Here is a 63,259-nt window from a genome sequence, read left to right as displayed (position 1 = left end):
CGCCTCGCGGAGGGGCCGTGTGTTGTCGGCGTTGCGTGTTACTGTGGTAACCGCCGCGCGCCGGAGTGCCCCGCCCCTCAGGCAGAGCGGGGGAGGGGGCGGAACCCTAGACTCTCAGGGACCTCAGGCGGTGTCTAGTCCCACCCCCTGCGCAGAGCAGGCCCAATCCCCAATTCAGTCATCCCAGCCAGGGCTTTGTCAAGCCGGGCCTTAAAAACCTCTCAGGAAGGAGAGGTTTCAGAGTAGCAGCCCTGTTAGTCTGTATTCCCAAAAAGAAAAGGAGGACTTGGGGCACCTTAGAGACTAACCGATTTATTTGAGCATGAGCTTTCGTGAGCTTAGTAGCTCACGAAAGCTTATGCTCAAATAAATCGGTTAGTCTCTAAGGTGCCCCAAGTCCTCCTTTTTAAGGAAGGAGATTCCACCACCTCGCTAGATAACCCATTCCAGTGCTTCGCCACCCTCCTCGTGAAAAAGTTTTTCCTAATATCCAATTTAGACCTCCCCCACTGCAACTGGAGACCATTGCTCCTCGTTCTGTCGTCTGCCACCCCTGAGAGCAGTCTAGAGCCACCCTCTTCGGAACCCCCCCTTCAGGTGGTTGAAGGCTGCTATCAAATCCCCCCTCATTCTTCTCTTCCGCAGACTAAACAATCCCAGTTCCCTCAGCCTCTCCTCATAACTCATGTGTTTCAGCACCTTAATCAGTTTTGTTGCCCTTCGCTGGTCTCTCTCCAATTTCTCCAAATCCTTCTTGTAGTGTGGGGCCCAAAACTGGACACAGTACTGCAGATGAGGCCTCACCAATGCCGAATGGAGGGGAACGATCACATCCTTCGATCTGCTGGCAATGCCCCCACTTATACAGCCCAAAATAACATTGGCCTTCTTGGCAACAAGGGCACATTGCTGACCCATATCCAGCTTCTCGTCCACTGTCACCCCTAGGTCTTTTTCTGCAGAACAGCTGCCGAGCCATTCGGTTCCTAGTCTGTAGCGGTGCATGGGATTCTTCCATCCTAAGTGCAGGACTCTGCACTCGTCCTTGTTGAACCTCATCAGATTTCTTTTGGCCCAATCCACCATTTTGCCTAGGTCACTCTGAACCCTATCCCTACCCCCCAGTGTATCTACCTCTCCCCCCCATCTTAGTGTCATCTGCAAACTTGCTGAGGGTGCAATCCATTGTCAGGGTTCCCTCCCCACTCTGAACTCTAGCGTACAGATGTGGGGACCCACATGAAAGACCCCCTAAGCTTATTTTTTACCAGCTTAGGTTAAAAGCTTTCCCAAGGCACAAATTCTGCCTTGTCCTTGAACAGTATGCTGCCACCACCAAGTGATTTAGACAAAGAACAGGAAAAGGACCACTTGGAGTCCTATTCCCCCAAGCCCTTATACCCCCTTTCCCGGGGAGGCTTGAGAATAAACAAAATGAGCACAGACCAGCCTTGGATTTTTAAGATCCAAAAAACCCAGTCAGATTCTTAAAAAACAGAGCTTTATTAGAAGAACAAAAAAGATAAGAGAACAACTCTGTAAGAGCAGAATGGAAGAAGATAATCTTACAGGCAGTCAGATTCAAAACATAGAGAATTCCTCTAGGCAAAACCTTAAATTACAAAAAGACACAAAACCAGGAATACATATTTCCTCCAGCACAGCGAATTTCACAAGCCAAAACAAAGAAAACCTAATGCATTGTCTAGCTAGATTACTTACTAACTTTACAGGAGTTGGAGGGCTTGCATCCTTGATCTGTTCCCGGCAAAGGTATCACACAGACAGATAAAAGCCTTTCCCCCCTCTCCAGATTTGAAAGTATCTTGTCCCCTCATTGGTCATTCTGGGTCAGGTGCCAGCCTGGTTACCTGAACTTCTTAACCCTTTACAGGTAAAAGGACTTTTCCTCTGGCCAGGAGGGATTTTATAGCACTGTATACAGAAAGGTGGTTACCCTTCCCTTTATAGTTATGACACCATCCCATCATCCAGATCATTAATGAAGATGTTGAACAAAACTGGCCCCAGGACCGACGCTTGGGGCACTCACTTGATACCGGCTGCCAAGTAGACATGGATCCATTGGTCACTACCCGTTGAGCCCGACAATCTAGCCAGCTTTCTCTCCACCTTATAGTCCGTTCATCCAGCCCATACTTCTTTAACTTGCTGGCAAGAATACTGTGGGAGACAGCGTCAAAAGCTTTGCTAAAGTCAAGCTATATCATGTCCACTGCTTTCCCCATATCCACAGAGCCACTTATGTCATCATAGAAGGAGGAGCGGGAGAGACTGGGGGAGGCAGAGGAGGGGCGGAAGATGGAGGGGGAGGCTGGGGGGAGGCAGAGGAAGGGGAGGGAAGATGGAAGGGAGGGGGAGCAAAGGAGGGGTGGGGAGATGGATGGGAGGGGGAGGCAGGGGGAGATAGAGGCAGGGAAGGCTTAGGGAGATGGAGGGAAGTGGGAGATGGAGGCTCAGGAGGGGCAGGCAGATGGACGGGAGGAGGTGGCTGAGGGGAGGCAGAGGAGGGGTGAGGAGATGGAAGGGAGGGGGATACTGGGGGGGTGAGGAAATGGAAGGGAGGTAGAGGAGCTCGTTCTGGTCTCCCTATTGCAATTCCCTCCCGGTGCTGGGGGATCAAAATCGCTGGGCTGGAGCCTTGTGCTGCATTTTGGGCTGTTGAGACCCTGGGAGGGTTACGTTTTTCCCCTGCTTGTTTTAACCTTTGCAGCCCCTGGCAGGACAAGCCTTGCTTTCCTGCTTTTGCTGGGGGTCTCAGGGGAGGACTCAGAGCTGTGAGTGGGAACGCTCTCCACCCTTAAAGAAGGCGAGCGGGCTGCTGAATTTTTGACAAAAGAGCTTTTCTCCCAACTCTTTATACAGGTGTTGGAGTTTAAATTAGTTTGTAACAAAACCAACAAAAAGTCTTCATAAGACTCTCGTTCTCCATCTCTAAATCGGGTCTCATGTGCTTGCCCTTCTTCTCCTACCCTACTAGCGCTTTGGTCATCTCGAGCAGGGGTTCTCAACCTTTGTCTTTCTGAGCCCGCCCCCCTGCGCCCACGCTATAAAAACTCCACGGCCCACCTATGCCCCAACAGCTGTTTTTCTGCATATAAAAGCCAGGGCTGGCATTAGGGGGGTGGCAAGCAGGGCAACTGCCTGGGGCCCCACGCTGCAGGGGGCCCAGTAAAGCTAAGTTGCTCAGGCTTCGGTTCTGCCCTGGGCCCCAGTAAGTCTAATGCCAGCCCTGCTTAGCTGACCCCCTGAAACCTGCTCTGCTTGAGAACCACTGATCTAGAGAGTGAATTGCTAAGGTAACAGAACAAGCAGAACCAAAAAACTCCCAAACCCCACTGAGTTTTCTTTGAAAACAAAACACCCTTCATCATCACAAAGAGGCAAAAAAGAGGCTCCCCCCCTCTTTTTTTTTCCTTTGAAGTGTTGTAGGTGAGCACCAAGATTTTTTCATTTTATTTTTTTATTTAAAAAAATTCAGCTAGTGGACTGGAATAAAACATGAATAGTCATATACACAGGCCCTGATTCCACACACATTTCTGCACATGCTTAACTATATTACATAAGAACGGCCATACTGGATCAGACCAAAGGTCCATCAAGCCCAGGATCCTGTCTTCTGACAGTGGCTAATGCCAGGTGCCCCAGAGGGAATGAACAGAACAGGTAATCATCCAGTGATCCATCCCGTCACCCATTCCCAGCTTCTGGCAAACAGAGGCTAGGGACACCGTCTCTGTCCATCCTGGCTAATGGCCATTGATGGACCTGTCCTCCATGAACTTATCTAGTTCTTTTTTGAATCCTGTTACAGTCTTGGCCTTCACAACATCCTCTGGCAAGGAGTTCCACAGGTTGGCTGTGTGTTGTGTGAAAAAATACTTCCTTTTGTTTGTTTTAAACCTGCTGCCTGTTAATTTAATTTGGTGACCCCTAGTTCTTATGTTATGAGAAGGAGTAAATAACACTTCCTTATTTACTTCTTCCACACCAGTCATGATTTTATAGACCTCAATCATATCCCCCCTTAGTCGTCTCTTTTCCAAGCTGAAAAGTCCCAGTTATATTAATCTCTCCTCACAGGGCAGCTGTTCCATATCCCTAATCATTTTTGTTGCTCTTTTCTGGACCTTTTCCAATTCCAATACATCTTTTTTGAGATGGGGCGACCACATCTGCATGCAGTATTCAAGATTTGGCCATACCATGGATTTATAGAGAGGTAATAGGATATTTTCTGTCTTATTATCTGTCCCTTTCTTAATGATTCCCAACATTCTGTTCACTTTTTTGACTGCCGCTGCACATTGAGTGGATGTTTTCAGAGAACTATCTACAATGACTCAAGATCTCTTTCTTGAGTGGGAACAGCTAATTCAGACCCCATCATTTTATATGTACAGTTGGGATTATGTTTTCCAAAGTGCATTACTTTGCATTTATCAACATTGAATTTCATCTGCCATTTTGTTGCCCAGTCACCTAGTTTTGAGAGAACCTTTCGTAGCTCTTCACAGTCTGCCTGGGACTTAACTATCTTGAGCAATTTTGTATCATCTGCAAATTTTGCCACCTCACTGTTTACCCCTTTTCCCAGATCATTTATGAATATATTGAATAGGACTGGGCCCAGTACAGACCCCTGGGGGACACCACTATTTACCTCTCTTCATTCTGAAAACTGACCATTTATTCCTACCCTTTGTTTCCTATATTTTTACCAGTTACCAATCCCCCAGAGGACCTTCCCTCTGATCCCATAACAGCTTACTTAGCTTAAGTCCCCTTTGGTGAAGGACCTTGTCAAAGGCTTTCTGAAAATCTAAGTACACTATATCCACTGGATCCCCCTTGTCCACACTGACTCCCTCAAAGATTCACTCTCATAGTTACATTGACTTCAGTGGGGCGGCACACAATGCATAAAATACTCCTGGGGGAATTCTACACCACGGTGCAAGGCAGAATTTGTGCAGACTTCATGTTCTCCACAGAATTTTATTTTTTCCTGCAGAATTTGTGATTCTGATAGCGAGGCAAAGAGAAGCAATGAGAGGGTCACACTCCCCTCCTAGCTCGCCTCCCAAGCAGTGGTCACATCGGGAGCAGCTGGAGGAGACATAAATCATCACCGCGGGAGGGTTGGTCATGCATGCAAGACTCTGTCCCTCTCACTCGCTATTATGGTGCATCCAGTGCAGAGGGGCAGGCCCCTGGGATGTTTATGGGGCAGGCATGGGGCAGGCCCAGCCCTTGTGAGCCTTGCCACCGAGTCCATGTATTGTAGGGTGTGGGAGGAGGGCTGCAGGATGATCCCTCACCTCTGTGCAGCCAGTTGCCTGCACTCCTCACTGGGAGACAGCCATGGGCGGCAGGTATAATAGGCCAGGGGAGGCTCTCCCCCCCCGGCGCTGCTGTGGCTGCTGGACCCCTGGTTGCGGGCTTTGGCCATGACATTTTTGCTTTATTATGCCCCATGCAGGTTCTGGGGTGGCTGAGGAGGCACATACCATTGCATGGGGCATATCAAAAAGGGTCTTCTGACAGGCGCTTTTCCCCGGGAGGGTTGGGTTTGGGGAGGGGAGGCGAGGCTGCGGCTGGCCTGGGGCTCCTCCGTGTGCAGGCTCGGCGCTTCGGCCATCCCCGGGCTCCTCTAGGCTAGGGATCTAAATAGCGAGTAAAAGAAGTAACCATTTAACCTATTGAAATTCAATTGGGTAAACGGTTAATGGGGAACTAGGGGAGCGGTGGCGCTGCAGCCCCCCTCGTTTTATGTGAGGCTCCCCCCCATCCCCGCATGCCTGGGATCCCTGCACTCCCCCCCTCCCCAGGTGCCTAGGATCCTGGCTGCCGGCCCCGCACCTGGGGATCTGCTGCTGTCAGCTCCTGGCATCTGGGGGTGGCAGCGGAGCCCCGTGCGTGGGGCCAACAGTCAGGACCCCCAGTGCAAGCAGGGCTGCAGCTGGACCCTGGGGGCGTCGGGGTGGGCAGTGGAGTTTAATCCTTAACTGGAACCAATAAGCATCAAGCTTATCAGTTAACCCAGGGATCGGCAACCTTTGAGAAGTGGTGTGCCAAGTCTTCATTAATTTAAGGTTTCGTGTGCCAGTAATACATTTTATATTTACAGGGGCCCCCTGACCGAACACCCAGACTGGCAGCAGGCTGAACGGGGCCAGCGGCCGGGACCCCGGCTGGCACGGGCCGGCAACCGGAACCCCAGACTGGCAGCGCGCTGAGCCTGGGGTTCCGTCCGCCAGCTGGGATCCCGGCCGATGGCACCGTTCATCCCGCTGCCAGTCTGGGGTTCCGTCCGTCACCTCTGCCAGCCGGGATCCCGGCCAACAGCACCGCTCAGCCCGCTGCTAGTCTGAGGTTCCATCTGTCACCTCTGCCCGCTGGGATCCCGGCCAATGGCACCGCTCAGCCCGCTGCCGGTCTGGGCTTCCGTCCGCCAGCCTCTGCCAGCCGGGGTCCCGGCCGCTGGCCCCGCTCAGCCCGCTGCCGGTCTGGGCTTCCGTCCGCCAACCTCTGCCAGTCGGGATCCTGGCCGCTGGCCCCGCTCAGCCCGCTGCCGGTCTGGGCTTCCGTCCGCCAGCCTCTGCCAGCCAGGGTCCCGGCCGCTGGCCCCGCTCAGCCCACTGCCGGTCTGGGGTTCCGTCCGCCAGCCTCTGCCAGCCGGGATCCTGGCCGACAGCACCACTCATCCTGCTGCTGGTCTGGGGTTCCATCCGCCAGCCTCTGCCAGCCAGGATCCCGGCCGCTGGCACCGCTCAGCCCACTGCCGGTCTGGGCTTCCGTCCGCCAGCCTCTGCCAGCCGGGGTCCCGGCCGCTGGCCCCGCTCAGCCCACTGCCGGCCCGGGGTTCCGTCCATCCAGGCCGGCAGCGGGCTGAGTGGGGCTGGCGGCCAGGATCCTGGCTGGCAGCAGAGTGCCACTAAAAATCAGCACGCATGCCACAGGTTGCTGACCCCTGGGTTAACCGGTTAAACTTTTACATCCCTACTCTGGGTGGGGGGTTCGGGGCTTTGGCCAGCCCTGGGCTCCTGTGGCCAGGGAGGGGCACGCTCTGGGCTTCTCTGGGCAAGGGGGCTTGTGGCTGCGGCCCCAGGGCAGGGGAGGAGGAGGTCTTGGGGCTCCGGGCAAGGTGAGGGGGCGGGCAGAAGGGGCAGAACTGGGGGCTAGCCTTCCCAAACGGGGGCTCCACCCACCACCCATGGAGACAGCCCCAGTGCATGCCCCTTGCCTCCATTGCTGGGCATGCCCTGCAGAGGCATGGGGCTGACACAAGCAGCTGTGGGGAAGCCGTGGGGAGCCTTGACCAGGCCCTGCCCTTTCCCTTAGTCTCCGTGAGCAGCTGACTGGCCGGCATGGCATCAGGCTGGGATCCTGTGGGGAGCCTGGCCTGCCCTGGCAGGGCAATGAAGTGAAGGAGCTTGTCTGAGCCAAATCAGCTAGAGCCTGAACCAGCGTGAAACAGAGCCGTGTGGGGGCCTACCTTGCTGAGCCTTGGCAGCCATGCTGGAACCACCATTCCAATTGCTTCTAACCTAGGGCACCTGGGTCTCAGCCAGGCCGTTCCTTTCAAACCGTGGTTGAAAGGAAGGGGAGAAACTTCTTTGCCAACCGATACTGCCCCCCCTCCAACTCTGGGTCTCAACTTTTCCTAGTGTGCTTTTGAATTCAGTAACTTCATTTATTAGCGGAAAGAAGCAGGAGGCATGAAACATGTAAAACTAATCAGAGGGGAAAGTGTCCAGGTCTGCTATGCTAATGTTCAATGGTCTTAAATATATCTGTTGGTTCAATTGGTTTATAGGTAGATGGAAAAATGGCTAGCAACAATGAGCGGTTTTGAGGTTCCAGAGTACCCAGTTTTGCTCAACTGCTAAAAAAGAACTTACCTGCTGAACCCCCTTTATGTTTATTAAGTTGATTTGCTTCTAGGAGTGGCCTTTCAACACTAATACAAACAGTTTTGTAAAACTGTAATGAAAATTAACCTGCCTACACATGCCATCATTCCTAAGGAAAAACATTTTCCTTACCCTTTTTTTTTAAAAGAAGATTTTGAGGGCAAATAAAGTGTTAGAACTATTAACTTTAATTAACTTTGATGTTTTTCCTCTTTACTTTGGAAATGTCAGTAAGACATGCTGTTTGATCTTTTCTTACTTATACTCCTGGGGGAATTCTATAAGGAATCGATTTGTCAAAAACATTTCCTGAATCTTTTTTGTTGTCTCTATTGTTACAGACATACTTGCTAACAGGGATTTTGAAATAAGCTACCAAAATAATTGGAAGTGGCATGATTATATGGGGTTATTTTGACAAAATATGCAGAATTTTAAAATATTACATGCAGACTTTTAAATTTTTTGGCACAGAATTCCCCCAGGAGTAACGCGGGTGCATTAGTCTTGCAGGATCATGGCCTTAGAATGAAAGCTCTTTGGGGCAGGGATTGTCTCTCCTTTATGCATGTGTAAAGCACCGAGTATAATGGGGTCCTGGCTGGAGTCATTAAGTGCTACACCAATAGAAAAATTAATACATTGATGATGTATTGTTTACATGAGTAATTAGTTGCCTCCCAGGAGCTGAGGCTGCTCTTCTGGGATAGATCACCTGGGGCAGGGGTTTTATTTGTTAAAGTTTTTGTGAAGTGGCTCCAAAATAAACTTAGAAGAGGAAAATACACACAGCCCTCCCCAAGAACCTAGATTCAGGGTTCCCCAGACTTCCCATTCTCTCTTCCCGTTTATGAGCAATGAATACATTTCCTTTCCCTATCTGTTCTGCTCTTTGGCAACTGTGTGTTGCTGTGGATCTCTCAAGCACTGAGGTCCATAATTTTCAGGAGTAAAAAAGATTTATGTGAAAATTCATGCTTGATAAATACCAAGCCAGAGAGAGACCTTAAAAAGAAAATCAGATTTGATGTTTTCCCCCAGTGAGGGGGCATACTCACCTCTCGAGAGCGTCCTTCTGTCGGGTGTGTGCAAACCTGCACTCTCTTTCTCTGCTCACAGTGCCTGTGAGTACTGTCCAGACTTGTCAAGAGGGTCTTCAGTGACCCATCACATGAAGGAATCCCATCTGGGGTAAAAGGTCCAACAGGGCCTATCACAGTGCCCTTGTCAGTATCTGCAGCCCTGTCTCTGGGCTCAGTTCTCAGCCTCTTCTGGGCTAGCTTGAAGTCTGTGTCTGCCCTGGTATAAAGCTGTAGCCCCAGGGCTTTCTCCTTGGAGACTCTTTAAGTCCTGCCCTTCACCTGGGCCTCTAAACAAGCATTATCCCCTTCTTGGAGCTTGGAGATGCCACCGTCCAGGCCCGCCCACTCCGGGACCCAACCCAGGGACCCTACAAATAGCAGCCACGTGCTGCTTCCTGTCATAGTTGCTGCAGCTGTTGTTCCCTGGGCTGCTTTCCACATAGCGCCTTCTACTTCACCCTTGTCTCAGGGCTGAAGTTCTTCCACACAGCGTGCCAGTGTCACAAGAACCCATCTTCCGGCTCACCCTTGAACTCCAGCAGAGAGCACCTTCCTTGCTCCTGTGGTCCCTGCCAGGAACTGACTAGCGCAGGCCACCTTGCAGCGGCTTTTATTGGAGCCTGCTGAGGTCTGATTGGCCGCTTCCCTGCAGCCTTTCTAGGCAGGCCTGAGGGACCCACCTTTACAGCTGCTTTACTAGGGTGGGGTGTGATAGGACCAGGGGGCCTCACAGGGCTCAGGACAGCTCATCACAGTCCCCATAGACACTAGCCACAGAACCTGGGGCTGAGGAATGAATCACCAAGTGCTTGTCACTGGAATGGATAAAAGACAAATGCCTGCTGATGTAGAAGACAGTGTAAAGCAGCAGTTCTCACCCAGGAGTGTGGGGCCACAAGCAGGTTTCAGGGGATCTGCCAAGCAGAACCAATGTTTGACTCGCTGGGGCCCAGGCCAGAGAGCCGAAGGGCCGCTGTGCAGGGCTGAAGCCCGGGGCCCTGAGCCCTGCCACCTGGGACTGAAGCCGAAGCCTGCGCAACTTCGCTTTGCGGGGCCCCCTGTGGCGTGGTGCCCCAGGCAATTGCCCTGCTTGCTACCCCCCTAATGCCGGCCCTGGTTTCTATATGCAGAAAAACAGCTGTTGTGGCAGTGGTGGGCCGTGGAGTTTTTATAGCATGTTGGGGGGGTGCTTCATGGGTGGGGGGGGAACCCACGCTTTAGGGAGGCTAGCCTGCCAGCCCTACCCCTGCTGCCCAAGGCCCCACCCCCGCATGCCAGAGTCCCAAAGTCCCCGAACGCACACCCACCCGAGCCCCGGTGTGCCTGCCCCAGCCACATCGGGTCAAGCCCCTGCCGCCGGCCCCCAAACCTCCCCCCCCCCCAAAAGCACCAGGCCGAGCCACCAATCTCCCCAAGTGCTGGGCCTCACACAGCGCCAGGCCAGCCCCAGTGCCAGGCCGAGCCACCGGCCTCCCAAAGCACCATCTCCTCCCGCCCCCCCGCCGGCCCCAGCACCCAGCTGAACCTCCTCAGCCCGCCAGCCCCTGGCTCTCCGCATCCCTCCTCACCTCCCCCCCCATCCCAAGGAGGAGGAATTGGGGGGGCAGCAGGGACCTCTGGGGGAGGGGGAGCGCTGTGTGGAGTGGAGGAGCTAGTGGGGGTTTCAGGGAAGGACTGGGTGTCTGGGAGCAGCGCCAGGCAAGGCTAAGCCTTCCCTGGCCTATTATACCCGCCACACATGGCAGCGGGGGGCTCAGAAAGCTAAAGGTTGAGAAACCCTGGGAGATGGTTGCAGTGCAATGACTCCTAAGTGGCTCTGGGTGGCGTGTAAACCTCTTTTTAAGTCTCAGACCATTGCAAGCTGCACTGAGTCACAGCTGTACATTAGAATGACAAAGGGACACAGGGATAACCAGACTGTTGAAATGGCAGCCTGACCATATACTTGCTGCAGCAGAAATGAACCCCTAAACGTACCGTTTAATCCCGGCTCAGGCGGAGTCTACCCACCTCTGGCAAGCTGCTGAGCGTGTTAACACGCCCCACTCTGCAGTCTGTACTGCCAACAAAGTATTATTAAACTGAACTGAGCTGCAAGAAAGTCAAGCCATTTTGGGGAGAGTGTGATCTCCTTTCCCGTCTCATGTTCACTCATCCAAGTTTAATATTAAACCAAGGCTGTTCCAGCCCACATACCCGTGGCCAGTACATTGGAGCTAATGAAATGACTGATCTTATACCTAATGAACACTTACTGCATGGACACATTTTTAAAATGTCCCACTTTTCCTTTTGCAGCCACTGGCAGGTTTCTGCAGGAGGCTTTTTTTTGGTTTGTTGGTTTATAGCTACAGTAGCTCATAATTTTTGATTCCTCAGAGAGCTGCAGCTTCTTGTGTTCTCACTAGGTACCTGCTTTCATTTTCTTCTTGCTGGATCAGCTGGAGGTAGCCTCTGACTGAGCAGCAGTAACATCAAGTTTAGACCCCGGAGGGCAGCGTCTCTCATTATTCAGTTCCACAAAGAGGTATTTAAGGGTCGGTTCCTAGACCTCCTTGGGCACAGGGAACAGGAACACGGGCACCTTTGTTGATGAATAGCAACGACCCCCCTTCTTCTAAAAACCCAGCATGCATTTCCTCCCTCAGCTAGGCAATCTCTCTGCTCCAGGTTCCATGCCAGACTGGAGCTTTGAAGTTCTCCCAACCACTGATCCAGCACTAAGCCTTAATGCTGGAGGCTCCTGCCGGTTTGGATAAGACTTTTTCAAATATCTCTAAAACGACTGATTCAAAAACTAAACCAAACCCAGAATCTCCCACACACAGAGAACAATTTGCAAAAAGCATCTCACTGCAGCCTAGCAGTTAGTTCTTACTGGCGCATATCTAGTGAATTTAGACAACCATTATTTCGCTGACATTTAGAAAACGTACTAGCTCATTATGGGCTTGATCCTGCACCCACTGACATCAATGGTAAAGTTCCCCTTGGCAGGCACCATGGAGCATATTACAAGGGAAGTGTTCCTACAGGTTTAAATGCATTTAGGGGCATGGCTGGGGGTGGGGAAGTAGCACCAATCCTCAGAAGAGCTGATGTGGTACTATGAGAAGGTCAACTACAGTCCCGGGGTGACGTGTGCTCAGCTCCGCAAGTGATGGGCAGCAAGTTACATAAAAGGACTGGATAATCTACCACCACCATCTTGCCATACAGCCACAAGCAACGCCCCACCACAAAGAGGCCATTAGAGTAAATCTCAATAATCCCTTTGCATTTGTTTAGCCTTCAAAGCCCTTTGCAAATATGAATGGACTGAGCCTCGAGACACCCTTCCAGTGGACGAGGGAGTATCATTCCCAATTTACAGATGGGAACTATGGTTCAAAGAGGTCAGTAGCAGGTTCAGACCCCTTACTCACATGGAGTAGTACCTTACTCTGTGTGTCATCTCAACTCATTCAGGGGACTACTCAAGAAGCAAGGAACTACTACTACTGTCCCTTGGTGACTTGCCCAAGGCCATTCACTGAATCAGTAGCAGAGCTGGTAACAAAACCCAGGAGTCTTGACCCCTCCTGTTTTAACTTCTACATAATCCTGACTCCCTAGAAAACAGACAAGTGGTTACCTTATTTTTCTCTCTCTCTATTGTGGGTTTTGCAGGATGGTAGCATTTTTCTTCATGTAACTCAAACAGCCCCCTGAACCAATCTGACTAAGCTGCCTATTGGTCTTGCTGAAACCAAGATGGTGGCTTCTGCCCATTCCAAGCGCGGTCGTTGGCAGTGCTCCTGAATCTGGACTCTAACAAAGACCCAGATCTTCCAAGGTAGTTAGGGACCTAAATGCCTTTGTGGGTCTGGGCCCAAACTCTTCACGCATAAACACATGATGCATGTGAAGGTCTTTGTGTTAATGCATCTGCAGTCATGCTGCCTGGGGATGATTTATTTCCTGTAAGTCTCCATGGGAGAGGAACTCTGTCCGCATCTGTTTTCATACTCAGAAATGTTCCTTATCTGTGTACTATCAAAACCAGTGTAGAGAAGTAAACAACCCTGATTCTTCACACTGCTTGGACAGTGACAGCAGAGTGATCACTTTCACTTTGCTTCTGAAATCATTTTCACTTTCAGTTTCCAATGCAACATCCCAGGGCTGCTGGATTTGCATTTCCACCACCGCAGCTTGGGGAACGTTTAAAATATTCCCGTGAAACACATCGTCATGCACACATTCCTGTTAGATCCTGAATAAATCCCTTCTCACACGCACCTCCATTTTATGTTATGGAAACATCTCATGTCCCAATGCCCTAGACAGACCCAGGAGTAGAGCGGATAGAACTTCAGAATCTCTGTTTTGTGGGCAACGTTGACATTTCACAATTTGTTTTTGTTCAGAATCGGAATTCCTGTCAAATGGAAATTCTGAAAAAAAAATTCACTGACATTTTCTCCCACTGGCACTCTGGTCCAAAACAACACAATTTCACAAAAACGGCAATTTCTGACAGAAGACTCGATTGACAAAAATTTCCCAAGCAGTTTTACAAGGGAGTAATTTTAAGCATGTGTGCAGCCCCACCGACTTCAATGGCTCTATTCCTGTGGAAAAGGTAAGCATGGGAGGCTTTGCAGGACGGAGGTCTAAATTTTGGACCCCAAGTCAATTGATAGTGTTCCTGTAATTCACAAATCTTTTATTTTTAATGATGCAGCATGGATGATTAAATTGGGGGGGGGGGGACTCACAGAAAAATGTTTATTGAAAAGGATTAGTTATGGGGTAACTGCTGTGCTAAGTACATATTTTGGCTTGGCAGCAGCAAATACCTGACTGCCACTTTCGCTAGGGAAATAGCTGATCTGTTTTCAATATACTGGGTTATAAACAATTTGCCCAATTTCACTTTATTTTTAAAATCAAAACTCTTTTTGAATCCCTCCAGAGAAGAGAGCTCTTTAAAGCGTGAGCATGCTCTGAAAGGTGATTATGGAAAAATGGCACTTTCTTACTCAGATGTGAGGGAGTCGTGCCTGCTAACTTCGGCCCCAATCATGCAAACACTCACATGAGTAACCTTACTCACACCAGTAGTCCCGTTCCAATCAATAGGACTACTCACACCAGCAGAAGTGATTGCAGGATTGGGGCCTAAAATACATTTTTTGCTGCTTTTTATACCTTTTAACCCTCCAGAGCAACAGAGCTAAGACAGCATGAGCTGGATTCAAGTCCTCAATGTGCATTAGCAACAGAACTGTTTACTAAGTTCCAATCAGTTACATCTGAAGGCAATGGGACCACACAGGCGTCACTGAGGACATATTTAGCCTGCCAACCCTTTATGACTGGTGATGATGCATCAGAAAGATCACAGCTTGACTCTCAAAGCCCAGGCTGAGTTTGAGCAGCTGGCAGAAGACGCTTCCCCCCATCTCATTACTTATAATTATGCAGATTTGCTCAGGAATCCCTGAAAAAATGCAAAACATGGAGCCCCAAAATGCCATTTTTACAATCATTTTTCTGAATAGAACCATATTTGCCAGTATTAGAGTTGGCCTTAAACAGACATGCATCTATTTCACATCTTTTTTAACTGAAATCCAGCAAGATCCCTTTGTTGGCAGTTTCAGCTTGGAGTGGCATTTTTAAGCAAAAAAACCTGAAGCCCCCAAAATAATGAAGACAAGTGTCTTTATCAACATCCAAAGACCAACTAGATACGAGGGCAAGATCTAAATGAATTAAGGCCTTGATCCTGCAACAACTTACACATGCTTAACTTCATACACCTGAGCAGTTCCATTGCCTTCAATGACAATGCACGGGGCCTGATCCAAAACCCATTGAAGTCAATGGGAGTATGTCCATTAATTTCAATTGCCTTTAGATCGAGCCCGCAGTCCTTAAAGTTAAGCACATACATAAATCTTTGCAGGAGCAGGGCCCTAAGTGGTTATTTCTTCCCCAGTCACAGTCTCTTACTGTCACGCCTCTCACAGACAGAACACGCGCCCACCCTCCCCCACAAGCAACTAAGAACACACCAAAAATAATAACACATTATTTAAAAATTAGAACTATATTTAGTCAATTGGTTAGAGTACAAACACTTTATACAACACAATTAAATAAATGACTCCATAAATCCAGTCTGTTAACACATGAGATTAGGGCAAATATACAGCTGCCGTTCTGAACAGCCCAGCTCCTCATGCATCCACTGTGCAGATGCTATCCAGGCACACATCTTACTGCTAGCTGGTTTGCAGGAGCAATATACATGGAAACATTTTGTGGTTTCAAACCATTTGTCCTAGTTTCTCAGTAAATTCTAAAGAAAAATCAAGGCAATTTCAACTTTTATCCAAGGCATCTCCATTCTCTTTCCTCCTCCCAAGAGACGTGTAATGCAGGAAACGATGCTAAAAACAGGCATAAAAAACAGTCACCTAACGGAATGCTAATATGTGTTAATATCGAAGGCTGGAATTCGTAAAGAAGCCTAAGGTAGGAAGATAGATCTCCAACACTCGTGGAATTTCGATGGGATTTAGGCACCTCACTCCTTTCAGCGCCTTTGAAAATCCCAGCCCATGCTGCGCTGGAGAGAAAACTGTTTTAACCTGTGTCCCAGTCTTGCTCCCAGTGACTTCATTGGAGCAGGACCAAGCCCCTCATCTCCAGCTGTACAAACCTGGCCCCTGATCCTGCAGGCTGACCTGGACCCTGTGTCTGTGTGGAGCCCCACTGAAGTCAGTGGGGAGCCCAGATAGGCACAGGAGTCTGCCCAGTGGGCAGGATCAGGACCTTGCAGCACTCCCTGGAAAGGCACCTTAACCTAACTGATTCTGTGACCCCTGAAAATGGCAAATGTTTCCGAGTCCGTCTGATCACCAGAGAAGCTGTTGGTACATTACACTCTCCCTTTGATTTCCAGTGTGTGTGGGCACTGGGTTTTGGCAACTGTGCACTAGTACTCTGCTTTTCTCGTATTAAATATGCTAGGAAGAGGCCTCCAGAATTCTGTGGCTCTGAGACAGTAAATGAAGGTCCAGCTCCAAAAATAAAATCATCCTCCAAAGAATTTGGGTTTTTTTCCTACAGAATACCCTGGAGATTAGATTACTTTCAAGGTGATGAGACCTTCAGGAACCCTCTAAAATACTGGCACAAGACATGGTCAAACCTAGGTGCCCCTCTGAACACCAACAGCACTGGACATGTTTACGGAAGGGAATTATAAAGATAATAAATCCTTCCTCTCAATAATTATTCATCTAATCATACACATGCTTCACAGTAACTTGTAAATGTCACGTGAGTGAGGGCATGATCCGAAGCCCATTGAAATCAATGGGAGTCTTTCCATTGACTTTGGTGGGCTGGGGATCAAGCCCTGGCTGTGGAGGTCTACAGGAAGCAATCGTAAGAGAGCTTTTTCAGAATAACCGGTCTTTTCCCCATAAAGAGATGTTACATGCCCATTGTTCAAGGACTAGCAACCCCAATTAGACAAAACACAGCCGAGGGCACTATCTTGACCAACCCTTATACCATCTTTGAAGAGCAAGGAAACAATCTGTATTTAACTATAGGCCAGACAAGCTCAACATCTTGATGTCAAAAGGGAGCCAGAAGATTTTTCATCAACATCTTCCGTTTGCTATTTAATCCTACTCAATCGTGTGTTTTGCTATAGCTCCTCACATGGCTCTTGGCTCACAACTGGGCTTGACGCACGTTTTTACTTCCTGCCCACCTTTTGGGGTGGTATGGACAGGAGGCAATATCTTTAATCTTTGTCCTGGGCAACGGAAAAGCTTTATCTACTCACACAGAACCTCTATTCCCTCAACAGGGAATAGAATATACCCAAGATTAAAGTAACTGGAGAACAAACCTTTGTCTAGAAGAGGTATTGGAATCTATGCTGATATAAATGCAGGGATGGTGAAGACAGCAAGATACTTGTTTGCTTGAGCTAAAAATCACTGTGCAACTCACACAGAGCAGAAATGCCACATGTGGTTTTGAGAGTGGTCATCGTCGCTCAATGAAGAGTGGATAGCACAAACCACCATTATTCCTAATGGGGTTATCTGCACAAGCCAACCAAAGCAAGACCCAAGCTTCTCAGCCACTGAGTCTACAAAAGACTTAGCAGAAAGGAAGAGACAGAAACAAGCCTGTTTCTAGGCAGCTTCTTGTTCCCTTTGTTCTCCAGATTGAATGCCAGTTAGGATGGAAACAGAAGGTGTTAAGCCTTCTGCTCATGTCCCATCTGAAGTTACAATTACGCGAAGGACAAACAGTTATTTGCCCAGCAAATCACCAGGACATAATAACTGGTTACCTGTGAAAAAGTAAAAGCAAGAACAGATTTACTCTGAAATCCTGTTTTCATGCCACCATCCTTTGCAATAATGAAGGGGAAAATAACTGCAGGTGGATGAGACTCCATAATATACCAGACCATAATGAGATCATGGATTTAAGGGGCCAAAGCAGCAGAGCAAATCTTTGCCTAGAGGATGACGGTACCAGAATCCCATAGCACATTTCTCAGGGGACTTTTTAACAGAGTGTGGCTCAGACTTTGAGGTCTGATGCTTTTAAGCCAATAGAACAGCTAGTGTGATAGATGCAGCAGACTTTCATAGTTCGACATTTTAGTGATTTCAACTTGAAAATTAGATTTCTCTTTAAAAAAAAGTAAGTTTACATGGTGACAGGAATTAGTTTGGAAAACATGAACATTCCCCCCTCCCTGAACATAGTTCATACACTGGGAACCTTCAGAGCTTGTTGGAATTGTATCCTGGTGGCAAGAGATGACAAACTAGCAAGTCACCATTTAAATAATATAGAGCGTTGACTAATTATGAGGTCTTTGGTTTTGCCAGTTTAACGGCATGGGGATGCTTGTGAGAACTTTTCCTGGGTGAAGCCAACCACTACAAAATGCTGCGGTGGTCAACAGGATTTTGAGTTAGACACTTTATGTTAACTTTGCGGAAGGAAACTAAGAAAAGGGAAAACATCGTGGACCAGATTTCGACTGTTATCTAGGCTGAGTATCATCTGAACTCCATGAATGGTTCCACTGACTTCAGTGAAGTAAGATACTATTCACCAGGAGAAAAGAGATCAGAAGTTAGGCCCAGATCTACAAAGGTATGTAGGCACCTAACTCCCATTGATTTCAATGGGAGTTCGGAGCCTAAATACCTATGAGGAGCTGAGCACTAATCCTTAATTTATTTCCCCCATCATAGATAAGACAACAGAGGAGGAAGGATACTGCTGAGTCCCAGGCTTGTAAGGACACTGGACACATACTGGATATAAGTCAGAACCTCAGCCTACGCCTTTCATAATGTCAAGGCAAAACTCTGGCTCAGTTTTAACCCCTTTTGCACTTTGTAAAGCAGAATGACTTCAAAAATAGAACAAGCTTCTAAGATCTCAGAGGCACTGGCAGCTCTTTGAAGATAAAGTAGAACCACATGACCACACAGGAGAGGGAATCGATAAGGGCCCATCCAACGAGCAGGCCAAGAAAAGAACTTTGAAGGAAAGGAACGTCTACAACATGAAGGCAGGAGCAGCTGTCGAACAGACGGCTCCTTATGGATGGGAAAGTTGGACACAGGGAAAGACGAAGGATGGAGGCTCTGGAACGGTCACACTTGCTGAATCCTGACTAACGCAGACACCCACTAAGCGGAGACTGGGACAAAGCAGAGGAGGTGTGTCTGTTGCTGGACAAGAGCTCAAGAAGTTAAAGGGGCACTGTCAAGTAGCCCATGATCCAAAATTTGACCTATCTTAAAAATCAGTACCAGCCAGAAGGAAGTTCTCTCTTTCCTCTTAAATCCACTTTGTTGCTGAATTTTTTTTAGGCTACTTCCTAGTTTCACCAAACCCCAGCAAAAAGATAGATCATCCATCACGCTGCTCCTGCAGCAGCCTATCAGGACAGGTTTAGCCCTGTGTGGACACTGACAAGGCCAGGAGGTGGGGAGGATGGAAGTCACGTTTGCCTGTGCAGGATTCGAAAAGACGAGCGAGGTGGGGAGGAAAAGGCTCAGAATTTTGAGAAATGGAAGACACCGATCGGTAGGCAAAGACCAGTTTATTTCGGGAGCTTCTCTGAGGGTGTTTCAAATAAGAAAATTAAAGAAAAGAAAATTAAAACGAAAAAAGTAGTCAACGGTGCCCTTTCAAAGACAGGCGACTGATGGTGTATCAAGCAGGGGGTAGGGCGCACATGGTGGAAAGAATGAGCAGAAGGAGAAAGGTGAGTGATGAGATGGAGGCTGGGATGCAGTAGGAAGCCCCTGTCCTATGCAAATTGGCATGTTGTAACTGAAAACAGACCTAGACCTCTTTCTATGCAGCTTCCGTAGCACCCTGTATGGATGGTACATCAAGTTCCTTTCCCTGGTGAAACTGTTTCTCAGGGCCAGGCCATTTTAACAAGGTGATGTTAAGCATAAAGGGAGGCCGAGGCTGGATTTGAACATGATGGGAGTCAGGTTACCAGAGCTACCAGGCTGTCCCATCTACACGACAAAGACTACAATGCTGGGGTACCCAGTTACAACACAGCAGGGAGTCACGTTTGTGCTGTGCTTGTGCAGATGGGACCATGTTCTAATAGGTGTGACTGACGCGGGCTACAGCCTGATCTGGCAAACGCTTTAGTTCTAGGTACACAGGCAAGTCTGAAGCATATTTTAACCGTGTGGAGGGAACTAGCATATTGCAGGTAGGCCTCCAACACAGTGACAGTAGTGTCTGTTAGTCCTTAAATGAGGTCTCTCTTTTCCTCACCCCCATCAGGTGAGCCACCTGGAGGCTAAGAGGCAACAAATGCCCCTTGCTTATTTCAATTCCTTCCTGTAAAGTTCTTTGCTGGATCACAGGGCATCAGATGCCCATTTGCCCTCCCTCTTGAATGAGCTCACTGTGCTCTTACCACATCAATACATTTCATACTCTAGCCTGGAAACTGGGGTTCATGATGGCTTTCAGCTCTGAGTTCATGCTTTATGGTCTACACACAGTCCTGGGCTGATATGAACTACAGCTAAACCCTAACAGAGCGCCAAAGAGCGACCGTTTTCCTTGTGACCCCCAGAAAGTAGCTGCTCTTCCTGGAACAAAAGGCCAAGATGCTTCAGGGATGGGCCCAGGGTTAATACCTAGAGATAGAGCGATTGCCTCTGGGGAAGACTTACTGAAGACATCCTTAGGGACCCGTCCTCATCAGCTCCAAGGCCCTGAAAAACCAAGCAGGGCTGGCATGTATTCTTGGGAACATGCTCACAACTAGGAGGCTGGTAAGTAGGGAGTGGCAGAGGCCACAACACGTTAAAGGCATAGAGTCCATTTTAACATTCCACCTGCATATTTTTTCCCCTTAAGCAAATCCCTCAGCTGCCCACACAGTGCCCACCACTGCCCTAGATACACAGACCCACACATGGAAACAGATAATAAATACAGAGTTTATATACACACGCACACATACATAGCACCACTTCTATAAGGCGTCGAAGATACTAAATGTACATTACAGGGAGGTGCTTGTTATAAAGAGGTATTTATAATGAGCTTCCAAAGAGCCAGGAGACAAAACATACAGCAGATAGCCTTATATCAGAGGTAGCCTTACAACAGACAGCTTCAGTACCAAGGCGCTGGATAAAAACTATGCAAGGGGAGCTGGAGGCAGAGAGGAGGGCCAGAGAAAAGGAATGACAAAAGTAGAATTGGAGTCCTGCTGGAACTTTAAAAAGAAGCTTCAAGCATCCGGGTTTGTTAATTTCAAGCTCGAGCTCACTGGCTCGGAAACGCTGCCCGCCCAGTGCAGAGACACAGCTGGGATAAACACTTGACGACTGCGCAGGTGACGAGGTGGCTGCCGCGACAGGGATGGGCCCACCCGTCCGACAGAGATCTCTCCCTGAACCGAGGCGGCAGGAAACGCAAGTGGCACCATTTCCGCTAGCAGGAAGGAGATTTGATATGAGCAGGGGTTAGAGGGACGGAAGGAGCGGGGAGAAAACCCTGGTTCAGCCCACTAGCTGGTTCGATTCACTACCCAGATGGAGGTGCAGCTCAAGGCAGTGGCCGAGGAGGAAGTCAGAAGCACTCCAGGGAGCAGTCACGAAAGAGGAAGCATTGTGAGCACTGCTGGTTCTGCCCAGGTGGAGGGGGGAGGGGGGGGGACAAGGGGGGGCTCAGTGGTCCCCACAGAGAACTGTGAGGGTAGGGAGTCCACTGTGTTTAGGATTCACGAGAATAAGCCTCTTCCCTGCTCAGGAGGGCTGGGGCAGAGGACTGAAGTCACCCACTGTGTGTGTCCATATCAGGGGTGTTAGCCCCCCCGGTCTGCACTATCTCCTTATCCTTTTTTAAATCCAGCTGAGATCTCCAGGCAGCCAGACTTTGAACCACAGTTGCAAAGGCCTCCCTTGATTAGGGCATCTCTTGAGAGACCCCACCCTGTATCACTTCCTTCTCAGCTGGGGCAGGGAAGGAGAAAGTGATCGCGCCTTTCCTGGCTCTGCCATTCATTCAGAGGCAGGGGGAGGCAAATGGGATACTAGCTAAAAGTGGCAGCCAGTCTCACCCTCTGCTGCGGTGCAGACACCACTTGGGGGATCAAGCGTCTAGTGTTTATCCAGGCCTCCGAAAGAGCTTGACATTGAGGGAAAGATGCTAGACCCAGTGTGGAGTTTTCCTATCAATTTACGAGCTCCTGTCCCCCGTTAGCCCGGCTGCTTAAGCCCGTCCAGTAGTTGGAGGCAGGGGGTTCTAGCCCACCATTACACTTCAAGTGATTTTGTACAGCAGATTCACTCTCTTCCCCCCCCCCAACAGAAAACAAGCGAATGGCAGGAGACAGCACCAGGAAGGGCTCCGACCAGCCCCAGCATCCTCCACTGCAGGGGGGGGGGGCACGCCCCATGGCTCCTTCCATACTGAATACTCTCCATACAATTCTTTTAAAACTTTTATTCAATAATATAGAATTCCTTTAATTATAATATAGAACTGTCCATCATGCCATATTTCCCCCTGCTGCCCCCTCCCTGCTGCGTCAAGTCTGGAGCCAGCTAGTTAATACGTTACGCTGGGGTTCAGGGGGGCAAAGGTCAGCATGGGGGGGAAGCAACATTAGCCAACAACCGATTTGCATACCCTTCACATTTTCCATGCTTTCTGGGTCAGGAAGAGGTCAACAGGAAGTCAAAGGTGGAGGAACCTTTTACATTCAGAAGTAAGGTTTGTGTTTATAAACTGGTGGGTGCCATGGAGCCGGTGCGGTCTCTGGTCTCGTCACCTGCCACCGCAACGCCGTCCGGCCGCCAGCTCTGTACACACGCTGATAAGACGTTTGATTTGGTTCTTGTTCTGCTTATGGAAAATTGGGAGGAACAGCATCGGACCTAGGGAGAGATGGGAGGAGGGAAGTGAGCATCAGGCGCGAGCTGCAGTTGATGCCAATGCGTTGCCAGAACTTTTTCCTTCTTCAGCACCTAGTAGGCTGAGCACAGAGCCGAGGAGACAGAAGCATGTTCTAATCTTTCCCCCACAACGTACTCCCTACACAGGCATGGGCATGTCACAGAACCTATGTCTCTCAGTTTCCCTATCTGTAAAGTAGGATAATACTGCCCTAATTCCCAAGGATGGTGCAAGGCTTACGCGGTGCTTTGAAGATGTCAGCATTGTAGAAGTGCTAAATTATGATCGCATGGAATGGCAAGTGAATCAAAATCTGTTTTTTCTACCTTGCCTCCCATACATATGGTTAGCAATGCCCCCCTTAGATAACATTTTTATTGGGGGCCAATAGGAGTCTCTCTGTGCCCCCAACACATTATCTCACCCCCACTCAGATGCCTTCATCACACCAAGCTTCCCTATGCACTACTTCGAACGTCCTCCCAGGCCCTGCTGATCTTGAGAGCAAAGCATCAAGCTCAGATTCTGAACTCCAGCCCTTCACATGGTGCTGTAGCACTGGGCCGGGTTGGTAGGCGGGGAATTTTCACTGTACCTTTGTGAGCTCACCCACCTCACTGCCATACCTGTGACAGATTCATGAGCAAACAAGAAGGGGTGTGGTCAGGGATCTCCCTTGCCCTTTCTTTCTGAAGACAAAGCGGTTTTCATCATCATAAGGAGAAGGAGATGTGAAATATTTACGAAACGGGGGAAGTGGCATTCCCGGCTCTGGGCACCTAAAACACTGACAGGCTCACAGAGAGACAGGGATCAAGCTGGAGCTGTGCGCACACACGTAATACTCACTGTACAGTACAGCAGCAAGGAATGGTAGGTCGCAAGGGTATTTCCATAATAACCATTTCAATCAGCTCTCTCATTTCCTTTTGGGCTGAAGCTTCTCACATTTGGTCTCAACGCCAGCTTTGAGGTGGTGGGACTGGGCTGAATTTGCAGGCTGACTGGGGCAAGTCACTTAACCGTTCTATACCCCATGGCTCCCCCTCTTTAAGATGGGAAACACGATATCTCTTCCTCACTTACTTTGGGTTTGGAAAGCATTGCTGAGATCTTCAGACAAAAGGGCCAGCCAGAAGACAAGGTGTGTAGTGCATGTTGGTATGGCTGGGTCAGGGAAGAATGCGTGGAGGTCTCCACACCTATCAATGGGAGGTCTGACGTTGGGTCCTATGAGCCTGGTCCTCTCCCCCAGAGCCTTCCACCCCTTTTCCCTCTGCAGATTAAAAAAGGACTGCGGGTGAAGATTCTACATCCACACCCCATTAGTTACCAATGTAAAAGCCAGGAGTTGAGCAATGCAGATGGTCCCCACTGCTACAAGAAATGTAAACCCCTGCGTTTCCCAAACGTGAACATCGACATTCACTTAGCATTGGTTTAACAGGGTGGAATTTAATGCTAAATACAAAAAAATGGAGTTTATGCAACACTGAGGCTAAGAAGCCAACCAATCAGAAAAGTCAGGAAATTCCCAGTGTTAAGGTCCTACCCCAACGCTAACATGACCTCATTGCCATCTATTGTTTTACGGTTATAGATCAGAGGTTCCCAACCTGTTTTTGCTGAGACCCCCTTTCAGAGATACCTGTCTCATGCGTGCCCCACTCTTTCTAAGCAAGGGGAGAGAGGATGCCTGGTACCCAAGGGGGCACTCACCATGTGGCTGTTGAGGAAGCCACTTGCTGCATGCATGGTCCAGCAGTCTTAGCTGCCGGGACACAGCTCCCTGCCCGTCTTGCTCCCAAACTGCGCAGGGGAAGTGAACAGAGTAGCGTTAAGGGCTGGGGTCAGCAGGGAAGCGGAAAGTTAGTACTGGCCCCCTGCCAGACAGAGCCCCCTGCTGACCCCAGGCCTTCAAGCACAGCCACACCTGCTTCCCGTGCAGAGGCTCTGTCCAGCAGGGGACGTGGATGGGACTCTACCCTGAGGCCACGCTGAAGGGCCAGTGTCAGCAGGGGGCTCTGTCTGACAGGGGGCCAGTACTCACAGGGTGCAGCCTTCAGCTCCCTGCTCAGACAGTCCCCATCAACCTCCCCAGAAGAGGAGGGTAACTGCCAGTAGGTGAGTGCTGCAGCTGTGTAATGCGGGAGCGAGACCGGCAGGGAGCTTGTTTCTGGCAGCTGCGATGTCTACACACAGCCCCATCCGCTTCCCCTGCCAGGCAGAGCCCACTCCTGCCCCCTGGTCCTTCAGCCCGGCTGCATCAGCTCATCGTGCCCCCAAATAAACCTCAACGTGCCCCACAATTTGAAAGCTTCTGGTATAAATCATGGATTCTCAGACCTGGGGTTGTGAACACATCAGGCAATCGCAACTGCTCTGCTGACTCCATATGTCTAAAAAGGGGGGTGGGTCCCAGACAGAAGAGGGAGACAGAAAGTGGGGAGGCAGTAGGGGAGACACCATCCCAGAGTGAACACTGCTGAGAACCACTAGCATAGGTTAAAACAAACAGTCTATTGGAGGTTCATAATTAACAAGGAACCTTCACTTTTGAAATTTTCCAACTTCCTACTGCATGAGTTCTTAACAGCGAACAATCCACCCACCTGCACTGAGAAGTGTGTGTGTACGTGTGTACGTGTGTACGTACATACGTACACATGCAGATTAAGAATTCAGGACACATCAAAGAGTGTGACGTATTGGGTTTTCCGACCTGAACTCTCTCCCTGAAGGAGAGCTCTAGAAAACAACCCCGGTTTGAAGTTTCAGCGGTGAGGGTATGAACACAGTTCAGTTAAACCACAGCTGGTGCGATTCGGTCTCGGGGCTATAAAACTGCAGTGTAGATGTTCTGGCTGGAACCTGGGCTCTGAGACCCTCCCTCATCGGGGGTCCCAGAGCCCAGGCTCCAGCCTAAACAACTACACTGTAATTTCAGAGCCCCGCAACTCGAGTCAGCTGACATGGGCCAGCCGCAGGTGGGTTTTTTTTTTACACTGTAGACATACCCTGAGAGTCTTGCAAGCCCAAAAGTTTATTCCCTGGGCATAGGACACTTCCTTTGAACTCAACAGCCGCTAAAGTGATTTTGCAGAGACTTTCACAGAATTCCACCTTTGAGCTGAGAGCAAGCATGAGAAGTATCAGGCCAAAAGGAGCTCGTGAGAGCAAGTTAAAGAGCCAGTTCTGATAAAAAGGAAATCCTAACTACAGGATGCAAAGCCTTCAGCTGCTCTTAGTTTCTGCACATCCCGATAGACTAGAAGACAACAGAAGTTCATACGTATAGATATTTATTGGTTTCAGTGAATTATACAAATGGATTTGACCTGCTATCAATGCCAATATAACTTTATTGGGATATGGAATGTAAACAGATGTTTCAAATAGAAACATTCCAACCTTATATTATAAAAAAAAATTAAATATTTGACAATGCCGGAGAAAGAAATTCTGTGTTTAGGTGCTGGTGGCAAAACACTATCTCCGGTTTCTAGGTTTAGGAGGTTTCTAGAACCGCTGGAGAAATTACACATAGAACAAATAAAGGAAGCAACTGTGAGTTGTGGGGCTATAAAGCTATTAAGGGATCGGATGAAAAGCCACAAGAGAACCACCCCACACCCACAACAGAATCTTAGCCCCAGAATTCAGCATCTGGCTGATAGTTAACACACTACATGGACCCAAGCTCTGGATCAGTAGCTTTAGTCACCCCAAAAGCACCACTCCCTTCCTGTTCCCACCACACCACTGCTTACTGATCCTCCCCCCTTGCTGTTCCCACTACTGCATCCCCAAGCTCTCCTACTGCATTTCCTCACAGCTTCCCCATTCTGCTCTTCATTCAATGGTGCTGGCCTGAAACACTCCAGATTCATACTCTGGAATTGTACTTCACCTGGCGTGAGCCATGAAACAAGTTACATGGCTGTATCTCTCTTATTGCAGGATCAGCTTTCCTGAGGTCTGTGGGAAAGTATTTTGCCTGCTACAGGAAAAACCTCCTGCCTCTACATTCAGGACTTTCCATAACAGGCCTAACACATTTTCTGAATGCACCTGCGGGGGTGCTCACCTCTCTCTGAGCAACTTAGAAAGTGGCAGTTGGTTTTAATGATCCAAAGCAATCCTGAGACACTCTTCCTCCGCAACTGAAACCGAAATGAAAGGGCCAAACTCAGACCTGGAGCGAGCAGGTGTGACTCCCAGACCTCAGAGCTGTATCTGCTTCTACCCAGTCTGAATTTGGCCCCAGGTGTCCACAGTTCCAAAGGGCATATTTATATAGATGCATGCTGTGGTCCACTGGCGGAATGGCAAGTTTGCTCCACCAGCGTGGTAGGAAAAGGCTAGATTGGGAAGGAAGAGCAGGCGCCATGGAAATGTGAACAAGAATCAGTCACCGTGAGCCCTGGGTATCTTGCAAACCATTTGCCCAGGGCTTTGGTACCACAGGTTGAGTTACATTATCCACAACCACCAGAGAGGAACAGAGGCGCTAGCCCCCCAGAGGTTAGATTTCTGCTGAGTATAAATGGGGGAGGGGTCTTGGTTATTCCCTTCACTGTGTGACTGAAGGTTTTGTTTTTATTTGTAAACATCTTGAGTTACCCGTTGTTTTCCAGCCTTCATCGCGCTGCTGTCAGGCCACTGGAGAGCACAGCATTTTCTGAGCTGGGCTGGGACTGCTCCTTCACCACTGGGTCTGCAAGAGAGACAAGGATCAGCCAGGGATGGGAAGCAGTATTACAATGAGCAATATCAAAGCTTCACTTTCATGAAGGCTTAGGTTCTTCCAAGGAACGCCCCCCTCCAAGCAGCACAAGCTTCCATTAGACTTTGGAGAACCTGGAATTCCAGCCGTCAGTATGACAGCAAGATCCATAGGGAGGTAGTGAATGGAAGACTCACCTCCCACCTGATCAACAAACCCTTCTTTCCTTTTCAAACCCAGCCATGTGACTCTGACCCCAGGTCTTGCTCCCCCTGGGACTCACAGAAATATGGATGCTCCATGGCCTCTTTGGCAGTCAGTCTCTGTTGATGGTCATATCGCAGAAGTTTGTCCAGAAGGTCCAGGACTTCAGGACTGACCAGGTGTCTGTTCTCGCTATGGATGAAGTTCTCCCAGCGTTTTCGCGAATGCCTGTAGCAGAGGGATGTCTTTCATAGTACAGACCGATCTCTGAATGGCACAGCAGCTACCATCAGATCCTAGGAGGGTTCACCTACCACACCCATATGTGAATTTAGAGGGCAGTGTTGGAGCTAATTAGAGCTACCTATCAACGCCCTCTACATCTGGCATTTCACTAGTGACACCCAACATGGGCAGTGCCACTCAAGCCTTCTCCTTTACAACCCAGTGTCCTTGGCTTTTGGCAATGCTGGGCTCGAGTGAAGCGTTCTGTATCTCAGTGAGAGGGAGAGAACTGCACAGTAAGGCTAATTTAGAAGTGCTCTCTTTATGAGCAGCTTTACAGAGGCCTGTTGCTGTCAAGGGTTCCATTCGATAAAGAACAGGCATGAATTCCAAACAACTAGGGTGACAGCTAGGTTCTGTAGCCTGCAACGTGCAGGAGGTCAGACAAGATGATCAGGATGGCCCCTTCTGGGCTTAAAGTCTACGAGATACATACAAGGGCTTTAAAAGTACGCTCAGAGTGGCGAGAAGGTCTCTAGTTCGAAGCCAGCCTTGCAAATTTTTACTCGCCATCCCACACGAGGTTGGTAATTTCCCTTGACAGACCAGTAAGAGATAGTCATCAAGACTTGCAAAGCAATGCAGTTGATTCAGCCACCTGTCTCCCACTAATTTTAACTGGGAGATGGGTGATTAAATCCCTTACCCTGCTTCGAAAATATCAACCCGGGTTTCTCATTATTGTCATGGGAAAGGATGGGCAAGTAGATCCTGGGTCTGGGCTGGCAAATTTGTGACACAATTTTGCAAGCTGAGAGCATGAAGGCAAAGGAATTTCTGGGATCTAAGGAAAGCACAGATAGCCATATGTGGGGTCAGAAAGGAATTTTTCCCCCAGGTCAGATTGAGAGTGGCCTGGGGGATTTTTCGCCTTCCTCTGCAGCGTGCGTTTGGGGGTCACTTGTCAGGATTTCCCTGCCATTGCAGGGGCCTAGGCACTGGTGCACCTTGGTCCCCCTACTAGTCTCCAGTGGGCTGTAATCCTTTGGTCTAATTTTGGTTGTTGGAGTTAGCATGCAGATGCTGCGTGGTCTGGGTGGCCTGTGGTATGCAGGAGATCGGACTAGATCATCTGATGGTCCTTCCTGGCCTTAAACTCTACGACTGACTCGTAGGGAACAATTCCCAGCATCTGTGGTAGGTTCCCCCCAACCCATTTCAGTCTTTTTACTGGCATCATGAGGAATGGCAGAGAACCGAATCTACTATGCAAATCTAGTGGCTTATTCAGTGCATAGACAGCCGGAGGATAGAAAAAAAACTAAGTTTCATTAATAGCTAGATAAGAGGCAGACAAATGACACCGCAGCCCAGGAGACCTAAAGCAGCACTTGTGCTTTGGAGTCACTCTTGGGATGTATGTTTAAAGAAAAGAAACCAAAAGTCACGTTTTGCTTCTTGCCTCCCCTACTTACTGTCCCAGGATATCATTGAAGTGCGGATCCAGTTCTATGTGGTACTTCTTCAGATACCCATACAGTTCATCTGTGCCCAGAACCTTAGCAATGCGAACCAGCTGCAACAAAAAGACAGATTTACAGAAGCAACAAGAGAAGGGCAGGTCACTGACTTAAGAGACTGTCCCGACACCACTGTCCTGGATGGATGGATGGAAGGGCTGCTGCATCCATGGGTCCTCTTGCATTTGGTAACCACAAACAAGAGTGGGAAGTTAGTCTGTTAGCACCTGAGCAGCTAGAGATTAGAAGCTCAGTGTTGGGGAAATCCTGAGGTCCAAGGAAAGCCCCTTACTAACTTGTTTCTCCAGCACCACAACAATTTGTGCCACATATCATTGGGCCTTCCAGAAGGCACATGCTTTCTGCTGTGCAAGTCCTGACACCTCAGTTCAATCAAATGCATAACAATGCCTACCAATCAGATGGTCCCAGCCCCAATCAAAAGAAAGAGGCAAACAAGAATTCCCCCTTTCAGAGTCAGACAGCATCTCCTCACCTGGTCATAGTTGTCCTGGCCATGGAAGAAGGGCTCCTTTCGGAAGATCATGCTGGCCAGCATGCAGCCTAAACTCCACATGTCTAAGCTATAGTCGTACATCTGAGGGGAGGAGAACAAAATCAAATGGAGGAAGGCCACACACACCTTAGACCCAAGCCCCAAAAGACCCCTAGTCAAAGGAGGCTCTCGGCTTTCCAACTTCATGGCAAAGTTGCTCTAACATGGTAACCCCCAGGGGGCAAATGGACAAACCAAAAGTGGCCTGAGTGCAACCATAAGCAACACACTAAGTAGCCATTTGGATGCAGACTCTTACTTGGTAGTCCACAAGGAGCTCCGGTCCTTTGAAGTACCTCGAGGCCACGCGGACATTGTATTCCTGAGCTGGATGGTAGAACTCTGCCAAACCCCAGTCTATGAGCCGCAACTAAACACGCAATAGAGAGAAACACACAGAGTAGGAGCAAACAGGGTTCGTTGCAAAGTACAAACAAGTCAGGTGAAGCCAAGTCTGCCAAAGCTTTTTTCAACTGTTTGGTGAAAGCCTGGAGCCCTTTGTGCAATGATGCTGTATCGCCTGGTCTCTGCTCATGCTGCCACCTCACTCGATTATTTGCAGGGCTTTGTGGAGTTACCAGGGCTCGGCGAAGTCTCTGCCCGGCAACCCTAATCAAATAATCTATTGCTGGGTGACTCATCGGTTACTAACGCCACCAGTCAAATAAAAAGACAGCTAATTGGATGCTAGGGAACAAGCAGGAACCAGCCGCATTAAACAAAAATCAAAAGCACAGCTGGGTGTGAAGGCAGCATCAATGCTAACAAGTGGGAAGAGCTACGAGAGAGTGACTGGCTAGAGCAGCCCTTTCGGGTGAGAAATGCAGACTGCGCCACACTTGCACAGACCTGCAGATGGCGTTATAACTGCCTGGGAGACTGTCAACCCCTGAGCTGTTGGCATCAGCTGGGAGACTGCTACTGTGGCTTAGCAGCTCAGGAGAAATGTGCAGGTGGGAGGACTCTATGGCACCACTTGAACTGGCCAGATGGAGGGAAAGACCCTGAGATACCACTGTCCCTTTGGTATATGCAGCATCCACCCCAAATGAGGAAGGGGTAAATCAGCAGTTCACTGCCACATGCAGCCATGAAGTTAAGATGGCACTCCAGTGCTGGATATCAGGTTTCTGACACAATGGGCAAGTACCCACTAAGGTATTTTATCCCATGGATTGACAGAGGAGACACGTGAAAAAGAGGCCACGGTATTGCACATGGCAGGCCTGTGCAGATAAACCACAGGCTTTCACCTAGGAGATCAAGCCTGAGCACAGGTGAAAGGAGGTTATCCACTAACTTCATCCACACACACTTAGAAAAGTCATCTGAAACCTAAAATAGCTACAGAATTCAGAAGAGGACCCAGCGCTCAAGCCAGTGGAGCGAAGTTACTCGAGGGCTCTGAAAATACTGTGGTCTCGCATAATACCACACACACAGATGAGCCAGGGCTGGGGCAACAGCCCCTACTCTGAGCCTCTTGGCTTTTGGGGATTTAACTGGGGGAAGGGTCTTCTACTTAGTAGGTTTAAAAAATAATAAAAAAACCCCCAAAAGCAAGAGAACTGGTAGATCCCACAACCCCCCCATGCACCAATATCACGTATCCCCTAAGAAAGCAAAACTCTGTATTGAGACTATAACTTCACTGGATCCAACGACAGGAGAAGCTTATGTTCCCAGTGTATAAAATCCACGTCCTCTTCAGACAAGATAGGATGTCATAACAGAACACTCATAACAATCACACTGTCCAACAGAGGAACTTCTGCCCCTCTGACCTCCCACTTGTGCCCCGTTCCCCGCCCTATATTTCTCTTACCCCCTGTCCCAAGCTTTCCAGGTGGTAGCAGTGACCCTTCTCTTCTAGCAAGGGTTGGAAACCACTCCCCAAATAAGCGGAGGAATTGGAGTAAATAGAAGCAATCCCCACACATCCTGGCCAAGTCAGAGCACTTTGCTACTGTAGTGCTCAGAAAAAAGGCAGCAGAAGTAAAGGGTGCTAGCTCAGACTGACAATCCCCAGCAGACATGTTGTACAAGTGATCTCGCTCGGGGAGAGAGAGTGGTCGGGGCTGGGAACAAGAAAGCCGCAGCCTAGCGTAAGGACATTGTGGTGGCAAAGTTTCAAGCTGCCCTGAACCCTCGATAACGCTGTGCCCCACTGCAGAAGTACCTTTTTCTGTTGGTGGTCTATCATGACGTTGTGGGGTTTGACATCCCTGTGCATGATCCCCATGCTGTGACAGTAATCCAGGGCCTGGCAGACAGACAATATACAGTCATGTTAGACAAACCAGTAAACACAGACCAAAGTCCATGATGTAGCACATGGTTCTCCAGCCAGTAAAGTAGGTGTGCCCGAATGGGGAGAGTACAGCACGTGAAGGACAATGAAGAACCACCACCCTTGTTTCGCTCACCATCCTGGTTGCGGCAGAAGAGACATGTTGCCGGTAGAGAAGGGGACTGTGCAGCTGCCATTCTACACTTGGTTCATTTGTCATACAAGGCCCCGACTCCTGGATCTGTGCTCCCAGCATGTACTTTAGAGCTCAAGAGCCAGTGAGATAGATGTCCCACAACCACAAGTGACTGTCCGTCATTTCCGCTGTCACTGCTGGCAGGAGAGGAACTCCTCAGGAATGCAGTGATTTCTACCATTTGCTCAATGTTTTAGGGCCTTTGAGGATGGCTTTTCTTCTGAGACTCCAGAATTTGCTTGGATCTACCAATAATTTCTAAACAAAGATCACACCTGTGCAAGGCGCATAATGACTTGAACACTATGGGAGGAATGATGATGTAGTTCAAAGCACAAGGCAGGAAACACAAGCAGAGAGTGCACAGACATGAGTTCTACTCTCAGCTCGAGGACCTTGGGCTAGTTGCGTCCCTGTGCAGCTGTTCTCTGTGTAATGAGCGAGAAGCATGCAGCTTTTCTACCTCAAAGGGATGGTGGAGCTAAATCTATCAAGGTTTGTCAAGTGCTTGGAGATCCTCACATGGAAGGCTTTAGAAGAGGACGATGTATTCTCTGCCTTTGTTGTGTTTGTGGAGCTGAATTCCTTATGCAGTTTGTCTAACCTGCCTTGTTCCTCTCCCTCATTTCTATAAAAATAGAAGCAGCCTGGAGCTTCATAGCATGCCTTGAGTTCAATCAGAAGGGGATTTCCCTCCCAGACAGGCACACAATTATTCCCTGAAAGGACTGGGAACACGGATGGGTAACCACAGAGTGGGGTGGCTAGGAGATCTATTCCAAGTGGTCATCTTGAGTCACTGGCCCCCCAGAGTGGACACTCCAGGGCTTGGACAGCCTTTTCCGACACTTCCAGACCCAAAGCCAGCCCAGGCAGCCTGGAAATGGCAGTTTTAATAATCCAGTTGCCCTGCTGGGAACCAATACAGACAACAGCGGCTGCCTTGGTGGAGATTCAACAGGAGAGTGCCCAGAACACAGCTTTGAGAACCAACGTGCTCTGCTAGCTCCTTCAGACTGAAGCTTAAGATCCCATAGAGACAGTTCAGCAGATCTCAAAGACCTGCCACATGATGGCCCACAAGCCTCAGGAGAGAAGGGGGGGAGGGTGGGGTGTCTAATAAAACTCAAAGGAGCATAAGGGCGCACACTGCTCCCTTGAGGATGTCATTCATCCCTTTTCTTCCCTCTCTGTCATTTGGAAGAAGTACCAGCCAAATAGGTGCCTTAATGTAAGTTTCTCGGTCTGGACTCAAAGGGCCTTAGTTACCCTAAGAGGTAAGTCGAAGGCCAGCAGAGCCATGAGGGTCTAAAGCCTCAGCCCCACCGACAGAAAAAACTTCAGGGGCTTTGAAAGATTTCAAAGCATTTAACGAGCCAGCTTGTTTCTGAACCACAGGCTCATTCAGGGGAAGGAAGATTTGAAGCCACCTACCTCCCACCCAACTCCCTAATTGCCCTAGTGACTCTGGACAATTGGGGTTACCAAATCAAGTTCTGTAAAAGCTCAGGAAAATGCCCCTCTTGTGCATGCACTCAGGTTCTGCAGTATCAAGACAACACAGGGCTGGTGATCCAACCCCTCTGGCTTTGCATAATGCCAACCATGCCTAGCCCACCTACAGTATGAAAGACAACTAGAGAGCCCCAGTTCAGTTCTGAACTTCCCACATTCTTCTCTCCTCCACGGGGGCTGGTTAGTTTGCTCTCCTCACATCAACCCTCCCAAATGGGCTCTGTTATGTGACAACAATTCTGCATTAACTACCAGAGAGGAAACAAGCCGAAGTGTCAGTTTGCCAGTGGGCTGCTCCAGGAATTCTGCCATTGCCTCAGAGACATTCATTCCCCCAGCCCGACTCCGTGGCCTTTGATCGTTCTTCACGACCATCACTCACCTTGAGCAGCTCATACATATAAAACCGAATATCAAAGTCTGTCAGGATCTGGTACAGTTGCTGAAACAGATTGTGGGAGAGAAAGAGAAAGGCAAATAAATATTCAGATCTTGATTGTTTTAGTCTAAAACTGCACCTTTTAGTTCCTAACCCCCACTTCCTCAAGTACTGAAGCCACTCTGCATCCTTTTCTAATGCCGGGAGCCAGCGTCTGAACTCAAAAGGAATGTCAGGTGTCAGTGTAGGGTTACTCTGGTTAATCGGATATGTACATGGAAATGAGGGCACAGATTCCGCAGTGGGGAATGTCGGCATCCTACAGACTCATCATTGCCCCTTTGCTTCCTCTAAACTGGATGATCCCCTATAACATCAGAAAGCAGATAGATGCTTAGGAGAATATTAGCTTTCACGTTTCCTCTGCGTATCGAGACGATCTACACTGATCGAGAAGGCTGGAGTGGCAGTTGCTGCAAAGGGACAGAGACAGTAATATGGAAGGGAAAAGTAGTCCAGAGACTCCATCACAAGGTGGGAAAGAGATCACAGTACTGAGTTCATTACTGGCAGTGTAAGTGATCTACTGCGGTCTCACTCTTTCCTCTATGTTCCCATTGGGATTAGTAATCACGGCTACTGTAAAGCAGCAGGGGAAGCATTTAAGACCCAGGGTGCACTTAAAACCATAACTCATCAGCAATACCACTAATGTCTTTGTCACCCAGTCATGCCCAGCGTGAGCCACCCCTTGGGTCATGACTAGCACAGATTTAGCATTTCACTCTATATCCATCATCGGCACCTTCCTCAGCCCAACCCTGTTCCACTGCTCCTACCCCATGGGGTGAGTTCTTCCCTCCTTCCCAAGAGGCCCAGCATGGTGCTAGGAAACAGCAGCTGTGCGAAGCATGACATGCACATTGAGTTTTACAGAAAACACCAGGACTTAACCTTTTTTCCTTTTTAATAAACAAGCATCTCCTCAAAGCCCAGTCAAATTGTTTGATTTCATTAACTTCAAAGCCAGCTGCGGACTCAGGGCACTGCCTAGTAGTTTCAAGAAAACTGCAGCGTGGTGATTTGAAGTTCACATTCAAAGGAACGAGAGCAGACCCTGAATTCTCCTCAACGTTAAATGCTGAAGAGTGAGGTAAACAAGTCACCGCCCATGCCTAAGGCACCCTCAGCAACACACCTCAACCGCCCAGCCTTTACCATCCCTGCTCCAATAAGCTGCCTGCTCATCCAGCGACGTACAACACAGGTACAGCGCAGGACCTGGTTAGTGCCTCTTGGGGTGCAGACTAAATTCTGTTTTCGTGAGCTAGGGTGATCCTAACATTCAAGCGCAACTCAGTGAAGCAGGCACAAGTCAGCAAGGATGAGACTGTAAGATACAGCAATAAGCCACAGCAGGGTGTCTGTTCGGCTACTGGGGCTCACCGTCTGCTCTCCTCCAGCACACCAGCAGCCTCCTTCCGCATGCCCTGAAGCACATTATTGCTAGTGGAGCCCAGCTCTTTCATCTGAAAATTTATTTAGTTTTCAAACAAGCCATTTTGAAAAGTTGGGGGGGGGGATTATGAAATTAATCTTTCCACGAAAGACAGACCATAATTGTCTTCATTAGCATACCACCTTTCATCTGCAGATTTCAGAAAACTGGGACAGATTATTCTTCCCATTTTACAGATGGAAAATGAGAGACTAAGGGCCAGATCCTCAAAAATACCTAGGTAACTAACTCCCATTGGTTTCAATGGGAGCAAGGTACCTAAATGACATTTGGGGCTAAGCAACTTGCCAAAGTAGCACAGGGAGTCTATGTCAGATCAAGGGATAGACCCAAGTGCTCTCACTCCTTAGTCCCACTTCGGGCTGCCTTCTCCCAAGAGGAGAGAGAAGACAGTAGGAAAGAGATGATAAACTCTTTCCCCCTCTTAGCCTGACGAAGGTATTCTAATTATTGTCCCTCCCAGCCCTCTCCCCATACCGTTCCCCTGAAGCTAGGCTGCCTTTTCAGCTGAAGTTTGTTGCCCAACAGCCTCTTTCAACACCCTTCCTTGTGCAAACGGAACATGAAATACAGAACAGTTCCCTACGTTTTAACAAGAGAAAGTCAGAGGAGTTGCTGGAGGAGCTCACGCTACTGCTCAATGGACTCCTTAGCACAAGGGTGGAATGGGGTATTTTAAGACTCTCTTCCTGAGCCTTCCTCTCTCAAGCTGCCTTGTACCATTTTACGCCCACTGATTGTTTCTACCACCCTTTTAACCTGCTAAGCACAGGGCCTTTTAAAGCCAGAGCCAAGGTCTCCAAAGCATGGTGCACCAATAAGAATATAGGTTTGGGAAATCTGGGTCCACGGAGAGAGAAATAAAATGAACATCCTCCCAGCAGGGTTCCAGGCTCTCTTTATTTTAACTATTTACAGAGCACTGGCAGGTCCCTTTCTCACCAAGTTCTCTCTCCAGAGTTTCCTTCTCATGCTCTGTTATCAGTGTGGTTTTAGTCCGAAGAGTGACACAAACATCACTGTGAGGCTCTGTATCTCGGTGCTTTCTGTTAACATCTGCTCTGTTAACTGCCAGCCCTTCAAACTGAAGGTGGGCTCTGCTCTGCCAGTCAAACTGGTCTCTTTCCTTCTCGCACATCAGCACCAGCAACAAAGGCTCCACAAGCCCATCAGGCCTTCAGTGACACCTGTACAGCCCTCAAGGGCTTTCACTGGGTTTGTACAGATGGAATTGATTGTCCTTGAACAATTCTGTTGATGCCCAAGAGGGAACCAGCTCCCCCTCCCTCTCTGAGCCAACTTGGTCCCTGCAGGGCTAAGAGGAGTTAATCAGTGAACACTTTTTCTCACTACAGCGAGCTAATCTGCCTGCCTACGCAGGGGGCACGGATTTCTGGAATAAGGCGCTCTACTTTTTAGGACTTTTCAACATAGCACTGCATTTAAGGGGTGCTGCTTGGAGGTGTAAAGCATTCCAGTGGGATCACTTGAAAAAACATTTGCCTGTTGGCTGCTGGTGTTTATAGCTAAGCTAAGAAACAGTTTTATTTCATGCCTTTATATCCCATTTATGCGTTGCAAATGTAGTGGGAAACTATATTTATCCTCAATATGCATAAGCTCGTGTGGGAAGGTGCAGGGAAGCTGTCACTCAAGAGGTGAAAAATAGAACTAAAGGGAATCCCAGGACACAGGAGTCCTAGCAGCCTGCCTGCATCACCCCATACACCGAGAAAGAGGAGGGACCAGCTAACCCATCTTCATATTCTATGATCATCTTCACCCTGGGTAGAGATATAATCCCAATTGCTCCAAAAGTTATCTGGATAGAGCTCCTTCACTTTCTTCGACTCTGCCCCATACAGCCTAGATCTCCCTTCCTGATCTGCAGTGCACCTCTGCCATTTCTCCTTCTCAAACACCTCTTCTAAACAGCCTATAAACTCTACTCCTGCCTGTCAAAGTGGGCTCTACTAAAAATAAGATAGCACAACCTGTGCAGGGCTGCTCGAAAGACTCCATCTTTCTCTTTGAGGCAAGAGCCATTATCTTGCAGACCTATGAAGTACCACACATTTCTGGTAGTACACAAATATGCATCATTAGAAGGTTGTTGGGGGAGAAGGGAGGAGTTTGGGACCATAGAGGTGCGTCAGCTGTTTTAACTTCCAACTGGAAGCAGAAAGACAATGGGCACTTTGTGCCTCTACCTAATACCCATTTGCCTGACTTTCATTTGGTCTGAAGTCACAATTTAAAGGCAATTATTTGTGGGTAGCTTGTGATCTCAAAGATAACCATGAGTATAAACAGAATTTAAGAGAAATATTGGCCACTCATTAAGTAGAGACATTCCATTTCATGTGAGAAAATAATTTTAAGTATGATTTTTCAAACTCTGGCTCATCAAGCCCACAGGTATACAATTAAGCAGTTTAAGGTTATAATTTGACCAATTTAAAAGGTAAGGTATTCATCTACTTAAGGTATTTCTAGGGCCGCCTATCACCACAGAATCCAAATATTATCGTTTTAAAATATTTAAATTCCTTTGATTCTAAAGTTTGAGTCACTAAATCTGGGAACTCCAGTAGCTTTAGTTTAGGTAGGACCTACAATGTTTTAGGCTCCTCTCTTGCAAAGACAGACCACGAGGCAGCTGAGGGAGTCCAAGCAGCACTATTCTCAGGGTTATGCAGATACCACTAGCGATGCTTCTGCTCCAAAGAAAGTGACATTAACCAAGTAGAGTAACAAGCAATTAACATTAAGCAAAAATGTAATTTCACTGAAAGCACGAGGGAAAGCATTTGCCAGAAAAGAAGATCAATACGGACATATTACAAATGAGAGCGAGAGAAAGATAAAAATGTAATACTGTAAAATATTTGGCAGTGGCCCATCATGGTCAAAACAGTCACTTGGAACTAGCTTGAGAACCCTCCGCTCATGCTCTGACAATTTTTTCTGACACACACACACACACACACACAAGGTTGTCACACTGCCATTGGGTGTACAAGTTATTATAGCAATCACAAGTTCAAGCATTTAGCATATGGACCAATGCCACCGAAATGAGAAAGAGGACAATTCCCTATCACTCGAATTAGAAACATGGACCACTGAAAGAAATAAGGAAAAAACTGAAACAAGAAGGAAAGCTTCCAGTTTCAGTCTCCAGACATCTTATTAATAAGGTTCAAGGAGAGCCAGTGAGAACTGACATGAGGATTCTTGGACCTGTTTTCACTCAATCCTCCAAGCACCTCGCTCCTGTCTTAGTACAGAGACAGATTTTGGGGCTTTATTTTAAAAGGAGAGATCCTCTTGTGTATTTTTGCACATGCATTGGCTAGATAGGCACTCAGTCATCTGTGCATGTAAATACATGAACCTGCAAACTCAAAAAATGTAGGTCCTAAACAAGGCAACTGAGGTTTAGGCTACAAATATACTACTCTTTCCTAGCCAGGCTGAATGTCTCATGGTGTAGACAGGATTTTCATATTTTCAGTTTCAAGCAAAGTTTTCCAGTTCTGTCTCATATCAATCAGCAGAAGTCAGAGAGTAAAGAATCTTTAAAACTTGGACTCATTTGTGTCTTGATGATCCTCAAGGCTCAGGCTTTTATATTTACTTTTTAATGATTCATTTTAAAACAATTTAATTTCTTCTGATGCAATGGCCACAACTCAGCAATCCAACTTCTGATGTCTTGTTCAGATACGAACAACATGGATAACAGTGCACAACTTAGCTTGCAATCAGTGGGGAAAATAAAACAAGCAACTATTCCTGTTCTTGGTGGGAATGACAGTTTGCTAGGAATGTGGCACAGAATCCATACCAAACCATCAGGAGAGACCATTTAAGTCCCCTGCTACTGTATCCACTGACCATTATACCCAGATATCTTTATGTTTAGAACAGTATTTAGGAGACAGCATTATCTCGTAAGAACTGGGTAGGTTTTCATAGAATACAGCATCATAGGACTGGAAGAGTCCTCAGGAGGTCTTCTAGTCCAGTCCCCTGCATTCAAGGAAGGACTAAGTATTATCTAGACCATCCCTGATGGGTGTTTGTCTTGAGTTTTTATAGCTAATATCTCCCCGGATGCTACACCAGCTGGGGAACTGAAAATCAAATCACTGACTTGGAAATATGCCCTGCTTTGGATTTTTGTGTAGAGAGATTATTAGGCACTTGTGGCTTTTTGGGATAGCAAGAAGGGATCCTTGTTAAAAACAACTGGATTTGCTTCCTTAGGACTTGTCTTTATCTCATGCTGTTCGTTAAAAAGTGTAAATAAAGCATAACAAGTACTTCAAAAGATTTCCAGCCATCAACCAAAATGGCTATGTCCTTGGGGCCAAATGCCTAGAGTCAGCATGCTTGGTGTGTACAGAAGCCCATAGTTCAGAACAGTACACGCTGTTTGCACAATCCAGCTGATTCAAATTAAACCCAGCCAAATCAAGGTCATTTTAATTAGCCCAGAAAGGTTGCTGCCTAACACTTTAATGGGGCAATGCTCACTTCCCCTCAAAGACTCGCAGGACAGATTCTCTTGCACGTTACCATACTCTGGTCTCCCTGCTCAATCCGTACATAGCGTAAATAATGTCCAGAACGCTGCAGCCAGATTAACTACATACACATCACAGTAGCACACCACTCGCTACTACACTGACTCCCACGTGATGGAAGCCAGGCATGCAATCTTGAACCACAAGGCTTAGAGAACTTGCAGGTCTTTCACATGGCCAATATACTGCTTCCTTATTCCTTTCGGCATGTTTTCAGTGACTGAGGCCAAAGTTGCTAGCAGTCCCATCTTGAGGGAAAAGGTTAATAAGCTTCTTGGTAAACCATAAATTTGCAATGCTATGTATGGGACACAGGGCACACTTATTCCCTAAGCTCTGAACTCAGGGGGTTTCTTCTTTTTAGTTCTTCTCCTCCTTTCCCCCATACTCTAGCAACTCCACCTCTGAAAGGCCTTGAATTTGAGCTCTTTTGGGACAATCCTGGAGTCCAGAGAAATTCACTAGAGAGCAAAAGGGATGCAATGTAATAACCTTGGGACCAAAGGTTTCGAAGCACCTAAAGATACATAGAGGCACCTAGGTGCTTAACTCCCATTGATTTAAATAGGAGCTCATTAGGTGCTTATCTGTATCTTTAGGCACCTAAATACCTTTAAAAATCTGTCCCTTGCTGATCTGGGCGTGAAGGACCAAGTTCTGCTCCTCTCTGTAAGAGCAAGTTGTACTGGCAACAGCCCAGTGACATTCCTTGTACATTTCTTGAGTACTTGAGGCCTAAATCCTAAGAAGCACGCCTCCACCAACAGTTCCCACACTCAGTCACCTTATTCGACATCGCAGTACAGTATTTTCCTACATATGGAGTAAGAAAACGGCTCTCAGAGACAGTGGGGTGTTAACTGATGGCTGTTAGAATTAATTATAAATGACTCATTAAAAGGCCATCTCGCAGAGTTAATAACTTATGATACAAATGCACCTGGAGCAAGGAGGGGTAACCACACCTACTTCAGAAAGTTACTAACTACACAACTCTTTTGCAGATTAGCTCATTTCCCCCAGTCAGAAACTGTTACAGTAGCAAATATGCTCACTGATGGACCAACTCAGAGAGGTTCACCAGAGGAGAGAGAAATATTCCACTCAGTTCCCCACCTAACACAAAGGCAGAGAATATACAGCAGTCTGGAGAAAAGCTTTACATCTCCTCCAAGACAGTCATGTCAGACCTTGGCTATGATCTTTCCAAGTGAGAACACGCTCTCAGACCTTAAGTCACGACTCTACACACCAGCTCTGCAGGATTTCTATGCAAATCAATGCCACCATCTCCATCAACAGCCCTGCCATAAATAGAGTATGATAGCAGAGGGATTAACTCAGATTTAAAATACAGCACAGCAGCAGTTGCTATGTTGAGAGAGGGTAACTAGGAAATGCAGTAAACTCTCCCATTTTCCTGTATCCTTGGAACTCACACCTCAAAGTCACAAGGAGGGACAGCTGAGCAGTTTCGAGTTTTATTTCTCAGAGCCATACTTGATCTGTATTGGCTGAAGTTACAAGGGAAGGTAGTGTATAGACCAAATCCATTATCTCCCCACTGTTGTCAACAGCAACTTGGCTTTTCAAAGAGTCTCCAGTAAACCTGGTGCATGGCAAATTTAGAGGACCATGACACCTCCCACCTCCCCTACTTTAGTACAAAGACAGACTCACCTTAAAATCTGTATTATTGATGTACTCAAACACCAAAGCTGGGGTCTTTGACTGCAAGAGAGAAAGATGAATGGTTTAGCCATCTTCCTGCAACAGCAGTACCTTCTGCCCTTTCTGAGCCCCAGAATTTCCGACTGACAAAAAACACTTGCATTTACTTTCCTTCCCACAATCCCCGCTCTGCCACCAAAGTGCGCTGGAACAAACCATGCTTATTACCCAGACAGCAAGCATCAGCTAGGCATTTCCCACCACGCTTTCCCCCCTCCAGCTTGTTGATCACAGATAGCACAAGATGTTACATTCACATTGCTGTGCACTATCTCCTCACAGCTGAGCTGATAAGTGAAATTGTATCATTCTCTTGCTAATACTTAGAACTTGCTAATCATTTTCTCTTGCAGTTGTCAATGAACTAGAAGGTCATGTGACCCCACCCAACAACCCCTTCCCTTATCCCCCAACCAACAAAGAATTTGTTCTGGGAAAGGGGCAAACGTAGCATCTAAACAAAACAGACCAAACAAGAAAAATATTATTTAAGAAGGAAAGAAGGTTTAGGTTGGATATTAGGAAAAACTTTTTCACTAGGAGGGTGGTGAAACACTGGAATGCATTACCTAGGGAGGTGGTAGAATCTCCTTCCTTAGAAGTTTTTAAGGTCAGGCTTGACAAAGCCCTGGCTGGGATGATTTAATTGGGGATTGGTCCTGCTTTGAGCAGGGGGTTGGACTAGATGACCTCCTGAGGTCCCTTCCAACCCTGATATTCTATGATTCTAAGGAAGAGGAAATAAGCAGTAAGCTGTTAAGTAGGAAGCCAACAAGATGTAACCAAGTGGGAGGATGAGCATCTGCTATCAATTCACCTGGACAAATCTTACCATTGTTTAAGCCACAAGCAGCCATGACACAGAGATGGCACGTGTGAGAGAGGCATGTTTGAGTCACCAAGCTTTCCCCCCCACCAATCAATTCAAGAGGCATCATTAGATACAGAAAGGGAATCAAGGATTTTGGCGTACAGGGAAGATTACCAGGTCACCCAAATCAAGGTATTCTCAAAAGAACCTAAAAACCCAACATTGCTCTTCAGTGAGGGAAGATGTAAAAAGCAAGATGAAGGCTAAGATGACAAGACAACCAGCAACAAACAGGAGTTTTGCACTTGAAACATGTATTTCCATCAATTACCCTACAGACTACAGCTCAAGACAAGCCCAGCACACAAGATACCTCAGGACATACTGATACCTACCACTGGATCCTTGACAGTGTCAATCAGCTTAATGATGTTGGTGCCACCTCGCAGATTCTCCAGAATCTTAACCTCTCGTTTTATCTTCTTTTTCTTCACTGGCTTAAATACACAAAAGTGATTAGAAGTGAGACCCTTTCAGAAGATACCACCAGTTCTCATCCAGTGATTTATAGTGGACTGAACTACTTCCCTCCTCTTGGCGGAGGGCAAGTGAGAACACTCCTAACTGCAAGAAGGCAGCAGTTTTCAGAAAGGGCTGACGTAGGGCAGACAGGCACCTCAAAACAGCCAATTCTCTGTTGTCAGGATGGGTTACTTTTCTGTTACATGCAATGGCAGAGCACTTTACAGACAAAACCAGCCACAAGTACTGTGGTCATCACCAAGTCTAAAAGCACTTGAAAACCACCCAACATGGAAAAGGTAACAGTTAGCTGTTATGCATTATTGCATTTATTATCACATGGTAAATATGGCGGACGCTGTACCACAGCCTGTGTTTACCGGTTTAACGCACGGTGTTTTAGTTCTACAGCTGTGCAGTTCTTATTTCTTCGGGAAGTAACTTATCTTGAGTCATCCTTCAGTTAGTTAATTTGCTGAAATTCCAGATATCAACATTGATGAAGCAGTTTAGACATTTAAGTGTATAATTACACACCATGTAATCCTTCAACTACCCCAGGGAGTGCGAACACGCAGTAAAACTGCACCTGGCGACAGGTTATTGCTTTTATACACACTTCAAAATATTCTTACAATTTTTTTAAACTGTCGTAAACTTGTCTTCAAACATACACACTCCAAAAACCTCTTTTTGGGAGTAAACTTTATGAAGGAGGGTTCTTATCAAATAAAACGTTTTTTTCCCCAACCAGACTGATCAGCTGCCCATTCCATATAAAGATTCATAGATACTAAGGTCAGAAGGGACCATTATGATCATCTAGTCCGACCTCCTGCACAACACAGGCCACAGAATCTCACCTACCCACTCCTGCGAAAAACCTCTCACCTACGAAGTCCTCAAATTGTGGTTTAAAGACTTCAAGGAACAGAGAATCCTCCAGCAAGTGACCCGTGTCCCATGCTACAGAGGAAGGGGAAAAACCTCCAGGGCCTCTTCCAATCTGCCCTGGAGGAAAATTCCTTCCCGACCCCAAATATGGCAATCAGCTAAACCCTGAGCATATGGGCAAGATTCACCAGCCAGATACCCAGGAAAGAATTCTCTGTAGTAACTCAGATCCCACCCCATCTAATATCCCATCACAGGCCATTGAGCCTATTTACCATGAATATTTAAAGATCAATTAATTACCAAAATCATGTTATCCCTTCATACCATCTCTTCCATAAACTTATCGAGTTTAATCTTAAAGCCAGACAGGTCTTTTGCCCCCACTGCTTCCCTTGGCAGGCTATCCCAAAACTTCACTCCTCTGATGGTTAGAAACCTTCGTCTAATTTCAAGTCTAAACTTCCCGATGACCAGCTTATAGCCATTTTTTCTTGTGTCCACATTGGTACTCAGCTTAAATAATTCTTCCTCTCCGGTATTTATCCCTCTGATATATTTATAGAGGGCAATCATATCTCCCCTCAGCCTTCTTTTAGTTAGGCTAAACAATTTACATAACTCAGCATAAGGGGAGTTAACGTTGTTGACTCCCTATTCCTGCACCTGCTTGGAGGAAAAAGCAGCGCAGCAAGTAAGATTTTAAGACAATGGCTATGAACAATGGTTCATGGGCCACAAGTGATCTGCAGACGGAGCCATGGAGAACCACAGTGAGGTACTAAGAAAGGATTTAAGTTAATGAAAAGCACTCTCTCCTACTCACATACTGCTCTGTCCCCAAAAAAAAAAAAAAATGGTTTGTAGAATGAGAAACTTTATAGAGACTCACCATTGTAACATTGAATTGAAAAACGTTCCTTTTTCATTTTGGCTGCCTCCTGAAGCACTGAAAGTTAAAGATCCTTGAGAGGCTTTTAAAGTCTCTAAGAGCTTTCAATTTGAAAACAAAAGTCACAAAAACCCCTTACTCACAGGTATGAACACTAACCCCCCCATCAGATCCTGCCTATAAAGAGCATATCATAAACACAAACCAACGAACTCTCAGTAAACAGACTGCTCAAAAAGCAAGAAAGCCAAAGGAAAAAACTGAAGTTTCAGTTAACAGACTCCCATTAAATATGTTATATTTAAAATCTACATTAAGAAAACATCAAAGTGGGACTGTTAAGCACCCACAAATTAGGAGAAGAAAGTTAATATCACCTTAACTCTACCACCTTGTGAATACACACTACTATACAGTTAGTCATGATCTCAAACTCTCTCTCAAATTAAGTCATTTTAGGCTTTTGGAAAGATAAAATCCCATACGGTAACTAGTCAATAGTCACACAGCCAGAACACTGTGGCCTGAACACCTTAGGGAGGATCTGGCCAGCTTTGCAAGATGTGCAGTGAACGAGGCAAAGGCTTCTGCGTAGCCCTTTAGTTCACTGTGAACCTACAGTAAATTTTGCAGTATGCAATTAAGTTTTAGATACAGGCATGCTGCATATCCCACCTTCAAAGAGTTAAAATATCATCCTATCTTTACTGCACGTACACAGAGAAAGAGTCAGGTCTCAAGTCGGTCAAATCAAAACAAACCCCGTTTTCACCAGAATTCTCCAAAGCCACTATCCCCCAATAAGGGCTATTTCTCTACCAGATTATGTTTTGTTTTTACTCTCCAACCATTTTAGCTTTAGAGCTGTTCCAAAAGCATTACAACTGCATTTATTTACATTACGGAGCAAGTATCTCCTCTCTCATATGCTCTCAAACACAGCTGAACCATTTTAACTCAAACTTTCCAAAACAGGTCATCTTCCAACAGACACCAAGGTTAGAAATTTTCCAACTCAAAGGTGAAAGTTGCAGAAAAGATACAAACTACTGAAAACATGGGTTTACTATGGAAACAATTAAGCAAAGCCTCATAGATAACAGTTACTGAGGCTCCCATAACACATGAATTGCAGCACAAGATATAATGCAACCGTATAAAATTGCATCATGCCCATCAGTTACAAGAGTCAATCAGGGCCGTGGCCCATCACCACTCCCCAGTGTCCAATGGAGAGAGGACAATGGAAGGCAAGAGTCACACAGGTAGCAATGACAGAACTGAAACGTCTGTGGCAGCAGGGGAAGGGAACAGTCGCCTGTGTGTGTCATGGACCCAGCACTGTAATCAGTGAGGGAGGGTTGGTTGTTTTTTAAGCCACCAGGGAGAGGTTTCATTATGGAACTATAATTCTGTCCATATCAGAATGTAAACCTTCTAGCTTTGTTCCCCTGGTTTGATTATCACCAAAAGGCCAAGATGGAATTAAAGGCACATAGATAAATACAGTTACTGGATGTACACCCGGTGTTGCTAGTAACTGAAAGAACGAACTAGGTTGCCACTCCATCCTCAGCACTAGCCCATTAAACCTGGCCACCAACGAAGTCTCAGAACTCTGCGTGAGCTGCGCTGTCTCACACGCTGCAATATCTAGGCCCAGCCAGGAAGCTGAAGAGGCATCCTTAACTTGCCAAAAGGACAAAAACGATGCCATTTGAAGTGCTGTTGTAGTGGTGTTGGTACCAGGATATTAGAAAGACAAAATGGATGAGGTAATATCTTTTGTTGGACCAACTTCTGATGGGGAGAGAGACGAGCTTTCAAGCTACACAGAGCTCTCCTTCGGCTCAAAAGCTCGTCTCCCACCCACAGAAATTGGGCCAAAAGAAGATATTACCTCACCCTCCCTGTCTCTCTCTCAAGGTGATGTCAGACAGTTAATGTCTGTATTTCATGCCCTAGTCTAACACGGGGGAGGAGTAAAACCCACTTTCCCCTTCCACTGTACTAACTCCAAGGCCCTTAGCACCAGCCTGTAGGCAGAGGTACTGTGCTTCCTCCATCCTGAACATTTTAGTTCTTCATGACAGCAGCAATGACCGCTCCAGTTAATCATGAAGAAAGGTTTCTATTCTAACCCACTTTTCAATTACTCATACATGTCCCAGCGTTTTGCCTTTTGTCATGAAAATCTCCAGGCTTGGTCTCTGGCTGAAAGTGGTTTTTCTTCTTTTCAAAATGTGAGCAAAAAACTGTTTGGCCGCTCTTCCGATCAAAGAGAGTGACTAAAATCTTTGTAGCTGAAATGCCAGCAGGTAGACGAAGTCTGACAGGGTTATCGTTGTCATTAAAAAAATCGTTTTGAGAGCTCTAGCAATAACTGGATTCAACTTGACTGAGTTAGGGCCCTTTCAAAACTGCATGCAATGCATGTGCAGTGTATTTTTACTGCTATGCTCATGAAGCATGTAGTTAAGGCCAGACAATACACACAGCTAACTCAGCCATGCACTTTACAAGGTGTGCATGGACAGAGGCAAGGGCTCCACAGAGCCCTGCAAACCTGAGCAGGTCCCGTCCCCCCCCGCCCTCAACAGCCAGGAGCTTCTACAGCAGCTGACCTGTTTAGGAGCACAGGAGGTAAACCCTGCTCTCGTACTCCTTGGCAATGCCATAGCTGGGGTATACTATACTAATGTAAGCCTGCCCTGCTTAGCATTATTTAAAAAGTTAGATGGGAGAGGGCTCTCTGCTTGATACCTTATCAGATGATTGGCCCAGGGCCATTCTGCCAGTATTTAGCCAAACTGTCAGGATTATGGCATTTTTGTCTATCATTTCTCCTTTATAAAAAGAATGCTCTAGGAAGTTCCACTAAGTACTACATTAGGGGAATAGAAGGGTTGCACAGTTAATGTTCAAGGGTCAGGAGCAGCCAGCCTGAAGGTCACGTGTAACTGTCCCTCAACCCCCTTGTACACATGCATTATGGTCACGCTCTCAGACATCATACAGTTTTCTCCTACAACCTTAAATATCTGCGTACCCTCTGACTGCCATGGTACTAGCCTCATAATGCCAAGCAAGGCCCATCTCAGCCCTTTAGCTGAAGAGTACACAAACTGCACATAGTACCGGACGTTTCCTTGTATATGCAGGGCACCTCACTTAACAGCTAAGGCAGGGCGACACTTCCGAGTTTCATAGTAGAACTATTCTAGGTAGAGATGTGATTCCCCCTCGCCCCCATTCTCTTTCTATTTTTTTAACTGAAATAGCTATACTGGTAAACGCCCTACTTATACCAGTATAAAGGTGCCTTAGATCGCGATAGTTATTCTTCCTCTTGTACAGGAAGACCTATTACCAGTGTAAAGCATCTTTATACTAATGTAAGTGCGTCCCTGCCGGGTGCTGCGTTTTGCACTACTTTAATGACATCAGTATAGTTAAAGCAGCATAACCTTCTAGTGCAAATAAGGCCTCACTTTTGTAGGTAACTGCCTCCTCTCCCAAACTGCATCTACACAGAGAGGTATTGAGGACTGAAAACAAAATGTGCAGTGCATGTCTGCTGACCACATTTAACAAACATACCTTAGAGACAAGGTTACATATAGGAAGCCAGATGATGACGAAGACAGTGTACATACGTGAGAATGAAAAATACATAAGCTGCAGCCTGTGTAACTAGAACTGTAGAGAATACTGTTTAGGAGAATTATCCTGGGCATGCAATTAAAGCCTTATTATAACAGATTTGAGACTGCACATGCAACTTTCATCACTCAAGGCGGGAAGTGACGACGTTAATCAGGCAAACTAATATTTTCAACCTTTAAAAAAAAAACGGAATATTCTTTTGTTCACCAAATCCTATCGGCACATGCCGTAATGATTCCAATGAATCAGTAAGCAAATCTTGGTGTGCAGAGTCCAGCCTCAGAAGAACTTGCCTAGCATCCATATGACAATGTTTAATAAGTAGATTGTACTAAAGGTCTGTTTATAGCTAACAATTGTTACCAAGGGGGTTATTATAACCAACCTACTAAGCACAACATTGATTGCTCAACAGGGAAAATGGCTTCAGGACAGCTGAATTTATTTTGTCATTAGCAAATGTTAGCTGGAAAACTAAGTAATACAGATTTAAAGCAATTGTGAAAACAAATATTTGTTTTAACAATTTGTGCCTTCACTGTCTTGCAAAATGTCCTTTACAAAAAAGTTTAAAAGAAAACTCCCAAGAGCAGCAAAGAGGAGAAAAAAAGCATCTGAAAATGCTAAATTGTTTTTTCCTTCATAATTCTCTTCTCCCACTCTGTAAAGTTGCATAACGGTAGCATTCATCCTTTCAGCTGAAGGATGGATGGACAGGGCTCCATCCGGGACACTTCAAGACTGCTGCACTTGAGATATTCAGGACCCAAACCTGGATCCTCCTTCCTGGACCAGCCTAACAGAACTTATTTACCAAGGTTCTGTCCAATGCCAGCGTGAACAGACTGATTACACGCCCACTTTGCCAGCATCTGGCTAAGAACTCTCTCCTAGTTCTTAACTAACCAATTGACCTTGTTGTATGATAAATCAGTAGCTGTTTGGTGCAACTGAGTGACATCTTTGTATTACCACTTTAAATCAAGTACACAATTTTAATCAGTCACAACACCATTCAAAAATGGGACTCTGGCAACAGAATAAGCTTTAAACTGCACAAGGCTAACAGCATAGATTGCTCCACCGCCTGTGTATTTCATAGTTTCTCTGCGTGTTTTCGCTAAACATCAGTGATGTGTTTAAACGAGTGTTGTGGAATATGCAACACGCAGATGCTTTGGGCCAAGAGAAAGGAGGCACTTCTTCACAGCACAATCGAAAGAGTACAGGGGAAGGCACAGAACTACCAGGAATATGCTTTAGTACAAGCTCAGTTTTTAGGATGGAAATGGTGACTGAGTCAAAAGCTGCAGCCATGAGGAACCAGTGACACATCTGATCCTACTCCAGGCTCTCTTCTTCACACCAATACAAAAGTCATTTAAGTGTCTTAAAATTAGTTTCTTCAAAAAGGCTTATAAAGACTCTAGCCTTCAAAGAAAATCACACAGTGGTTCTCAGAGAATCTAACAAAACAAGACAGATAAGGAGGTTTTCATCCTACTGAGAGGATATGACAACCAAAAAGGATGATAAAATATAATACTGTACAGTAGTCTGTAGTGCCCGCTCATCAAAACCGCTGCTTAAAAGTAGCTTTGGATAGGCCCCTCCCTCCCAGTAACTCTGATGGGGGGGAACGGACCAAACTGTCACACTGCAATTAGGCGTAGGAGCTAATGCAGCAGCTCCAGGGTTGAAAGCATCAAAACGAGCAAGAGAACAATTCCATTTTCACTAGAAACACAAGCCCTTACACTTCATCATTCAATCCCTCTGCTTTTTATTGCAGCCCTTCCCTAGCCTTCATGCGCGTGCTGCCTATTCAGATTGTAAACGCCTCAGGGGAAGAATCTTCTCCCTTATGTGTCTGAAAACACACAGCGCACTGAACAAAATATACAAATCTAGAGAGAACAGAAATGGGAAAAATCCTACAGATAGATGTATACATAGATACACACACACAGTCACTGCCTTGGGCAGACACCAGTATTAGAGATAACAGGCACAAGAGAGAACTCAAACTCATAGGCTGTGAAAATCAACAAGGAAGTGACACTATAGAAGGTGTGCACTGGCAACTTTAACTAGAATGGTCCCAACTATTCCCATCTTCTTTCACTCATTTGTAACTTTCTCGAATTTTTAACTTTGGGGCTGCAATTTGCTATGCTTGTTCTTACCTTCAGAAAAGGGGAGGGCGGGCTCCCTGAGGTTTTAGGCAAAATAGATGAGCCATTTTCAGGCACAGAGGGATTGAAAAAAGTGTCCCGTCCCCATCCCCGATTAAGAAAAAATGATTGCAGCCAAGTTTGGGTTTTTTTTTTTTAAATAGCTTTAGCAACTCAGCAGAAGGTGATGGAAAACTTGAAATTTGGCAGGTGTACAGCACGTAAATTGTAGATGGTCCTTTCCCTGGTCCAGTGAAAATCCAGTTTGACTGGGTTTGAGTTATGATGTTTAAAAAAAATCAAATCAGACTTTGGACATCTGCACTGGATTATGTTAGATAACTCTGATATTCCATTGAGAATATGTATGCACATTACATAACGGGAACTGGCACCAAATAGATGATGCCCTGGTATTCCTTTGGCTGTGCAGCAGAATTTCAGGGCTCAATCCTTGGTCCAGCTGAGCTGTTCTTGGGATAGGACCTGAGTGGGAGGCAACGGTGGCCATGTGCCATCTTTGCATGTCTCTCGATCCTCAGATTGGCTTGGCCCTTCCCATAAAATTAGAGCATCCCTGAGGCTGTTCTAACTTCAATTACTAATGCCCCCCTCACTCCACCCCCAAGAGGCAGTTACACTAGATGGAAATCACCGGAGCACAGCAGCACCCTGACCATATTCCCCTACACTGAAGGGCATGCCTTACACACCCTAAGCTGGCAGAGAGGTAGGTACATCACCCAAAAAATACTCCATACTAGGAAAACCCTCAGCAGCCTGGTTCATAGGTGGTGCCTGCTTCGGGTGGCCTTACAGATTCTTTGCACTACTGGAAGAGTGCAAAGGCCAAGCAAGTGGAACTCACTTTTAACAGCTGATTGCTGTGGAATGTGATCTCTGAAAGCGCACATGGGACAAGGCAAGGGTTTCCGACTCACTGACTGTACATATTGTGCACCACAGAGCGTTTAATTGTTGTCGAGCTACAGTGGGATCTGGAGGAACTTGCTTTCTTCGTTTGTTTAAAATAAAACACACACACACACACACTTGGGACGTTTCATTCAAAAACGTTACATTAAAAGAGCATTAAGGTTGGCAAGTGAAGCACTCAAAAGTCAGGAAGTGACAAAGTTAAGGTTGCCGGCACAGTCTTGTGAAGATGCACTATGACAATATCTAATGACACGCTCACAGTGAACGAGGCAAGGTTTTGTAGTGAAATAGGACATGGTCCAGAGCATCCTGCCTTATTCACCACAGTTGTATGGTGTGTCCTGAAATGAAGTTGGAGCCCGCAGCATCCTGCCCCCATTCACTGTAAAAGCCATTTGGCATGTACCAAATGAGGCAAGAGGCTATGGGAGAAGAATGGTTAAGGCAGAGGACTGGGACTTAGGAAATCGAGGCTGTATTCTTGCCTCTTTCACAGACTTTCTGTGCGACTTCTGACAAGTCTCTCTCTCTCCCCACCCCACCCCCTCTGTAGCTCAGTTTTGCATCTGAGAAACCACGATAAAACTTCCTGATATCACAGGGGTGAGGTCAGGAACTCAGCCATTACGGTGGTAAGAGCCACAGAAAAGCCTATAAAGAATACATCAGTGCAGTGTGGCATACAGCAGATAAGACATGGGGCTGTATTGAACAGTGACGGTGAAAATATTGAACACCTGTCTAGTTAACAGGTTTCAGAGTAGCAGCCGTGCTAGTCTGCATTCGCAAAAAGAACAGGAGGACTTGTGGCGCCTTAGAGACTAACCCATTTATTTGAGCATAAGCTTTCGTGAACTACAGCATCTGATGAACTGAGCTGTAGCTCACGAAAGCTTATGCTCAAATAAATAGGTTAGTCTCTAAGGTGCCCCAAGTCCTCCTGTTCTTTTTGTCTAGTTCAAGAAGCACTGTGTCAAGCTGCACACTGAACGAGGACTAGGGGAGCACCCCATTAGAGGGTGCAGCAATACATACAAACAGCTCTGCACTGCAGGAAATGTGACAAAAAATTAAGATGCTAAATAGGTTTATCCACCAGCAAGTGATTTTTTTTAAGCCACACGCACGTGTTAAATTCTGTTTTAATTTTTCCTTTCACAGACGAGAGGCTGAATTCTGAGGGCCAGAAAGAGGCATCCTATTTACTAAAACTCAAGAATACACAAATAGGCTTAATTATTACAGACGTAGTGACAGGAAACTAAGTAATCCATGTAGATCAGATTGTGACGTATTATCTACATGTGCTATGATTTTGCATCACACACAAGGTGGCAATCTGAAAGTTGCCTTTTACTGATCCAGTTTCCACTTTGAAGAAAGCTCATCTTTATCTTCCTGTATTTCCTGCTTTCACAATGTGACTCCAGGAATGCTGTTTACACACGGAAGTGAACAATGTCAGCCTGAGGCCTAAGGGCAGCACAACACACTGACAGTTCATTCTCACTTCCAGGCCCAGCAGACACTAGGCGCGTTGCTGGAGCAGCACACTCAGACCCTGGGGAAAGGGAACGCCTTGCCTTGCTCAAATGACTCTCTCCAACTGACTCACAAGTGATGCTGACAGGCTCCCAAAATGGACATGGATCCAGTCTACAACAGGAAGAAGATATCATCCCACTGCAGGCCCTTTGGGCAGGAAGGGGGAGGAAGAGAGACAGGAAGATTTCAGAAGACCCTTTCCTCGCAGCAGTGGCTCACTGGCACCCATTTGCACATGGTGATACATGGGTTCTCCTGGCACTGGATCAGCCATCTGAAGGTCCACCACCAAAGCCGTAGGGTGGATTTGCCAGACTGGTGGTAAACAGAAGCATATGGTTTCCTGTGCTTAGTCTAGAGACATCTCTCCATATGACAATTATACTCTGGCTACCTTTTAATATTCTCTCTTTAAATGCTGACTTTTGTGCCCTTAGAGTGACAAACAAATGCGTAGATCATGGCAGCAGCATTCAAAGGAGGGACAGGCCTGAACAGTAAACCAAAAAAATTCAGCTACAACATGCAAGCCTCACTTCTACATATGAATATACCATCCAACTAGCCAACTGTTTGGTGTGGAAACGCTCACTGAAGATTCAGATCACTGCCACCTTAATTCTGAACCCCAGTTAAGAAATCAGAGGCCCTGGATGAGCAGACCACCTGATCCTGAAGGAGAAAGGAAAGGATCAGAGCCAATGCTAGCTGGCCAGCCACGCAATCAGAGCAGCCTGGGCTACCAAGGGGATTTTGTTGGAGCAAACTCTGTCAGACCTAGTAGCCAATTCACAGGCTGACAGATACATGCTGCTCTGCCAAAAAGAGCCATGCCTGTATGGCAGTTAGCTACTAGCCACAGCGGCTGAGGAGCCACTCCTTAAGTACAGCCAGCCTTCCCCAACTGTAGCACTGAGGATTGATGCATGTCGGAGTTCTCAGCATTTCTAGTGTTGGAAGCGGGCTTCTGTACATTAGGAGGGAAAGCAAGAAAATGATGATGGATAAGGACTGCAGCTGCCAACCACTGCAAAGCCAAATGATTTAATTGAGGATTGGTCCTGCTTTGAGCAGGGGGTTGGACTAGATGACCTCCTGAGGTCCCTTCCAACCCTGATATTCTATGATTCTATTCTATGATTCAAAGCATTCTGTTAATTCATCAGTCTCTTATTTCTCTCCCCTTTAATATCCTTCCTTAATCAGCTGAATGGTCTGCTGCTAAATAATGCAGTTATTGGTCCTTTCACAGGCTGAGCATGCTGCTTCCAGTGCTCGCAGATATCAGAAACTGCACTCCCCACATGCCACTATGGAGCACTTGGCTGTCCCAAACCATTAGGATTTTAATAGCTACCTCTGTAGTTGTGTCTTTAACGTGCCACTATCATGGGGATGTTACCAGATCAGAACATACCATGCAGTGAGCGATGGTAAACAAGTTTCCTCCTTTGCCTTGATTTTCAATTATGTTTACTACTAATGTTAAATATCCAAGAATTTCCCACTTTCTAGAGTACCAAGTCCAAGACTCAGCTTGCTTTCCCAGAAATCTATACAGCCTGGCTCTGTCACAGTTAAATGCCAATCATTTAAAGGTTAATGGAAGGATTCCCCCTCAAGGCTTCACATTACTGTTGACAGGACAGTTCACATGCCATTTTAGACAAACATTGCCAGATATTATTTACCAAGTGCAGACAGCACATCAGTCTCATTCAAACATCAGGACGGACAGCATTCCTGTCCCAAAGAGCTCACAGTCTCAATCTGACAAGCACCCCATGACTCCTACTACCCAGGGTGGGAGGGGAGAAAGATTAAAACATCACCACAGGATACAAGTTGAAAATATGTTTCCAGAGATGTAATCCAGCACCCCAACATCAGAGGGGGCAGGGCTGAAACTCAGGTTTATGAGACACTGAATGAGACCTAAGACCTCTCCACGCCCCCCGAAAAACCTAGCAAGATGTCCCCTTCCCTACACTTTTCCAGCTCAAAAAAGACTAATGATCATCAACTGGACACTCACCTTGAGGATTTTCACAACCACTCTCTCGTTGTTGGTAATGTTTATGGCCTCAAAGACTTCGCTGTATTTTCCCCTGCCGAGTTTCCGAACCAGTTGGTAATCGTCCTGATTACTGTGGACAGCAAAAAGGAAAATAACTGACAGGCTACTGGGCTGGAATTCTCCTTCCTCCCTACCCGATTAGCCCTTTGCATCCAAAGCACTTGGAGACAGCTCTGTGCATTAAGTGATCTGATTCCTGGTGAGGGGGCAGGCTTGAAACAGCTACATTCTGCAAACCCATCCCCAAACTAGTCTCTCTAGGCCCTCTCTAGGTTGAGAAAAGCCTTTAATCAAATAGGTCAGTTTGCAGCACAGGCGCCCTGTGCTCTGTCACACAGCCCCACAGAGAAGAGGGGAGGGGGCACTGTGACACCCCCCCTCCCCCACTGAGCCTGCTCTCTCCCCATCCTTTAATATCCTTCTCAAGAAGGAAGAGAGACTCTGGCAGCTCGGAGATCTCCACCCACCCCTGGGCATCTGCTCTCACCGAGTCTACTGCAAGGTTGTTTCTGGGGTGGGCTTCGCGGGCAGGTTCCCAGTGCCATGAGGGGCAGTACCAACCCCCCTAATGCAGATCCTTGGGGCGCACTCGGGACCAGACTCCACCACCCACCTGAAGATCTGGTCATGGGGGGGGGGGCAGGTCCCATCCACCCCCCGGCCCTGTGTCTGGCAGAGGGGTGAAGGCTCCGCATATCGGGCTTCCCCTTGCCCCCGCTTCGGAGTGTGGGTGGCAGCAGCGGGGTCTCCCTGAGACAGGACTGGGGGGAGGATCTCCAGCCTGCGCCCCCCCCCGCCCACTCACCAGCTCCCAGAGCCCCGGCCACCACCTCACCCCAGGCCCCACCGCGGCGTCTCAGCCCAATCCCGCCACTGCACCCTCCCGGTCCCCAGCGGCCCAGCCCCCCTGCTGCGGCCCAGCCCCCTCCCTCCACTCCCCTGCGCCTCAGCCCAGCCCCCCCCAGCCCGGCTCGGGGCGGGGGCCGCTTTACCCCCAGCTCGGGACGTGCGCCTCGTAGTCCCAGTACTCGCGGCTCCTCAGGCTGTTCACCTCGGCGTAGACCCGGGCCCTGCTGCCGGCGGCCGGGCCGGGCATGGCGGGGGCGAGCGGCGGGGGCGGCTGCAGGAGGCGGCGGCGGAGGGGGCCGGCGGGGCTGCCGAGGCGGGGCACGGAGCGCAGGAGGGCGGCGGCGGGGGGCAGCAGAGCCAGGCCGGCCCGGGGGGGAAGCGGGGCGGGGGGGCCGGTCCCGGCCCGGCGGGGGGGGCGGGGCGGGGGGGCCGGGCTCCGGGTCCCGCGCGGTCTCTGCCCGAGGCCCGATCCCCAGCGGCGGCGGCGGCGGCGGCAGCCTGAGCCGGCCCCGAGCGCAGCGCAGCGAACCCGGAAAAGGGGCTGATCCGGCGGCCGCGGCCCAGCCAGCAAGAGAGTCCGCGGCGGAGACCGGCTGGGCGGGCGGGGCACAGCGACCCCTGCGGCCGGGGGGACTCCGCGCAGCCGCTCGCGCTCTATTGCTGCCGTGAGCCCCAGCTACCCCAAGAGCCCTCCGACCCCGCCCCCTTCCAGAGCCTTCCGACCCCGCCCGCCGCCGGAGCCCTCCAACCCCGCCCACTTCCAGAGCCCTCTGACCCCGCCCCACGACCCCCACCCACCCCAGAGCCCTCTGACCCCGCCCATTTCCAGAGCCCTCTGACCCCGCCCCCCGTCAGAGCCCTCCGACCCCGCCCCACGACCCCCACCCACCCCAGAGCCCTGACCTCGCCCACTTCCAGAGCCCTCTGACCCCGCCCCCCGTCAGAGCCCTCCGACCCCGCCCCACGACCCCCACCCACCCCAGAGCCCTCTGATCCTGCCCACTTCCAGAGCCCTCCGACCCCGCCCACCGCCCCACGACCCCCACCCACCCCAGAGCCCTCTGATCCTGCCCACTTCCAGAGCCCTCCGACCCCGCCCACCGCCCCACGACCCCCACCCACTTCCAGAGCCCTCTGACCCTGCCCCACGAGCCTCACCCACCCCTAGAGCCCCATGACCCAACCCCATAACTCCCACCCACCCCTGGAGCCCTCTAACACTGCCCCATGACCCCCACCTATGCCTAAAGCCCTATAACTATGCCCTCTGGAGCCCCTAAATCCCCACAGCCCCCGCTCTTCCCACCTATCCCTAAAGCCCTATAATCCCTTTGACCCCCAACCTCCCTCCTACTCCTAGAGACCTGTAACCCTTCTCCAAACCCAAGTGGTATAATCCCTTTTACCCCAAAACCCTATAAATCTCCCACACCCCGCTATCCATAGAGCCCTATAATCCACAATCTTCACTGTTTTATAATTCCCCAAAGACTTACAACCCCCAGTCTCCACTACGAGCTTTCAAACACTAAAGGCCTATAACCCCTCACCTCTCTTCCTAATCCCCCTAGTCCTATAATCCCCTATTCTATTGCCACAGACCCTGAGCCTTACTGAGCCTCCACTCCACTTCCATAACCCTGAAATCCAACATGTCCTAGAACCCCCTACAAGCCAAAGGTCCCAGAGCCCTGCAACTCCCCATCCAACCAGGTCCCACCCCACATCTCAGAGCCTAAGATCTCCTTCCTAGTTGTTCAGTCCCCCCAAAGTCTCCATCACACACCCTCCATCACCTACTTCTCCATCTCCATCCAACCTTACTGCTGCTTCTACACCATCACCTCCTGCGCACCCCACCACCATTTCAAGCTAAACACCATGGCACCACTCACACCATCCCCAACGTGCAGTGGTGGCTAAAAGACACAGCGGACCTCAAAATAAAGGGAACCATTTTAAACCTAGCCTGGCCTGGTCTCCTTTGAATCCTTTCTATAGCAGTTTAGCAGGGCACCCATCCATTCTGTTCTCCTAGATTACTGCAGTTATTACAGGGAACCCAGGTAATAAGGAGGGTTCAGTTTGGTATCTTAAGCCAAAAACTTATGATCCACTGATTCCCCTATGATACCTCTCAGAGAAGAGGAAGTGAAGCTAGCTAATTAATACTTAGCAAAAAGAAAAGGAGTACTTGTGGCACCTTAGCGACTAACCAATTTATTTGAGCATAAGCTTTCGTGAGCTACAGCTCACTTCATCGGATGCATACTGTGGAAAGTGAGCTGTAGCTCACAAAAGCTTATGCTCAAATAAATTGGTTAGTCTCTAAGGTGCCACAAGTACTCCTTTTCTTTTTGTGAATACAGACTAACAGGGCTGTTACTCTGAAACCTGCCATAATACTTAGCAGTAAATGTTCTCTCTGGAACATAGAATCATAGAATATCAGGGTTGGAAGGGACCTCAGGAGGTCATCTAGTCCAACCCCCTGCTCAAAGCAGGACCAATCCCCAATTTTTGCCCCAGATCCCTAAATGGCCCCCTCAAGGATTGAACTCACAACCCTGGGTTTAGCAGGCCAATGCTCAAACCACTGAGCTATCCCTCCCCCCTAATATATGCAACACAATATCTAACTACAACCTTAACTCATGCGGCTACTGCCCCCAAGTCCCTCTTTGCAGTAAATCAAATGCAGAGTTAAGATTGACTGGCAGTGCCATATGCCTCCAGAACATCTAATGCACCTACACTTAAATCTCTGAAAACTAGGAAATACAGTGCTGAGGTCTGCTATCTCAGATCAATCCCAAGGGGGTGATATCAGTTGTGGGGAGGGGTCAAAATCATAGTTTGAGTCCCATTTGTGTGCAGAAAAATGTAACCGTAAAAGTCACTTGACTTTTTGGGCAGAGGCTGTATTTTAGCAACTCCTTGCCAAATAACCTCAGATATGGCTCACTGACCCTACCTTAGATCCCCATTAGGCACAGCAAATTTCAAGGCAATCTCAGTAAACATGTGGATTTTACAGCACCAGGAAAAATCAGCCATTAAACAGTAAGCCAGTCTCAACCTTAACTAAAGCGGTGCTACCATCCCACTGTGGTAGCTGGGCGTACCCAGGGCAAAATGCACAGGTGCAATGCAGAGTGGTGCAAATTAGACCCCCATACATTCATTAGCTTATGATTCCTTTATACTAGTTAATAGGGCTGGTCTAGTCTATGGAAAAGTGCATAGGTACTGCTACATAGATGTAGCTACTTTAAGTCAAACCCCTAATGTAGACACAATGCACTGGTGAAAACAGTGCTTGTCCTGGTGTGATTTACCCCAGTGATTCACTGAGATAAATTGCACTGGTGCATTCCCTGTCTTTCCCCAGTGCAGTGCCCCAGCACAGGGAGGATTGGCTGTGGTATAGCTACACTGATCCAAAAAACTCCAGTATAGACAGAGCTTTAGACTCCCGAAGGCTTATTTGCACCAGCTCTACCAAGGTGTACGTGTGCCTAAGTGATTTCACTGAGAGCAGGACTGGGCTTAAATTCTGTGGAGTAAACAGAACTGCAGCTACATAAGGGCTAGATTCTAACACCCTTACCCACACGAGCAGTCCTACTTGTGGAGCAAAGTACTTCTCAAAAGGAGTAAAGGGGCCGGGGTAAGCACCACGCAGGCTTTCCGATAACCCTGGGTCAGACTTAGAACCTCTTCCTCCCACTGGTGAGCAATTACTCACACAGTCCCAAGGACTTCACTGGGACCCTTTGAAAGAGTAAGTGCTCACCAGAGTCAACAAGAGCTCCGCAATCTGACCTCCTACGCCCACATCTCTAGCTCTGGCTATTCTGCAGGCTCTTCGTGATAGGGTCTAACTTTTGCCTAAGTATCTTGTGAAAGTAAGAGGCCTCTCCCTTAACTCCTGTAGAGTTTTATCAAAGTCAAGGGTTTCTATGACTTGTTTTCCTTGGTCTCCAGTGCAACACATTCCACTTCTCCCTGGAACATATATGTAAAATGTTGCTTTATGCTTAATCCAACTCCTTAGACCTTCAAATGAGTCAGTGAACTCTGTGTGAAAGAAGCATTTGTTTTATGTAAGACCTTGAGTCATTCACTCCAGAGAGCCTTTACCACGCACTCTTGGTTTAAAAATGGGCAGACCCATTATTCTAGTGCCTAGAGCAAATCGGCTTTGCATTCCCTCTCTTTTTTTATTCTCCTTATCTTGACCCACCATTACTGAGCTATTTCTAGAGCTGCTCAGAAAATGATGTTTTTTGTGAACATTTTTGAAAGCAATTTGGTTTTAAATGGTTTTCCATTTGTGGGGGAAAAAACTAAAAACTTTCCAGTTTTACATTGAAAACCAGGAAGTTTCTCACACAAGTCTTTTTTTTCCTGTGAAAATTTTCATTTAGAAAAAAAGGCAATTAAAAAGAAAAAAGGTTTCAATGGAAAATTTTCATTCAACTCTAGTTATTTCTCATTTGACCTGGGAGCTCTTGTTTACTCATATATACGACATCAGATAATATATTGATTAACGCCATCTCGGTCTGCAGGAAGGGCCACACCAGAACTGGCCAGTGAAACCTCTAGCTGAATACCCTGTCTCTTATATTGGCCAGTACCAGCTGCTCCTGAGGAAGGGGCAAGAACCACATAGTGGACACTATGGAACAATCTGCTCCTAAGGGAAAATTCTCCCTAACTCTCCTCAGTTAATATCTGGCTTGTGCCCTGCAGCATGACAGTTTATACTTATTTTTAAATTTATCCTAACATAGCTATCCATGTTCTCATTATCCAGACAAATGGCTCCTCTTTTTTTAATCTTCTTAAACTCTTGATTTCTATCATGTCCTGTGGTGGTGAGTTCCGCAGGTTAATTATCTATGGTGAAAAGTATTTCTTTTAATAGAATTTTCATTGTCTAGCCCCACCATTCATTGGTTTGTCTACTTTATCTTGTCCCCTTACCATTCTTCTTCTCTCTAAACTAAGCAAACACACTGACCGTGGATGTTCCCCTTGATTTTTATTTCTTTGACCAATTGTCACTTTGGGTTGCCTTCTCCTGCTTTCCCAACCATAGCCCTTTGCTCTCCAAGGGCTTCACTTCCATAGCTGCTCCACCTGGTGTTTCTGGTTTCTCTGTTTTCCTTTGATCTTCATGTGCCCGCTCTGTTATGGTGGGGGGAAGCTGGTGCAGGAGTGGCTTTATGCTGAGAGCTCCCCTGCCCTAGAAGGAGAATTCTCCATTGGTCAGTTAGATCTTTAGAGGGGCATAGGAGGTGGATCAGAAATAAAAATCTGGCCTGTTCTTTGAACATTGCTTTGCAGATGACTAGCTCTAATAATTGGGTGACAAAGCCGTTGCCCGCACTTAGGCAATGCTCCCACCGAAGTCAGTGAGAGGAAAAAGTGCTAAGGGTCCCATCTCTCATCATCAGGAGTTTTGCCTGAGCCAGGTTGTCAGCACTTGGCTCTGTGACTTTCATGTGCCTGTTTGGTGACTCATGCCAGGGAGTTGTTAAATCCAGCCTTTCCTCCCACCCCCCCTTTGGGGGAGGGGGAACACGAACATGCCAGCGATGTCAAGAGCTTTCCTGCTTCTGAAAGGTTAAACTGTTGGTTATTTGGCAGCTTTTCCAGCCTCCAGCAGCTGGGTGCGGGAGAGAGGCTGACTGGGCTGAAGTTTTATCCATTGATGAGGCTAATTGGCAGACACTTAAAACCAGCCCTTCTAAATACAGCCACTGTTTGCCAGCAGCTTTCCCCCAAGACGTCATGATTCTCATCTCAGATCGCATGAGGATGCCCTTTCCTAGAATTCTTCTGATGGAAGGAAGCGGTGTCAGGGCTGGGAGCTGGCTTGGAGTGACAGGCCTCTGTCATCTGGATTTAGGGCCTTGAGGCAGTAAAAATCAAAGGAAAGGGGCAGACCTGCCCCAGAAGCCGTGGGTAGAGGAGTGGGGAGTAGAGGTGGTACTGCTTGTTCCCTCCTCCCCAGGAAGGTCCCTTAGGGTATGTCTACACTGCAGCTGGGAACCAGCCTCCCAGCCCCAGCAGAGGGACTCCCGCTAGCAGACCTGGAGCTAGTGCACTAAAGATAGCAGAAAGAACAGGAGGACTTGTGGCACCTTAGAGACTAACCAATTTATTTGAGCATAAGCTTTCGTGAGCTACAGCTCACTTCGTGTACAGCTCACGAAAGCTCATGCTCAAATAAATTGGTTAGTCTCTAAGGTGCCACAAGTCCTCCTTTTCTTTTTGCGAATACAGACTAACACGGCTGTTACTCTGAAACCTGTCATTATGAAAGATAGCAGAGTGGATGTTGCAGCTCGGGCTCTCAAGCCCTGGGGCTTGGGTGGAGCTGCAGCCTGACGTGCAATGTCCACATAGCCATTTTGAGCACTCTACCTTGAGCCCGGCTAGGCTAGCGGGGGTCTGGCTCGCTGGGCTGGGACGCTGGCTCCCTGCTGCAGTGGAAACATACCCTAGGCCAACAGGGCTCTGAGGAGGGATATGTTGGAGGGGGAAGGTGTGGAGCATTGCAGACAGTTTATGTGTCCAGCTCCCTTTAGATTAAGCCAGGTGAGTGAAAGCAGCAGGGGCGGTGGCCACTAGGAGCAGCATTAGCTCTGGCTCTTTGCTGTCCTTTCCCAGTGAAGGGCGAATACACTGCATGTGTGGCCAACAGCAGCATTGCTTCTCCGGGAGCTGTGTGGGATGGGGCTCCTGACTGCAGAACAGAGGGGCAGGCAGCCCATCAGTGGGACTGGAGCACTCCCATCTTTCTTTCCCCTTGAAGGGGCATGTCCATCAGGAACTCCTTCTAGTAGGGTTGCCAATTTGCTTGGATGTATTCCTGGAGGTTTCATCACATGACATAATCTTTAA

General features: G+C 47.7%; 1 protein-coding gene across 2 annotated transcripts; it reads right to left on the bottom strand.

Moving 5' to 3' along the window:
* Positions 1-15,100: 15,100 nt before the first annotated feature.
* CSNK2A2 (casein kinase 2 alpha 2) lies at positions 15,101-56,654 on the bottom strand. Of its 2 annotated transcripts, XR_013347713.1 has the most exons (13): positions 56,485-56,654; positions 55,451-55,562; positions 43,179-43,280; positions 41,922-41,972; positions 34,134-34,193; positions 31,930-32,013; positions 30,010-30,120; positions 29,691-29,792; positions 29,150-29,250; positions 27,529-27,677; positions 27,143-27,236; positions 22,253-22,500; positions 15,101-15,462 (listed from the first exon to the last, which is right to left on the bottom strand). XR_013347713.1 is itself a non-coding variant. In XM_077831482.1 (12 exons), exons 1-11 carry the CDS (start codon positions 56,586-56,588, stop codon positions 27,160-27,162), a joined length of 1,053 nt encoding a protein of 350 aa, XP_077687608.1. In that variant the 5' UTR covers positions 56,589-56,654; the 3' UTR covers positions 22,052-22,500; positions 27,143-27,159. The 2 variants fall into 2 exon arrangements, 1 of the variants encoding a protein (XP_077687608.1); XM_077831482.1 differs by lacking the exon at positions 15,101-15,462 and having other exon boundaries at positions 22,052-22,500.
* Positions 56,655-63,259: the final 6,605 nt, after the last annotated feature.

The sequence above is a fragment of the Eretmochelys imbricata genome, chromosome 12 (genome assembly GCF_965152235.1).
Source record: "Eretmochelys imbricata isolate rEreImb1 chromosome 12, rEreImb1.hap1, whole genome shotgun sequence".
Taxonomy (NCBI): Eukaryota; Metazoa; Chordata; order Testudines; family Cheloniidae; genus Eretmochelys; species Eretmochelys imbricata.
Note: the sequence above shows the minus strand (reverse complement) of the source record. Positions and strands in the feature narration are given on the sequence as shown.

Coding starts and splice junctions, on each gene's coding strand:
- CSNK2A2 (XM_077831482.1), bottom strand. CDS start 56,588: ATGCCCGGCCCGGCCGCCGGCAGCAGGGCCCGGGTCTACGCCGAGGTG. Junction 55,563..56,484: donor GCGCACGTCCCGAGCTGGGG/GTAAAGCGGCCC, acceptor TGCTGTCCACAG/TAATCAGGACGATTACCAAC. Junction 34,194..41,921: donor TCAATAATACAGATTTTAAG/GTGAGTCTGTCT, acceptor AATCTGTTTCAG/CAACTGTACCAGATCCTGAC.